This window comes from Marmota marmota, unplaced genomic scaffold, assembly GCF_001458135.2.
Source record: "Marmota marmota marmota unplaced genomic scaffold, marMar, whole genome shotgun sequence".
NCBI lineage: Eukaryota > Metazoa > Chordata > Mammalia > Rodentia > Sciuridae > Marmota > Marmota marmota.
Window position 1 is genome coordinate 5,996,863 of NW_026000222.1, and position 71,427 is coordinate 6,068,289.

Below are 71,427 nucleotides of genomic sequence, written 5' to 3' on the forward strand. Positions count from 1 at the left end.
TACAGAGCCACTATAGAGTCAACTGCAGAAGTACAGAGTGGTTCATCTTTCAATTCTCTCCTCATGCATTGTGCCCCAGGAACCAGGCTCAAAGGAAGGGGTCTGAACTCCACTTGGGCAACAATGGGCTCAGGCCTGGACCAGAGGGGCCCCAGACACTGCAATATTCCGAAGAAAGGGAAATTTCCTATGAGCCCCATGGAGGACTCGGGATTGCTGAGAAAGGAAAGACTAATGGTCAAGGATTGTCTTTATATATGGAGTCAGTTTTGGCTTTCTTTCTTTCTTTCTTTTTTTTTTTTTTTAAGAGAGAGAGAGAGAATTTTTAATATTCAGTTTTTAGTTTTTTCGGCGAACACAACATCTTTGTTTGTATGTGGTGCTGAGGATTGAGCCACATCCCCAGCCCAGTTTTGGCTTTCTTTCTTTTTTTTTTTTTTTTAAGTCTTGCCATTCTTAAGAGGCCCATTTAGGTCTACATTTAGTTTTCCCAACAAGTCAAAGGAAAAAAAAAGGTTGCTTCAGTATGACAGAATTGGATTGGCCCTCTGTTGAGCACAGGAATCAATAGATACATGGCTTCTAAACTATACATCTCAGACCTTCAGACCTCTTGTGAGTTACTTTGAAGTTCACTAAAGACATTAAACAAAACTCAGGTTTATGAAACTTCAGAGATTATCAGATTTTTAAATATTCAATTCATATGTTAATCATATCACAGATTTAAATGCTTAAGCTTCAAAAAGAAACAATAAAGACCAACCAGTTCCAAAGCATACAAATTCATTTTGTTTCAGTGTAATTCTCTGTAGTATCATCCATACGAAATAGATACATTATAAGAGACAAATATCATTGGCATTAAAATTACTAAGCAGTTTGTTTCTAGGTAGCAATAAAGATTATTCAAATTATTTTGAAATAGCCTTGAAATTGATAAAGAACCACAAAACATTTTACCACTTCAACAGCCAAATAAAGTCATCTGTTATTGAAGAAAAATATTGACCGATTCATGTTTATTGGTAAGATGTTAAAAATATCTATCCTACCAGTTGCACAAAAGGGTTGAAAATGATGGGGCAAGGGCTGTAGTCAGTGACAGAGCACTTGCCTAGCACTTGTGAGGCACTGGGTTCAATCCTTCGCACCACATAAAAATAAACAAATAAAATAAAGGCAGGCTGTCCATCTACAACTGCAAAAAAAAAAAAAAAAAAGTTGAAAGAAGAGTTGAAAATGAATGTGAGAGTGCTTGATAGTCACTTAAATTATAACATACTATAAGCTATCAATTACACCATGAACAACAGTTAAATACAAACAATGTTCTAACTTGATGGTTAAGAGTTAAAGAACAGCCATTATGAACTTGGAGTCTACTCCTAGTTCAGCCATTAAGTACTAGAAACCTCATAAATGCTTGATTAAGTGCCTATTCTCCTACTTAAGAAAGTGACAGAATTGGACCACAGAATATCTTTCCTAACTGGCGGATATCACTATCTCAGTAGACCTGTGTGCAGACCTGGCAAGTGTTCAAAACACTATTATTCACTTTTTCAGAGGTGGCTCAAAGATTGAATGAAAGACATATTTTATCCCTCATTTGTCAGATTACTGAACCAAAGACAAGACTAAGCCATCTACCAACTCAGAGCTATGAGTAAAAACAGGAAACAAGGAGTGGGTCTTCAAACTCTTGAGTCTGCTTGGCTAACAAGGAAATGGAGCCAAGCCTCTATGCCCAGTGTGCTATGACAGAAAAGCAGACAGGCTTCAACACATTTACTAAGCCTCTAGGCACTATTCTTTCTGGGTATGAGGGGCCCAGCAATGAACCAAAGAAAAATCTGGCCTCACTGGGCTTACACTGTGGTTGAGAAGGATCCACAAAGTAAATGAGTAAAATATAGGGTATATTACAGCAGTAAGTGCTATGGAGACAAGTGAACGGAGATACTACGTATTCCAGGATTTGCAACTTCTTTTAAGCTGACTACCTGCCATTCAAAAAACTACAACAATAACCAATTAAAGTTTTCCTGAGCATTTCCCCAAACAATGACCACTACTGTGGATACAGGGAAGGCCCTGGTCTGATGATTTTGTTACTGACTGTTCTAACCTCTGAATTGCCAGCTATGGGCTGTCTGTCACATTGATGGCCTAAATTCCTTTTAACAAAGACTCTCCCCCAGCCCCTTAAATCTGCTAAGGAAGAGTGCAAATATAATTATAGGAGAAAGCCAGAAATTTCGAGGGCACTTGAACTACTTCTGAGTTAGCACAAACATCTCCTAATGCAAAGGTGAAAATGCAGTTTGTGTGCTGAGTTCTGCTGGGATAAAGCACTAAGAATACAGCACATATCATCTTGCTTTTTCTGACCTGTCAATTCTAGAGGTATTCTCTACCATTAGTCTATATTTAACCAGCTTACTGGGCACTTTCTTCAGCTTTTAGTATTCCCCCTCCCATCATTTACTGAAAGAGCAATCCAGTTTGCAGGAAAGTTGCTAATAGAAAAGATCGCAGCCTCCTGCACGATCTGATACGCTTGTATAAGCACTGTCTTAACCTTTTAATTAAGCTGGTTGGTTGAGCTGGTAAATAAGGTTAAGCTTTGTTTTACTGAAGTTTTAAAACGCACTCTTATTAATCGCTAGAATATCAAGGTTTTGGGTCTGTAAATGATCCTGAGCATTACAATAGGTCTGGGAAAACTCGCCAACAGCTTCCTCCATCAGAAACACCCAACCCTCCACTCAAACGGACTTCTCCCGAGGAGGAGGGAAAGTCTCGCCGACCGGCCCGAGGGTCGGCGACTGCCCGCCGGAGCTTTCCTTCTGGCCACCCCGGCCGGGAGGCGTTTGGGTGGCTCCTCCGCGGGGAGGGCGCTCACCGTCCGCCCGCGGCGCCGGCCCAGCCCACTGCGCGTCGATCCGGAGGCGAGCGGCCGGCAAACTTCATCTATTTTCTAACTCTATCTGACACTTACAGTTCTTTAAACATTCCATTCTACCCCATTTTTTTCACTGCACCCATAAATACTGAACTACATTTGAAAAAGGAATTGGAAATGTGTNGGAGGCGGCCAATCAGAAGCTGCCTGGCTCCGCCCCGGCCACTGGCGGGCCCGAACTGCACCGGTGCCGGAGAGCTCCGGGCTCTGGACCGTGCCCCGGAGGGCCGGGCTCCTGCGGGCTCTGCGTACTAGCAGTGTGGCCGTGGGTGAGGTGCCCGTCCCCAGCTTCTCCATCTTCAAAATGAAGACGCGGACTCGTGTGAGCGAGGGCGCAGTAGGTGCAGCGCGCATCGCGAACCTGGGAAGAGGAGCTCCCCGCTGAGAGCGCCGAGCTCAGGGAGCGGAGCCTGAAAAGCCCGTTTTGGTTGCGGGCCGGGGAGGAGATGGAACAGATGAAGCTGGAGAAATACACGGGATGCCTTAAATTTGGAAGGGCCTACTTGGCTGTGGTAAGGAAGTTGATCTTGATCCGGTAGGTGTTAGGAACTATGGAAGGCTTTTTGTTTTTGTTTTGGTGTTTTAATAAAGATTGCTAAGCTACCACGTAGAGAATGGGGTGGAGATGGGGGTGCTAAAAGCAGGTAGGTGCTTAGATACTGTAGTGATTGACAAGGGACTGGTGGCCTGGGTGAAAGGGTGTAAGTGGACAATAGTGTATTGCTTTAAAAGAATAAAATTGTGTGGTATAGAAAGTCCAGATACGTTAGTTCTTTTAAAGGAAAAGTGGGAAACACTGAAGAGGTGGGAGATAGGATGGGATCAGATGCTCAACGCAGTGAAGATCAAGACTGTGACAGGAAAACACCTATGGGTCAGCTCACCCTGCAGGGTGAGCCTCGTACCATCTGAAGTTAACCTGAAGGTTATGGAACGCACATGGGACTATGGAATGTACTTCCCATTTTGTGTAAACATTAGGTACTCAGTAAGCCTCCAAATAATTAGCAGTTTTTATGAGGACCAAGGATCAGAAGACTGGTCAGCAGCATACCTGACAAGGGAGAATGCTGTTTTCAGCTCAGACTTCAGCCAAGGAAAAACCTCCAGTAGAGTCTTAGGTCCTTACTGTGAGCCAGCCAAGTCTTGGAGTCACTGGCAGTAGATATCTGATTTCCTGCGGAAGACTGGGTTGTGGAAAGGATGTTAATAGTGGAAGATTCACACATTTCCAATTCCTTTTTCAAAGGTAGTTCAGTATTTATGGGTGCAGTGAAAAAAATGTCTAGGATTTGCTTCAAAACAAAGGGATATGGAAAGCAGGTAGGAGTAGAGATGAATCAAAAGTGGCCATGAGTTACTAATTGTTGAAGCCAGGTAATGGGTTGCACTATTCTTTATGTTTCTGTGGGGTTTTTTTGGGGGGGGGGTTACTGAGCATTGAACCCAGGGGTGCTTAACCACTGAGCCACATCCCCAGCCCTTTTTTAATATTTTATTAGAGACAGGGTCTCACTGAGATGGTAAGTGCCTCACTAAGTTGCTGAGACTGGCTTTGAGCTTGTGATCCTCCTGCCTCAGCTTCTCGAGCTGCTGGGATTACAGGTGTGTGCCACTGCACCCAGCTCTATATTTTTGTGTTTGTTGAAAATGTTATATTAAATAATAAGACCTGGTGCAGTGGTGCATGCCTGTAATCCTACCGACTTGGGAGGCTGAGGCAGGACGATTCCAAGTTCGAGGACAGCCTCAGCTACTTAGCAAGGCCCTCAGAAACTTAGTGAGATCTTATCTCAAAATATAAAAAGCTGGGGATGTGGCTCAGTGGTAAAGTACCCCTGGGTCCAATCCCCAATATCAAAACAAACACACACACTCTCTCTCACACACAACCAAAAAATCAAGAGAGGCAATAAGAGTTTATCTTTTGTGTACCCAACTCTGGGCATAGTCAACACTGTTTTCTCTAAGCAATTGCTGTACTTTGAACTTTGCATTAGCAGTAAATTTGTTTTAATAAGTTTATTTGTTCATGTTACCTGCTAACTTGTATGTTTATTGTATCTCGGCATGATTTCCAAGTGCCAAGCATAGTACTTGACACATAGTAGTACTCATTGAATGTCAGATGGGTAGAAGGATTAAAAAAAAAAAATCTGTGAATACCAGACACTTAATAAAGGTTTTCTGAATTATACTCTCTGGTCTTAGTTAATTTGTTTTCTTCTCAATTGGGCTTAAAATGGTGTATATGACTTGGAGAGTTCTCTGTCCAATGTAGGTATTTGATAAATACTTAATTGATTGCTTGGAATACTGGGCTATTCTCCAAATGACAGGGATTCCAAAATAAAACAAAGAGGCCCAATAACAGAATCACCTCAGGTAACCAGTTATCCCACAGTGGGAAGGTTGCCTTAGTTGAGATAATACGAAGTGAGTGGGGATTAGTCAGGCAGCCTGGTAGAGGTAAATCTTCTCTGTTTTGATGGAAGGAAGGAATAGGAAGACCTGGACAGAGGTTCATACACAGTGTCAATCAGGAGAAAGGTAGTTGCTGGCTGGAGAAGCTCATTTGTGCAACTGGCAGAGCAAATCAGCAGAAGACCCCTGGATGCTTTGAATACCACTCCCACTGCTTCCAATATTTTCCATCCCTCCATCTGCCTGGTGAACTCTTGTTCATCTTTTGAAAGCCAGCTTAAACAGAACCTCCAGGAAACCTTCAGCCAGCTTCCCAGGACAGAGTGGCTCAGCCATCTCTGAGGCCCTACCATGCCATGTTCATGCTTTCTTGCTGCACTTGCCACTCTCACTGTGCTTTCATTTACTGGTTTGTAAGTCTGTCCCCCTGGTGGATTGTGAGCCGCTCCCGGGGTAGGAGCTGTGTTGTGCCCTGGGCACATGCTTGACTTAATTAGCTAGACATAGCAAATTAGGTAAATGAGACAGAATGGGATGCAGGATGTCAGACAAAGGGGCCAGGTGGGGTTTGGGGGAACTGAGAACACATATCCCCCCACTCCAGCTGATGGCTCTGAGGGCCCAGTGATGCCGGATATAGCAGTTTTTCAAAGATCTTGAAAGCTCAATTCTATATGTTGAATGTTCTGGTTATTCACCATTAGCAACTAATTCCACTGGGGTAAGAGGCAGAGTAGCATGGGTCTACAGGCAGGATCTAGCTTTAATTCATTATCAGAAGTAATTAGAAAACTCTTAGTTTACTGAAAAGGTAGTTGATAATCTAAAGGATGCTATGTTGCCAATAAAAAGTGAAGTGATAGTAGCTGAGTTCAGGTGCCTTAAGAAAGCTCATCCTGGTGCCATGGGGGGAGAGAGGGTCCAAGCATGGGAGGAGGACTTGCGAGGCAGGACATAGCCTCCCACTGTGGCAGGAGCCACTCCTGGTTGAGCCGTTGACAGCTTTGCAGCCTTCTCTATGTTGCTTAAACTGAGCCGCCCTTGATATTATTTATGACCATCAGAATGGTGCAAATAATGTTGTTGTTTCCCGACATTCCATAGGTATCAGGTATCAGCTGTTATTGTGAAACAAGCAATCTGAGACATCTGATACTGTCCTGGCAGTTTCAGTCTCTGATGACTGACTGTGGAACTCTTCTGTTTTATAGGCTAAACAACCTCCAGAGAAAGAATTTTTTTTTTTTTTTTTTTGCCTGATAATAACAGTAATCATTCAACAAATGTGTCTTAGCTGCTGCTGTCTGATCTGCTGCATATACAGAGAGACAGTTACCTTAGTGGTCTTACAGAGACCTTATTCTCTGCACTTTCATATTTATATTTTCTGCACTGATCGTATGCCATTCTTACAACCAAGAAAAAAAAGAAATCATAAAAGAAAAACAAGCAATTTCAACTTGCAAAAAAATAAGCTTTCTTTTGCTGTGGAAGGTGGGCCCTCAAGAGAAGAATCACCTTAGGAATTTGGGCCTTTATTTTAAAAAAATTATTAGTCCAATAAAATGAACACTGTAAAACAAAGAAAAAAGCCAGTAGTTTGAAAACTTTAGAAAACATTGAATCAGATGGATTCAGCTTATTGAAGAGAATACTGAAGTACAAGACTAGCAGAGGTCTTGGTCAAGGTCATTCAAGTGACCTTGTTGGGCAAAACAGAAGTGCCTTCCAGCCCTGCAAGCTTTTCCATTACACCAGGTTGACTTCATGAACACCAATTTGGTTGAGACAGTCTCTTCTGATTCATTTTAAGGTAGACTTCAGACATTTTATTGGGTAAATTTGTCATTTGTCCAAATCTATATATAGCTTTTTGCTTTCCGAAAAATCTAAGCTCTTCCAAATTGCTGAGTCAGAGAACATCTTAGTATTTATAACACTTGAGAGTTGATTCTATATATTTCACAGTAGTCAGAGAACAGTCTCAGAAACCAGGGAACTAATTAAGTTATAATGAAGCTCCAAGACCATACAAGGATAGTTTCTGTCCAAATCCATGCTCTGCCACCACCACAGCACAATGCTGGACACACAGTAGGTGCTCAATAAATTCTGGCTGAATGTAGCTGGGCATGGCAGCACATGCCTGTAATCCTAGCACCTCAGAAGGCTGAGGCAGGAGGATTACAAGTTCAAGACTAGCCTGGGCAACCTAGCAAGACCCTGTCTCAAAATAGGAAGGGCTGGTGATGTAGCTTAGTGATAAAAACACCCTGGGTTCAGTCCCCAGTACCTAAAAATAAATAAAAATAATAGATAAGGAGATTGGAGATTTTTCCATCTATAAGGGGTGACTTCAGATGTTTTCTATAATTCTCCTCTGAACTCTAAACTGGCTTACTCAACAGCCTGCTTGCCATCTTCAATTGGACATCTCCTTTGTTGGTTTGTTTTTTAGCGGAGGAAAGTTTATTTTGGCTCATAGTTGTATAGGTCCAGTCAATGGTTGGCTGACTCCATTGCTTTGGCCCAAGGTGAAGTGTAACATCACGGCAGAAAGGCATGATGAAGGGAGCTGCTCAGCTTATGGCAGCCAGGAAGCAGAGACAGAGACTAGAGACCAGCTGGACATCTAACAGACCTGTGGACCCAACGTGTCAGGAAATAACGTTGATTTTACCCCTTGAACCTAATTATTCAAGTAAGCGGCAGCACCATTCATTTACCCAGGTAAAAACTTGGAGTCATTCTTGACCTCTCTCAGGCCCTTCATCCAACCCATCAGCAAATCCTGCATGTCTTAGGCAAACTGTCTTCTGAATCCAGCCCTTCTCACGGCCTCCACCAATATCACCCTGATTCGGCCTCCATTCACCCCTCTGGCCTCTTCTCTTGCCTCCTTAGGAATTCTTTCTTCCGGTAAGGTAATTAGATCAAGCCATATTTTAGTTCAAAGTCCTCTAGTGGCTTTCCATCAAACTCATAAAAATCTTATGCCCCTACCATGGCCTTCAAAGCCCTGTGTGATCTGGCCTTCTGTTTCCCCTGTAACCTCACTTCCTGTCACACCCACCTCTCAGTGTGCACCAGCCAAACTGGCCTGGCATGTTCCCACTTTTGTACTGTCTAATTTCACAGACTCTCTTATTCTCTTAGCTTGCTCTTCAAAGTATTGCTAGACTAAAATAATAGGAATATAGCATGTGCTCAATAAATATTTACTTTCTGAATGAATGTGTGACTGAAAGGCCTCCTGGATCTTTCCATCTCTTGCCATCTTATCCAACACTGCCAATTTGGAGGAAGCTGACTTATCAAAGGACCTGAAACTAAACTTCCATACCTTGGAAGGTCCCAATACAACAGCTCTGGGCATAGATGTTCCCAATCACTTTTTCAAATGAGGTCCAATGCCAGAACTTTATTTTTCTCTCTCAAGGTGCACTGCTTTGCACTTTTTACCCTATCAATTTGGCTTGGGTATTGTATGCTGGTCATATACTTATCACCATCGTGGGTCAAAATTTGTCCTTCCCAACAGTCCTAGCTGGTGCACAGCTGGTCGTTCAATGAGCCAGTTTATTCAGTAGAATTTCCATTGTGTAACTGGCCTGAGCCTTAGGGTCTCTTTTAAATGTCTGTGAAGTCATTTGAATCCCTTTAATTCCTTGGATTCCTTAACTGCTTCCTCCTGGGTCTCTTTCTCCCAGCCTTGGGATTTGGGGAAAGTTCCATGGCTTCTTAGTTCCTTCTTCTGAGAAATTGGGATAATATAGCAGTTCCTCCCACGCTTACCACCAGGATAAAGTGACGTGATGCTGGTGAAGTGCTGACCACTGGGTCTGGCACATAGAAGGTGCTCAATAAATGCTTTACTATCCCCTCACCATCGTCCTTGTTTCTAGTGGCATCCTTCCCTGCTCAGTCATTATTAACTTCCAGTTGACTTTAAGTGACAGCCTAGTCTCTCCACCTGCACAGTCTGGGCCCTGGCAGGTATACCTCCTCCAGGCCTGGGTTGACAAGCTCCCTTCTTGCTTCTCCCTAGGATTTGGGCAAACTTCATCTATTTTCTAACTCTATCTGACACTTACAGTTCTTTAAACATTCCATTCTACCCCATTTTTTTCATGCCCCCTGCCTTTATTTTGTTTTTAGCATTTAATCCATTCATCTATTTTCTGAAATATGTCAGACCTCTTCTTTCACCACCAAGTTTTGGAACTAATTAATACTTTTCATTTATTTTTTAAAAAGTTTCTACCAAAGTATAGCCTAGAGTAAGGTGCACTAACCTCGTGTGTGCAGCTCCGTGCACATTTGGGGATGATGACACCCGTGAAATCACCAGCCAGGTCAAGATGAAGGACATTTCGAGTAAGACCTGAAGGTGCTCTCAGCCGTGCTGTTCCTCAGTACCACTCTCCCAACTTCTCCTTTACTTCAGCTTTTGTGTTTGGTTTTTTTCACTCCATATGAGGTCTTTGAGATCCTTCCTTTTTGCCACTTGTAGCAATGATTTCTTTATTGCTATGAGTGTACCATTGTGTGGATGTGTAACAACTTACCCACTTTGCTATTGATGAATCTTTGGATGGTTCCCAGTTTGGGACTATTGCAGTGAACTGTTATGGATGTTCTTAAAGAGTGTTGGTGGGATGTCCATACTTTTTCCTTTTGAGGCTAGGTCTAAGAGTTCAACTGTTGAGCTGTAGGATGGGCATATGTTCAGCCTGAGCAGGGACTGCCGAAGTTTTCCAAGTTTTTCAAATTATACTCCCACCAGTACTGTCTGAGAGTTCTGGTGGCTCCACATCCTGTAGTAATTGGTGATGCCAGTCATTTAATTGTACCCTCTGATTGATGTGCAATGACATCTCTTGTATTAATTTGTATTTCTCTGGTGAATAATGATGGTGAATGCCTTTTTTATATACCATGTAACCACTTGGTGTTCTGTGGTTGGTGTTAGGAGGTTATTCAAGTTTTGTCACTACTGCTGCTTTTTTGTGGAGCTGGGGTTCCAACTCAGGGCTTCACTCATGCTAAGCAAGTGCTCTATCCCTGAGCCACACCCTTAGCCCCATTATTTTAAATTAATTTGCAAGGGTTTTTTCAGTATATGTATGTAAAGATGAATTTCTGCCTCTAGTTCATAGTTTGCCTTTTTACTTTTAAGTGGTCTCTTTTAGGAACGGAAATTCTTAATTCTAATGAAGTTCAATTTATCAGTCTTTTCTTTGGTGGCTGGTGTGTTCATATGCTGTTTAAGAAATCCTGTGATCAAGATATCCTCCTGGGCTTTCTTCTAGAAGCTTTTCCTGTTTTCCCATTTACACTCAGGTCTGTGATCCAACTCAGATGTATGCATTTTCTTAAATCTAGCTCAAAATTCAGTATTTCAGAGACCATGGTCCTAAATGTGAAATCCTCTCATGCTTTTAACTACTTATTCATTCAATAAAAATTTTAAGCACCTACCAATGCCAGGTACTGTGGGAGACCACAAGCAATGAGGGTCGGAGTTAAACTTAAGGAACTAATTGGCTTCTAGGGGAGGAAGTGGAACTTGTACATGAACGGTTTGTAGAAAGTTGTAATTTAGTTGGAAAACATGATGAAGACACTGGTTCCAACACACTGTCGGAGTCATCTCCTCTTTGCACACAGGTAAGTAGATCACACTCCTGCTCTGAGCCTGCCTTTAACATCCTTCATTAGTCCCCATATCCTCCAGGTAGAAAGTCCAAGTCCTGTGCCTGGCCTTTCAGGTGTCCCACTACCCTGTCTGCTCCTCCTTTCCTCATCCTCTAGACCCCACTGTCCTCATGCCAAACCCTCACTCCAACCCCTGAACTCCTGAACACCAGGGGCCAGGTCCTGCTGACTCTGTGTACCTGCTTTGCCCTCCTGCCCCAACACCTCCTCCCATGCCTTGGGGCCTGCAGAGCTCCTCTTTGCCTCTCCGGCCTCACCTCTGTAAAGCCCTCCTGCATGGCTCCTTTTTGTCTCATTGCACCTCGAAATCTACCTCTGGGGTCAGATGTCCAGACTGAAATCCTGCCTCTGCGCCTTTCCAGCTCTCTGTCCTGGGCATACGGCTAAAACTGCCTGAGCCGCAGGCTTCTCGCTGGGAACAACTGGTCCCTGCTTCAGACAGTTTTGTGCAGGATGAATGGAATCATCCAGGTGCAGTTGTGTGCCACAGTGTCTGGCATGTGGTACACGTTCAGTAAATGTTAGCTTCAAAAACTACAGTCATACCCATCCCACCAGTGACCTTTATCTGTTAACATTGGACCTTTCCCCAGACTGGGAGTTTCTTGAAATCTACAGTAGCCACTTCCACTAGTGCCCTGCTGGGAAGTTCTGACCAGGGCCCATTCCCTGTGCAGGGAGCTGTGTGTCTCTCACCCCATCTTTGTAACCACCTGCAGGGCAAGTATGAGGCTCTCCATGTTATGGTCTAAAAACTCAGGCTCGGAGAGGCAAAGTGGTCCCTTGCTAATGTCCTCAGGGAATTAGTGGAGGAACCAGGGTTTTGAGTCCTTGCTTCTTTGTAGAGTTGGTAGACCATCATGTGTCACTACCTCTCTATAAATCCCAGGCCCTACATGGTGAGCTTGGTAAACATTTGCTAAAGGGAATTGAATTGGAGTGACATAGAACCTACCCAAATGTGTCGCAAAGGAGCATGGGTTTATTTGGGCAGCTGAAGTTCCGAATGTGACCCTAAAAGTCCGATCAATCAGAAACTGAGATGTGGCACAGCAGATAGCATCTGGGCAGGCAACTGTTTTCAACTTTTTCTTCTTGGGAAACAGTGGTTTCAACATCAGTAATTTGCATTTGATGGCTCTGAGGCGTGCTCTTGAAGTGGCACAATGCTGCCTTTCCAGGGGAACAGGTTGTCACTTTCCACAAAATTTGTCCTATTTAATGAAACTTTATGTTTTGTGTCTAATGATCATATATTACTTTATCATTTCTTATATTACTTTATCACAGTCCTAAACTATTAAAGTGCTGGGCAAAGAGTCTTGGGGAGATCTTCCTTGGGCTGATTCTGGAAGCCTGGCCTCTCCAGCCCTGTTGTAAGTGTCCGGAGGGCAGGGACCACATGGAACCCTCTGAATCTCCCGTGGCACTGGGCTTGGGCAGGCAGAAATTCAATAAGTCATTGCCAAGTTCATTATCTGTAAGCCTGTTTTATGCTGGGCATTGGGCTAGGCCTTGGGAGGGAGAAAGGAGGAATTAGATTCAGATCTTGCCTCTGGGAGCTTCTGAACCAACCCAGGAAAGAAGAAGGGTGTGAGTGGGGAGTGTGGTGGAGAGCTACACTGGGTGTACCCCTTCCTGAAGCACCACTCATCTCAAGATCAGGGGGAATGATTTGATATTAAAACAAACACTGGTTTGATAAGGAGCATGTTGTAATGTGCACCCATTTTTTAGCAGACTGTCCCCACTCTGTGGCTATCCTCTTCTCTGCCATCAGAATGTGGGGAGGGTGATACTGGCCAACGTTGCATGAGACAGAATCAGATCCTCAATCAAGCTCTCTCCACCACTTATGACCCATGTGACTTGGATCACATGGCCTGAGCTCTCTGAACCTGTTTATTCATAATTGTTTGTGAGGATCGGTGTTTTGTATAAAGCTTTTTAAAATGTACATGGTAGCTTTAATTCTTACTGTGAGAAAATGAGTGTTCATGGGATGTGGATGGATGGATGCAGGGGGATGGGACAGTCTGGCACTGCATAGCAGAAGAGGCAGTTATTCCTTGTGTCATGAATACTTTGCAATTCTATGTCATTTTGTGCCCACAAAGCACTTTGTGTCACACAAAAACCAAAGAAACTAGAGCTATCCCTATTTCACCTGTGAGAAAAACTGAAACCTCAAGCAATGCCCAGGGTCTTGCAGAAATCAGGATTGGCCAGTCTGAGATTTGAACTAGTATCTGGTTCAGCATCTTTAACAACAGCTCCGTGTGGGACAAGGCCGGGGGGGCACACCTTACAAGCCACTGCCCTTCCTTTCTGAGCTGGAGACTAGCTGCCTCTGTCACAAGTCACAGAAGCACACAGCGCTCAGAGGTGGGCCAGTGTAGAAGTGCTTCTTCTGATGGCAGCTGTGCAGCCGCTTTCCTTGGGAACACTCACACACACGGAAGCACACATGGAACCGTGCAGCCCCCCTGCCCTTCCTCCTCAGGGATTCAAGACCTCGACAGCAAACACCCTGAGCCCGAGCAGCCACAGACACCACAGACTCATAACCTCCAGGCAGACCCCAAGGAGACAGGATAAGCCAACATACCCAGCCCTGGCCACTCCAACCAGGGACACTTTACCACTAGAACTCTGCAGTCTTTTTGATTCCAAGAAGTTTGTCCTTCAATACATATTTAAACTCAAACCATCTCTTTCCCTCTGAGACTTTTGAAGTCTTGGTAGAGAAGAGAATTGAGGTCATCGGTGTTTTAGAGATCAAAGTTGCCAGTACGTTCATGGGAATGGGTGGAGACCGTGAACAGGATAGTCCATAGGTTGCCTACCATTGATTGGTTTCATAACAGGCAAGGACTTCATTGCCATGAAAACCAAGATTGGCCACCACAGGTAAAGAAGCTCAAAGCTGAGAGGGTCAGTGAAGCCATTCAGTTCACACGTGTACACACGTGTATTGAGCACCTACTGTGTGCTCACCATGGCCCTATAGGATACATCTGAGACCACAATGGAGTAAAATCCTCACCCCATGGAGTTCATATTCTAGTGAGGAAAACAGACAAATATTAATAAAGGAAATAAAAAAGTAGATTATATCATATATTAGAAGACAAAAAGCTATGGGGAAAAGGAAAACGGGCTCAGAGGCCCGGGAGTGTGAGTGCAGGAGGCAGCTTACAGTGTTACATTAGGGCCAAGAACCCCTCACTGAAGGGCAAGACCTGAAAGAGGGGGCCACACACGCCCCACAGGGAGAGCCAGGAAGCCGCCAATGACAACACGCGGCATTTAGCCCTCCACTGTGAGCTCACGCTCTCCTCCACAAACTCGAATGCCTGAGGAGCTCGGTGCTTGTGGTCACCTGAATAATAACCCCAAAGACATCCAGATCCTAATCACCGAAACCTGTGAATGTGGCCTTATATGGCAAAAGGGACTTTGCAGATGTGGTCAAGTTAGAGATGTAGAGATTGGTGTGCCTATCCTGGATTAGCCAGTGAGGCCCTGTGGCCTCCAGTCCTTCTAAGACAGAGCCAGAGAGGGGACGGAAGCAGTGACGGAGAGCATTAAGCCACGCGGGGACAGATGCCAAGGACCAAGGAAGCCACAAAGTCGAATGGATTCTCCCCCAGAGATTCTAGAGGACATGGCCCTGTAGACATGCCCTCCAGAACCATATGAGAGTCGGCTTGGGCTGTTGGGGGCATTTGCCGAGGTGTTGCCAAGCTGTGATAATTTGCTACAGCACAGCAGGGCTACTGCTCATGTGAAGAGCTCATGGGGTGTTTGGCACAGTATGACCTGTCAACATCCGTAAGCTGTTATTATTGCTGTTGTTTTCATAAGAAGGAGGCTCAGTCCCTGCCCGCACCTGAGAGGATGCACAACAATGTGGACACCGCTGTCCCACCCACGTGAATTCCAAAGGCTACATAAAGAGCCCTGAACTAGGCCGAGGCCTTTTGTCCAACCAAGTCCAACAAGAGACTGAAGACAAAATCAGGATGCCATGGTGGCCTTCAAGCTGCCCACGGTGAAAGGCACCCACTCCCTCTCCCGGCTTCTGGAATGGGGTGTTTTCTACTGGAACTTCTGGGACACGTGGATGCAGTTACATAAAGAAAACATTGGAGAATCCCACCAGAACGCATTGAGTTGAGCACAGATATGGTGAACATACTTGAATGTCACCAGGACCCAGGGACCAAGACAAGGAGTCACATAAATCTCCACGAGAGAGAGCCTTGCAAACCACCCCTGGATGGGGCTTCAGTCTTGGTTTCCTGGTCTTGAATCAAAACAGAGAGCTGCCCTACCACTGCTTCTTGTGGGTGAAGGAAACATCTTCTGGGAAATGGTGGTGGGAAAGGGGCTATATATATATATTGTTTTCTACTTGGAAGATTTACTAATCCCAAAGGTGACTTTTGTGCTGGGACAAGTGGATAGCCATTTGCTAATGAAGGAATACAAATCCTTCCTCACACTTAATACAAAAATTAGCTCCAAATGGATCATGGACCTAAATGTAAGTGCCAGAACTATAAAACCCTTAGAAGAAAACCTAGGAACAATTCTTTGTGGTCATGGGGTAAACAATGGTTTCTTAGGGAGGACACCAAAAGCACAAGTGATCAAAGAAAAACTAGATGAATTGCACTTCATCTAAATTAAAAGTCCCTTATACTTTGAAAGCACAAGCAAGAAAGGGAAAAGACGACCACAGAAGAGGAGGAAATACTGAAAATCATAATTTGACAAGGGGCTGACGCCACGATTTATAAAGAACTCTTGTAATCCAAATATAAAAAGACAGTTAAAGAGGGCTGGGGATACAGCTCAGCTGGCAGAGTGCTTGCCTCGCATGCACAAGGCCCTGGGTTCAATCCCCAGCACCACACACACACACACACACACACACACACACTCACACAAAGACAGTTAAAGAACTGGAAAGGGTTTGAGTAGATACAAAGAAGATGTATGGAGCACTAAGAAGCACACGGAAAGACCATTCACATCATTAGTCATTAGGGAGGGACAATCCAAACCACCATGAGATGCCACCGTGTGCCCCCAAAAGGTGGATGCAAAAGGTGCTGGGGGACACAGGCACAAGAAGACTCGCAGAGGCTGCCGGTGGGAGTGTACAATGCAGCTAGTCTGAAAAGCTGTTTGGAATTTTCTCAAAATGGGAAGGAGCCACCATACAACCTAGACATTCCACTCCTAGGAATGTGCTCAAGAGAATTGAAAATACTTGTTCATATAAAAACCTGCCCATGAATGTTTACAGCAGCATTATTCATGACAGCCCAAAGGAGGAAACAACCCAAATATCCTCCAGCTGTGAGCGAGCGGATAGGTGAAGTTTGGTGTAGTGGTACAGTGTGACTCAGCCACAAATAGTCATCAAGTAGCCATTCATTAGACCATAGATAAATCTCGAAAATATTATTGCAAGAACCCAGTCACAAAACCCCACGTTACATGATTCCATTTATATGAAAGGTCCAGACTAGACAAACCCAGAGGTAGAAAGTGGATTCGTGTTTGCCTAGGAACGGTGGCAAGAGGCGTGTGGAATGGGGAGGGACACTGACAGGTCGGGGTTTCTATGTGACACAAACCTTCTCAAGTAGGTGGTAGTAATAGCTATGAGGTAGACCAGGTAGCCTCACCCAAAGACCCCCCACCATAATTAAGCTTCTCTTCATGTCAGAAATATTTTTACAAAGAGTGTCAACAGGATTTCACAGGAGTTCTGCAGAGAGATCAACGAGGTTTGAAGCTTCCTTTTTCTTGTAAATGCCAAGTTTGCAGACAAAGCATGTGAAACCCCTATCTAGCCTAAGAATATGAGACAAAGAGTAACTGCCACGCTCCCTCCCACTCTCACTGTCATGCAATTACCCCACTGAGTATAAATCTAAAAGAATTTCCAGACTTGGGGTTCAGAGATTTTTAGACATTAGCCTCCCTAGACCACTGCAGCTGAAATAAACCTGCTTCCTGAAAATTTCTCAGTTGTCCACCTCATCTGTCCTATATCATTTGGCAACCCAGATGGGACAGAGGAGGTGAAGATGGCTTTTCTGCCTCTCTTGTCTCCGGGGTCTGGCTTCCTTGGAATGCTGGAGGACAATGCTTTTCATGATGCACCACAAGCAACTTTGCCTATAGATGGGGCAACTCACCTGGTGCCCCAGAGGGACTGCCCCAAAGCATAACGGAACCCACCAGGAACAGGAACCAGGAATAGGCAACTTGGAGCACCGCCTGACTGAGCAGGTAGGACCCGTCCATCAATGGTATCCCACCTGACTTCCCCATAGAGGCCTAAGCCAGTGGGAGAGAGTCTTGATCAACATTTTCTCTTTCCTGAGAAAGAGCTGGAGGTGAAAAGGACCTGGGGAGTCGCCCAAGTAGTCTCTGTTTGGGTTCAGCGAGCAGAGGGGAAACCATGATTCCTCCTTTGGTCTTGGATTTTTGGAATTGAGGCAGTATAGAAATTTTGCTCTGATCAGGTCTGTGTGAAAGTGGGTGAATGAGAAGCACCAGGGAAGGGTTCCCACCCAACCCGAGGGCCGAGGCGAGCACAGAGTCCCGATCTGCAGTTCCATGGTACCTCATACACTCTGAGGTGGATTCCCACCAACCAGCACCTAGGTGGAAGCTCCAGATTGGGATTGATACCGACCCACAAAGCTAAGAGGACACTATCTAAGTCCCCAAGAGGAGAACAGCTAGATATGGACAAAGCAAGTCTTGTCCTAAGTGTGTGACACAGATGCAGAGTGGAACATGGGAGGTACACAAAGTAAACTGAGTTGTTTGAAATGTAAGAAAACTTTAAGAAAGGTTTTAAAGTTTGACTATGGGGTGAAACTTACTCCACAAAGGTCACATACTGGGGCTGGGGATGTGGCTCAAGCGGTAGCGCGCTCGCCTGGCATGCGTGCGGCCCGGGTTCGATCCTTAGCACCACATACAAACAAAGATGTTGTGTCCGCCGAAAACTAAATAAATAAATAAATATTTGAAAAAAAAAAAAAGGTCACATACTCTCCGCAAATTAGAATGGCCAACATTTGAGGTGGGATGGCTACCAGAGGATCTTTAGACAAAAGTGTCATTAGTGAAGTCCTTTTAATAGTTATTGGAACCCCCTGGACACCCAGACCAATTCCCTTGCTGGCAAGAGATAATATAGAAACAGCCTCCTTGGTTGAGAGCATGTTTAGAAGGACAGTCCAAGTTGATGAGTTGATGTTAGCTCAAACTATGGTGGCCTCTAAGACCCAATCTAAGAGAACTAAGGGTGGGGGGGGAACTTGACAAAGAGAAGAGAAAGGAAACCAGTTTGTTCAGTGAGCCAGAAGAGAGCCCACCACCTTATGTGCCACTCTACCTGACTTTGCCAAGACCACCAAACAACCTTCTGCCCTCTCAGCCCCTTTGTCCCCAGAGGCAACAGATTATGGCCCAGCTACTTCTTCCTTTTTTATGTCCTCAGTGCCAGAGGCTTCCCCAGAGCCAAAGACTCCCAAAGACTTGTCCCAAGACCAGAGCCATAACTCAGATGAGAGCCCTCCAAATGCCCTTAAGAGAGACTAAAGGTCCTGCCTAGTTTGACCTGGAGGGAAACATCCAAGGGGAACTATGCATTTTTGTTGCCAGCCCTTCACCACCATTGATCTCTTAAACTTGAAAAATCATACTCCCTCCTACATGGAGAGGCCCCAGGCCATGATGACTTGATGTAATCCATTATCCAGACTCACTATTGGGTTGACAGAGGAACACAGGTGACTGACCCAAGCAGCTCTAAAATGGCTAGAGAGGGGCTAGGGCTGGGGCTCAGTGGTAGAGCACTTTCCTAGCATGTGTGAGGCACTGGGTTCAATTCTCAGCATGGCAGATAAATAAATAAAATGAAGGTCTGTTGCGGGGGGGCTGGGGTTGTGGCTCAGCGGTAAAGTGCTCACCTAGCACATGTGAGGCCCTGGGTTCAATCCTCAGCACCACATAAAAATAAATAAAATAAAGTTATTGTGTCCATCTACAATTAAAATATCTATATATTTAAAAAAATGAAGGTCTGTTAACAACTAAACACAAGGCAACATTCAAGCCTCTACCCAGACCCAATTCCCTGACACAGACCCGCTGAGATTCTAACAAAGAGGAAGACCTTCTAAAGATAAAAAGATATCAAGAGGCTGTCATTGGTGGTTCAAAAGAAAAGGGAAAAAAGACCCCTAAACATGAACAAAATATCAGAAGTACTCCAAAAGCCTGGCAGAAGCCCCAGCCAGTTCTATGAACAACTATCTGAGGCCTCTGACTCCACTCCCTTTGAGCCTAAGGCACCAGACAAGCAGCGGATGATCAACACAGCTTTGGTGGGACAAGTCCAAGGAGATGTTTGATGAAAACTCCAAAACTAGAGGGCTTTACTGGGAAGAATGCCAGGGGGCTGATTGAAGTGGCCACTTTACTTTTCATCAACCGAGATGGAGAGGCTCGAAGAGAGACAGACCAGAAGACAAAGAAGAAGAGGGATCTCCTTGCGACTACCATCGCCACAAACCCAGAAGTCACCAAACAGGGGGTTCCACCAGGACAAAGTCGAGGCAAATATAAAAATTGCGGCCAGATGCAGGTCCAAAGGAAGTTCTGGATGGAAGGACCACCTTATGTGCAAACAAGGCTGAGACTAAACCGATGTGCCTACTGCCATCTAGAGGGCCACTGGAAGAAAGAATGTCCCCAACTAAAGGCCAGTTGACCTATAGACCAGGCTGCCACAGGGCTTCAAAAACTCACCAACCATTTTCCGGGAGGCACTGGCTTCTGATTCGAGCCTTTCCCAGCAAACTCTGTGGATGCTGCCTCTGGTGTGGATCTCCCGGGTGTAGATGATCTGCTGCTGGCCAGGGCAATCTGATAGGACTGCACAGAGGGGACAGCTGCTTCTCACTCTCCTAGGTGAAACTGACTACAAAGTCCCAAAGAAGAGTCGAGGAAAAAAGTCAAGGGCCTCCACTTCTGTCTCAGAGATAAAGGCAACTGGGCCCTGAGGGGCTCTGAGTGGACAAGCAGTCTGCTCAGTTCCTGTCCCTTCTACCCACTGCTAGATCTGAGAGCTCCTGTGTGCTGCTGAATTCTGCCATATATTGATTCCTCACTTTTCAGTCCTGGCCAAGTCCCTCCATGAAGCAACAAAGGGAAGAGAAACAGGAGCCACTAGTATGCGGACCAACACAACAAAAAGCCTTAGAAGACATTAAATAAGCACTCACCAGGGCACCTGGACGAGGACTCCCTGACCTCACAAATCCTTTCTTTCTGTATGTCCACGAATCATCTGGAATAGCTGTGGGAGTCCTGACTCAAGTGCTGGGGTCATGGCACCGTCCAGTGGCCTATCTGTCTTCACAGCTGGACTTTGTGGCTCAAGGCTGATCACCTTATCTATGAGCCCTTGCTGCCATGGCTCTCCTGTGGTGGAGGCTGACAAGGTGACTATGGGACAGGCACTGACACTCTGTACTGGCACTGTTGCAGTTCAGAGGACAATATTGGCTGATTAATGTGAGGATGGTCAGATACCAGCGCACGTTATATGAAAATCCACATGTACACTTTGAAGTCATCTGGACTGTAAACCAGCAACTCTGCTGCCCATCAGGCCTGGACAGCCTGATCACAACTTCATTGAGGTCATGGATAAAGTGTTCTCCAGTAGACTGGACCTGACAGACAAGCCCCTCGAGAACCCTGATGTGGAGAACTTCACAGATGGAAGCAGTTTCATAGAAGACAAAATATGTCTTGCTGGATATCAAGGGGTCACTCTGGACTCCACCACTGAGGCAAAGCCTCTGCCTCAGGGAACCTCAGCACAAAAGGCAGAACTTACTGCTCTGACCTGAGCATTCCAATCAGCAGCAGGAATCTATGTAGATACAGACTCAAAATGTCCCTTTATCACTCTTCATATTCCCAGAGACTTATATTAAAAAAGGGGCCAATTAACTCAGGAAGAAAAGTCAAAATATATGGACAGAAAATTCTTAATCTTCTAGATGTAGTATGGACACACAGAAAAGTTGCAGTTATGCCTTGCTGGGACCACCAAAAGGGAAACACTATGGTTGCTCAGGGCAACCAAGAACAGACAGAAGCAAGATGAGCAGCTTGATAAAACAAACCACAGCAACAACAAAACACTCAGTCTTAAACACTGCTTTTCTCCCTAGTCCTAACAAAACAGGAACCAAAATATTCCCAACAGGAAAGTAATCTGCTTAAGACTGAAAAAAAAAAAAAACAAAAAAAACCTATCTCCCAGGTAGATGGTGGAAGTTTTCGGATGGCTGAATACATCCCTGAGACTCTAACCCCTGCCTTCATCAGACAGTTCTACAGGGGAACACACATTGTCTGAATGGCATTTGAGACTACTCTGTGTGCGCATTTCTACATCCCCTGGCTCACAGCATTTCCCGGGTGATATCTAAACAGTGTAAAACTTGTGCCCACAACAACCGTTGTCAAGGACCAAGACTTCCATCAGGAATCTAAACTACAGGAGGATCACTTCTTGAGGACCTGGAAGTAAACTTTACTGAACTAACTCACAGGGCATAAATAGCTTTTGTGTTTTGTAACTAGAAGGAAACCTTTCCAAACCACACTAAAAAGTCTCAAGAGGTAGTCAGGATGCTCTTCCAGGAAATTATTCCCAGATTTGACATTCCAATAACCTTTGGCTCAGTCAAGGGACCAGCTTTTGTAACAGAAATGATACAATTATTGGCCAAGAATTTAAATATCATAAGAAAGTTACATATTGCCTATAGGCCACAGAGTTCTGGTAAATCAGAAAGGATAAATAGGACTTTAAAGGCTCACTTGGGTAAACTGTGTCAGGAAACTCACTTGCATTGGGATGAAAGCCTCCCTATTGTGTTAAAGATTAGATCCACTAAGAGGACTAGATTCTCTCCCTGTGAGATCATGTATGGAGGCCTCCTCCACTTATCAGGGGACTACAGGAAATAGGAAAATTAATATTAAGACAACAGCTTCAAGCTTTAGGAAATACCCTACAGACACTCAACCAATGGGTCAAAGAAAATTGGCCAGTAAGTTTGACCACAGATGCATACTCCTTCAGGCCTGGAGATTCAGTCTGGGCCAAACAATGGAATGTTCAACCCTTAAAACCTTTTTGGAGAGGTCCTTTCACTGTTATTTTATCTACCCCAACTGCAGTAGAAGTTATAGAGATAGATCCCTAGTTCATTACACCAGGCTTAGTGGTACAGTATGACTCAGCCACGGTCATGAAGTAGCAATTCATGCGACACCATAGATGAACACTAAAAACATTATGCCAAGAACCCAGTCACAAAACCCCACGTTACACAATTCCATTTATATGAAAGGTCCAGACTAGGCAAACCCGGAGATAGAAAGTGGATTCGTGTTTGCCTAGGAATGGTGGCAAGAGGCATGTGGAATGGGGAGTGATACTGACAGGTTGGGGTTTCTTTGTGACAAAAATGTTCCCAAATAGGTAGTGGTAGCTGGGTGAGGAGGCATGTACCTTTAATCCCAGCAGCTAGGGAAGCTGAGGCAAGAGGATCGCGAGTTCAAAGCCAGACTCAGCCAAAGCGAGGTGCTAAGTAACTCAGTGAGACCCTGTCTCTAAATAAAATACAAATTAGGACTGGGAATGTGGTTCAGTGGTGAGTGCCCCTGAGTTCAATCCCTGGTACCCACCCACTCCCCAAAAAACAAGCCAAAACTCAAATAGGTAGTGGTAATAGTCACATAGCTCTCAATGTACTAAAACCATATAATTGATCTGGAAAACTCTATTATCCACAGTTGCTCTTAGCCCTTGGTTGTCCTTGAAGCTCCCAATGGAGCCTTCTCTTGGGTTCATGCCAATTCCGATTCTCACCCGAGCACAGATACATTGGGGTCTGCCTGAAATTCTGTGGCTCTGGCCCACCTTCTACCCACGGATGGGGTTTCCCAAGTTTATCACCTTCTCGCTGGCTCTGGGCCCGGATCCCCACTGCACCAGGCCACCTGCTGTCATCCTTGCCCGTGAGCTGGCCCCAGGCAGCATGGCTGCTCTCTGAAGGGCCCCTCGTCCCACAGGCTGGGCTGCTGTGCTGTGCTGGGTCGCTGTGCACTCTGCTATGTGCCCTGGGGCAGCTGCGATGCTGGTTTTCCCCAGCCCTGTGCCAGCACACCCTGCCGAGTGAAGGACCCTGGGGATGTAAGCCTGAGAAAGAGCCTGGCGCTGCATGGAGCGCTGCAGGGAGGAAAGCCCGGAAAGCCCCGAAGAAGGGTCTGGACTGCAGTTCTCTTACCTCAGATCCATTTGTTTCCATTACAGGGAAACGTGTTCCTCAGCCTCAGTCACCTTGGCCATTGGAGCTCTAATATCCAAGAAAGCCTCCCCAGGCACAGTCCCTGTCTCCTTTGGTCTGTCAAGAAACACCCCAAATCTTGCTCTTCCACTCTTGGCTCAGAAATCCCAAGGTGGAAATCTAGTCAAGGAAAACAACAATAATCGCCCCTCCATACAGTGGGGCTGTGAACCCTAGAATTGAGGCAGAAGGTGACTCATCCTGGCATTGTTTATATAGTGAAAACTTGGAAACAACCGAGGTGTCTGATAGTGGGGTGGTGGACATTACGCCACCAAGAATGTAACAACCTGGGAAATGCCCGCATCAGAGGTTAAGTGGAAAAGGCCGTTTACAAACTGGTGCCGAGTTCCGACACACAGACTGCCTAGAACCACACCCCAGAAGGACATCAACAGCCTTCTCTGGGTGGTGGGACTTGGGGTGAGTTTTCCGACTCTTTCTTTAACTTAGCAGGTGCTCTGCAGTGAACATTATGAGCTTTACAATCAGAGAGAAAATGCTCCCCTAGGTCTCCCACTTTTCTCCACGGCTCTTTCTTGGGAAATTCACAGGACACCTGCTTTGTTCAGCCAGCCCACACCCACCTCCAGGCCTCAGCTGCACCCTCCGCCTGCAGGGAGCAGCCCCCTGCAGAAGCTGCAAGAAGCCTTTCCTGATCACCAGCACAAACAAACCATGTCCCCAACCTGCCCTAACATAGCCCCCCGCACCTCTCCTTGCTCCTGTGTCCAAGCAAATACCTGCCTCTTTGCTGGGGCTGGGCCCTGTCTGCTTCTGTACCTGGTCTCTGAGTCTGAACTTGCAGGAGGAGGCTGAACTGTTGAGGCCACATCTCATCATCGTTGGACACTGAGGATGATGGAGATGACTTTTTGGTCCGCACATCCTGATTCACCACAGGAAAGACTTCTGACCATTTAAGAACCACCTGAACAATCTTCCATGGCTTAAGAAGCCATCAAAGGTGTTTACACTTATCCTGGACCAGCAGTCTTTTTAAAGGAGTCAGTTCTGTGCCGGGGAAGTGGCACCGCCTTTCTCCACAGAAAAGTCTTAACTGGGCTTCTCCAAAAATCCTCACCATGGGTGATTTTGGGACTGTCAGCAAAAGAGTCTCTGAAAAAGAGTTCAATGCAGATAAACTTCCTATTTTCGTGTTGCCCTGTTTTACTTGGCCACTGGCCCGGAAGATACCAGCACTCCAGGTGTGGACACCCCCTTACTAGTTTCTCACAAACATGTATCCAGTACAGTAGTTTGTAGAAATGAACAAACAAGGCCTCTGGCCTTGAGCTGGGCTTCACAGAGATGTTGACATTTTTAAGACAAGTTACAAAGTGGGCTCCATGGTAACAGGGAGGAAAGAAAGGGGAGAAGAAGCTCTCCCCTTCTCAGGTGTTGTCCTTGAAGAGTTAACTTGCCCAGAACAGGGAAAGAAAAAGCTGCTTTTATGTGAACTTCTGCAGCCTGTGAACCTCTGAGCCCCTCCCCTTACATGCTGGGTATAAAATTCTGAAACTACCTAAAGTCAGGGTTCAGGGGATTGATTGATTACAGCAAAAGCTATGCCCTCTGAGCCTGGCTGCAGCCACATAAAACTGTTTCCTGCTGTCTTCAGTGCCTTGCCTCGTCTGTCCCTACAACACCGGGAACAAGTGTGAACAAACACAGCAAATGTACCTCAAATATAATTCGAATTTTCATGAGTCAATTTGGCATCATATTAGGGAAAACTTTTGTGGAAAAGTTAGCAGGTCAGCAAGCCTGTGAGGGCCTCCTGTGTGTTCAACACGTAGGTCTCAGAGCACTTGGGAAATACCATGGCTTGATCAAAGCAATAAACAAACCCAGAGTGATTTTTTTTTTTCAGAACTTCCTGGTCACCTTTACACCCACATGAAGTATGACATGGTAGACTTGGAGGATAAGACAGCCTGTTTGTGGTTCCCTCAGGAAAGGAGCACACAGCCTGCACCATCATGCTTGCAGAGGCTTGAGCTAACCCCCCTGGCCCCTGTGCGAAATGCAATGCAGCCCAGGAGCCCTGCAAATCAAACACCCTGCCACCAACCTTGGGTGTTTTTGAAACTGAGAAAGGCAGATATGGTGCGTCAGCCTTCCTCATGACTCTGGTATCCACCTGTCCTCTTAAATAAGGTAAACAAACCACAGACATAGTTTTCTTCCCGCAGAACTGCACCCTTTCTCAAGATCAGGTCTGGGTGCTGTTTGGCGATCGGAATCAAGTAGAAGGAGGCGGAGGCATTCCTACATTCCAGCCTCCTTTCAAGTACAGAAAGCAGAAGAGTGAGTAGGCAAGAGATGCTCGGCTGGCCAGCTCTTTTCCATTCCTGCCACCCAACGCAGGCCTTGCTTGGATTTCCTCAGGCCACAGCCCATCTTATCAAGGCTGAGCTTCTGAGAGCCCCACAGGAGCCTCTGAGGAAGGTGAATGAGTGTCTGTCCTGCCCTTAGAGGTGTGCGTGCTCCTGGAGGGGGCGTGTAAACCGAGGGCTAGGTGGACAGCTGAGGTCAGCAGGGAGGAGAGAGGAGTTCAGGGACAGAGAGAGGAGCCTTAGTGCGGAGTTCTGTGTGCTATCTCTGGTTCTCCATGGACCGTCCTCCCAGCTCCCAGGAGCCCTTCAGTGAAGCTTTCTTCTCTGGTTGGTGTGTGCAAAGCTGGATTAGCTGGTTTATCCAACCAGTGCTATTGGTGCCCATGTGACACAGGCAGTGGTTCTGAGGCCAGGATAAATCAGGGAATAGAACGTCCCACTGCATAACAACCAGGGTGACTGCACACCATTGATGACTCTCCAAGATACTCTGCTCTGTGAGGAAAGCCAATCCTGGAGGGTTAAGGCTGCACAAGTCCATTTATATTACACTTCCAAAATGACAGCATTTTACAAATGGTAGTTGCCAGGGGTTACGGATGGGGGTGGGGGTTAGCGGGAGGCAGGTGTGGTGATGAGGAAGCACCTCGAGGGACCCTTGTGCTGATGGACTATTCAGTGGCTTGAATGGTGAATTCAGGAACCTACCAATTTTATGCAGGCAATAAAATTGTCTAGGACTAAACCACACACAAATAAGTTCAAGAGGGAGAACCTAAATAAGATTTGTGGGTGGTGTCAATGCCAATGGCCTGGTTATGACGTACTCTAGAGTTTTGCAAAATGTTACCTCTGGGGAAAAGTGGGTAAAGTTGGCCTTGGAGGAAACTATACTAGTTCTTAGAATTGAACCAACATGTATTTATCTCAATTAAAAATTGCAATTTAAAAAACATAACTGCAGGGCATGGTGACACATGCCTGTAATCCCAGAAACTTGGGAGGCTGAGACAGGAGGATCCCAAGTTCAAGAACCGCCTCAGGGGACTGAGGTTGTGGCTCAGTGGTAGAGTAGAGCGCTTACCTAGCATGCATGAGGCACTTGGTTCGATCCTCGGCACAACATTAAAAAAAAAAATAAAAAGATATGTGTCCATCTAAAAATCTTAAAAATAAATAAATAAATATTTTTTAAAAATCTGCCTCAGTAACTTAGCAAGTCTCTAAGCAACTTGGTGAAACCCTGTCTCAAAATAAAAAATAAAGATGACTAGGGTGGTAACTAAGTGGTATAGTGCCCCTGAGTTAAATCCCCAGTACAAATAATAATAATAACAATAATAACTCTGAGGCTGAATGGAGACTACAGTTTGGAAGCCAAATATTGTTTCATGGTGATTGTTGGGAAAAAGTCACAGTCATCCTGGACAAGTACCCTCCTGGGGTATTTCATGCCCTGCACCAGAGTATTCCCACCCTTGAGGCACATTACTGAATCTCCATGGAAGACTGAATGGGATTTGGATTCAGCACAAGAGTGTGAACCCCCTGCTGTCCTGATCCCATGCTGGAGGCGCCCACTGGCATAAGGGTGGGACTCCAATGCACACGGGGCTTCCAGTAGCTGTTTAGAGTCCCTCTGGGCTTGCTCCCAACTTCCTGCATTCCCATTGCCACCTTGCATGGGGACCCTGGCCTCCTGCCACTCTGCCCCACACACCTGGTCTATCCTGGCAGCACATGCAGCTTGGAGAACCTCAGACACGGGCGACTCCCTGCTCTGGTTTTCAGACACAACAGACGCTCTTCACGCCAGCACTGGCCTTGGTCCTTCCTCCTGGATTCTAGTCCCTCTGCCATGGTTCATCAGGTCATTGTCCAGCAGGCAGACCATTGTCCTGGAGGTGGGGTCCCACTGACCTGTTAGTCCCATCGATTGTACCATGAGGCATCTTGGTGGCTCTGAACCACAAGTTCTACAATTTTGATTTATTACCTTAGAAGAACTTCAGAGGAAGAAGCCATGTAAAAATAAAACAAGGTCTGAGCAGACTTTGAAGTCTTTATTCTTTTTATATCATACCACATCGCACAGGGAATGCCCACATAGCAGTGTGCCTTCCGGGCCACGACACTTATCACGGGGTGTGGCTGGGAAAGCCAGAACTCCTTGCCCACAGTTCAGTCCATTAGGAGAGAAGGAGGTGGGGGGGGGCAATGACACGTACTTATCTCTCTTCTCCACCGTGTTTGTGGTTTCTCGTTGTAAGAATGATGACAATGCAATGTGATTTAAAACAATTTCTGATTCAAGGTCTTCATTTAAAAAAAAAAAAAGGAAAGGGGCTTCCTTAACAGTGCTAGAGCAACCAATGCACATTTGACTCTCAACAAGGCTTCTCCAGACAAAATCCAAGTGCAGACACTGACAGGCTCCTTCTCCATTTTGTCACAGTGTCCACAGAAAGAACAAGTGCAGAGTGAGACGCAGGCCCCGTTCCCCCAGAAAGGCAGCAGGCCGGGCCCACGTCCTGCTGCAGAGCTGTCCCACCAGCGCCGTCAGGCCTGTGATGCTGCCTGGCAGTCTGCAGCCTCCTCCGCCTGGGTCTCTGCTGGGGCCTGGCTCCTGGTGCCCCCGTCCGTGCCAGGGATGAATAACCCGTGGAGGTCCAGGTGCATCTCCACGGCAACTGAGGCGCGAGCCAGTTCCGTAAAATTTTTGGCATCCAGAATAAGCAGAAAAGGCGCCTTTTGAGGATCAGTAGAAACAATGGCAGATAAGATAATTCCTTTGGGAAAAACAAAAAGAAACAGTGCTTGCTTTCTTTGACTTCAGGTGCTGGGGCTAGAGCCCAGGGTCACACACGTGCTAGGGGAGCACTCTACCACTGAGCTGCGCCCAGCCCTAAAAAAGAGATACTTTAAAAAAGTGCAGCCTTGAACATCCTCTGGCTGGAGGACTGATTTCTCAACCATCTCTCCCTGTTCTCTTTAAACTTACTTATCTAATCCAAATAGGAGGAAAGAGATTTTGATATTCTATGTGAGCAGAAGAGAAGCCTGGGAACCAGAAATCAGAAGAACTGATTCTAGCACTGGCTGGATCAGTCCCTTTACCTCTCTGAACCTCAGTCTCTTCATCTGTACAGTAAGGATAACCCTCCCTAGTCTCACAGGGTTGTTGAGAGGATCCCTTGCAGGGTGGGATATGAAAGCGCTTTGTAAATTGTTGCAAGTACTTAGGAATGGCTATTTTCCTACTGCTTAAAAATTCAGATGACACAGAGTCCACTCCAGGGATGCACTTTGGCTACTATGTGTTACTCAGCTAAACTTGGACTTGTCACAAACCATTGGTGTTCGAACAAGTCCAGTTCATCTTTTGTGCATGCAGCCAACTGTAGTCTCAGCTTTCCCTCTGTAGAATGGAAACACCCCAAGGCTTACTCAGCAGCCACTCTCAAGGGATAGACAGAGGCTAATGAGTCCACACACTTTCAGGGGAAGTGAGCCAGGCCCCCCCCCCCCCCGCCACCAGGCTCCCAGGATGTAGAGCAGTTGAACACAGGCGAAGTCAGATTGGCCTGTATTCAGATCCTAGATCTGTACATAGGGTGCGTGTGACCTTGGGCAAGTTATCTCACTCCCTGAGCCTTCCTTGGTAGAATGAAGACAGTGACTCTCTTCCTAGGGACCAAGAGAACACACAGGAACCAAGTGCCCGGCTGAGTGGAAGCCAGCCTCAGCTGGAGTTGATGCCAACAGTCCTCCACCTGGGAGATGACAGTGACATGGAGTTTTGGCTGGCGTGCCACGCCACAATCAGTAGGAAGACAAGGCCAGACAGAAAGTCACTCCCTCCGCACCTGAGGGAAGAAGCTGGCAGGCTCCTGGGGCCGCCTGCCCTCCCCTGCAGGTATGGGCAGCCCCATTACGCCTTGCCAGCTGGTGACCCCACCCTTCTCCTCAGCATCCCCTGGCTGTGGGCAGGGCGTTTCTGAGGCAAGGGCAGAGTGGATGCTTTGGTCATATGGAAACCTAGAAAAGGGAGATGGGCCGCAAACATACACTTTCTATGTGCTCTGTGAAAAAGTCACATGTTTGTAGTTAGAAATTTGGATCCAACCATTGCAATGAATTCCACACCCTGGGAGAATTCAGTGTCACTTGGTAGGAAGGACATGGGCTTTGTTTATTATGGACTTTAACCTTGCCAAAGAGAGAACTAGCCTTTGTCCTTGGGAGGTCCCCTCTAAGTCCTTGGAATATCCTAACAGTTGGTTCACCTGGGGGCCTTGGACCCTCCAGGGAGTCTATCCTCACAGTGTGGTTTATGGTGGACCTTGGACCATGTGCTCTCAGTTTAACCTCTGAGGGCTGACGACTAAAGTTTGGCCACATAAGTGGCCCAGTAAGACTCTGGACACCAAGGCTCAGCTGAGCTCCCACAGGTGGCAGTACCTGTGTGTACTGTCAAGTAAGGTCACTGGGAGAAGTCAGCGCTGAGACTACAAGGGGAGAAGATAAGCGCAACCTCCCCGCCGGGCCGCTCCTGCACCCAGTCCTGCGGGTCTCTTTGCTTTGCTGATTTTAACCTGTGTCTTCTGACTGCAGTGAAACCCCAACCAATAAGAACAGCAGCCTCCCGTGAGTTCTGCCCAGCATGCACAAGACCACCCTGAACAGGTGGTCTGGAGGGCCCTGAACTTACAATTGGTGTCAGAAGCAAGAGGGTCTTGGGCTCAGACAGAGCTCAGAGCAGACCTCCCCTAGCTGTGTGACCTGGAGGACAAGATGCCCCTAGACAACGTCTCTGTTTCAGGGGTGATTGCTGCAGCATGCAGCGGTCAGTCTTACCATCATCCTCGTCCTTGGCACCTGGAGCAGGCACAAACAGGGGTTCTGCAGGCCAGCAACATTCCTCGCCCCATTTTAAGGTCGACTTGGTAAGAATGTCATATTTTAGAATCTGTACATCCAAAGAGGGGAACATGTAAGTTACCTGTTCAAGGACATGCTGATTTCCTGAGAACAGGTAGGTACGGAGGCCCACGGGGGGAGATTAAGCCCTCACATCTAGATTTTTTCATCACCTCCAAATGACATCTGCCTCTGGTCAGCATAGCAACGAAAAGGAAAGAACTGAAATTCCTCCTCTGGCTTCAAACTCAGGTCCCCCAGCTACAACGTGGCCAACAGTGACAAGGAATTCTCAGAAAACTCCTGAATTGATCTGGTATTTGGTACTACATTGCAATTTTATATGTTAAATAAACTAATATGTTCAATGCCAAAGCGAGAATATAACGTGATTCTTTCTTGCTTTAAAGATGAAAGACCCTGGGCAGAGGGATAGCTCAGTGGTACAGCGCTTGCCCAGCATGCACAAGATCCTGGGTTCAATGCAGCATCGTGCAAAAAAAGAAAAAAGTCCCTGGGCCTCTCTTAAGTTCTCATAGGCCTACTCCCTTTAGGGTGTAGGATTAGAGGGGAGTGGCTTAGGGTGTCTGTATGTGTGTTTGGGAACTTTAATTTTTGGCTTTGTATATTTCTACCCTGTTTGCATTATTTTACAACACAAAATTATTAATAATGAAGATGTCAAAGAAAAGTGAAGCCTGTGTATCACTTTGTACAGTGCCCAAACATAATAAGATTGACAAACACTAATTTAAAAAACAAAACAAATCCTCCAAATTCTAGTCACACCCTCTCTGCTCTAGAGGGTGAGCTAGTTCCTGAGGGCTAGGGACACCCCTGCTGACTTCCTTGTCCTCAGTGCCTACCACATGGCAGCACATAGTTGGTGCTCGATAAATACATGTGGACTCAAGTCACTGCCTGTGCTCCAACCAGGGCTTCTTGAGCTGCAGCCCACGAGGTATGGCTCTCTCTCTTGGATGGTTCATCATTACTTTGGATTTATCTTCCCGAACTGACCTCCTTTCCTGATCAACATCCACACAGTCTCCAAAACCTTGAATTCAGCTTTGCAGACAGATGAGATCATTCTAGAAAACCACTCTGCAGCCACACAGGGGTCAGTACCTTGGTTGGGATTGGGCTCCACTGAACCTCAGCAGCAAAGACATAGCGGTATTGCTTTCCGTTGTGAGCATAATTGATCCGAGGGAGCTCTAAGCCTGGAGAGAAAGGAGGCAACAGCAAGCCCCTGTCACCTGGGTGGGGAACATCCACCCTTCCTTCCAGGCTGGGCCTCCTTTCCACAGAAAATGTTCCCAAGCAGGATTCCCAACCTTGATTCAGACTCCAGATTGGATCAAAGGCAGCCAAATGCAGGGGAGGGAACCTCTGATAATGACCCTGGCTCTATTAGAAGTTTCAGGAGTAAGGTATCATAGACCAGGGTTTAAGTGTGTAAGCATCTTTAATTATCCAAGATAGAAATCAAAGAGAATTGCATGATTAAAATCAGAAGCTACTGCAAATTTTTAAAGCTCTTTTTCAAAAAGTACTTGTATATAGGGGCTGGGGTTGTGGCTCAAAGTGCTTGCCTAGCATGTGTGAGACACTGGGTTTGATTCTCAGCACCACATATAAATAAATAAAGGTCCATCAACAACTAATAAAAAATGTTTTTAAAAAGTACTGTGTGTATGTGTGCACACACACATGTGGGGATGTGAAGATAAATTTTGGAAGCACAGTAAGAAGTTTCAATGGGCAATACAAAAATATCTGATGAATTCTATTATAATAATATGTAAAAATGATGTTTACAGAAGATTTTAATAACATGGGCAAGTATTCATATCACAAAATTAAAGGCTGGTTATAGAATCATCTTAAAAATGTTACAAATGAAGAGAAAAAGTTTAAAAGTACTGCTGGGGTTAGAGCTGTCTTGAAATTTATACTTTATATTGTAGATTCATTATGTGAAAATTTCATTATGTCTATTGCTTTAATAATCCAAAAAATTCCATGCAGATGTGCATATCTTTAGGTATTCCCATGGGTCAAGCTGAATTTCTAAGTCTGAATGCTGAAGGGAAAGTATTCTCTTGTGACATACTCCAGGTGTTGAAGCCAACTGCTGGTGAGGAGGTAAGGTCCAGGAATAGGGGCTGCCAAGGTGACACTCTCACCCCCTGAAGGCCTCCTGAAAGGAGCCAAGGCCTTCGTGGCTCCTGCAGGCTCAGCAGGGACTAAGGACAATGGACCACTGGGATGGGAAGGAGATATCCGTCTAACCCCCAGATGAGCAACTGTGACACTTCCAAGGGACAGGCCAAGGTGAGCATGAGAAGGATGGCCGCTCACATAACTTAATAAGCTGCCCACGGCTGGCCCCAAAGCAGGCCTGCGTCTAAGATTTACATCTTCATTTCTTAATGTTCCAAGAAGCAAAAATCCCTCACAGAGCAGGTTCAAGGGTCTGCAGAAGGCCATTTACAGAAGCAGATTCTTAGGCAGCCAGGCAAATTCAAGTTTTGCCAGGAGAGTCGCCAGACACTGAGCCTGATACCCCCTCCCCCGCCCCCAGATACAGGCAAGGAGGGCGCCTGTTACCTTCATAAAGCGCTTCTGGCTGGCAGTAGACTTGGTCATCTTTCTCCTTCAGGGCCGTTGCTGTCGTAGATGCCACCTTGATTAAATTTGAGCCTACTTCGGCATTCTGAAAAGAATCATTTTTCAAAACAAAACAGGATGACGTTTTATTCAGAGCAAATCTTTCCCTCACTGGGTACACTTTAAAAATGCTTTAGCATAAATCGACCGGCTTGGTCTCACATTAACTGTAGGAAGCAGGTATTTTATTGTTGTGATACTATTCTCAATTTAAAAATGAGGATTAGCAGCTTGAAGTGGCTCCTCCAAGGTCACTCAGCCAGTAGGTGGTAGAACCAGGCACTGAAACCTAGGGCTCTTTTCTCCCACTCTGGGCTGCTTTATCCCTCCCAGGGAAAATTAATATGCTTATAAGAGTAAATTCTCACTTTATAAATACTGGATGATTCACCTGTAAAAGAGTGCATCAGTCATTAAAAGGTGTTTATAAAGATCATACAATAATATGAGAAATGCTTATGTTACAGCACCAGGTGAAAGTTCTGGACTAACTTGCATATGGAGCCTGAGTTCAACCATTTACACAAAATTACTGTAAAGAGACTGGGAGAGAAACCAAATATTGACAATACAGTGAGTGGTGGGTTATGGGGACCTTCCTTTCTTTCTCTGTGCTTCTCTGGATTGCCAGTACTTTGACCTGTGAAAATGTATCATTGTTGAAATGAAAACAAATGTGATATAATTATTTGGGAGAAAAACAACTTTCAAGGCCATTCCTTACTCTTGGGTTATGATCAGACTGCTCTGTTCAGTAACTTTCTGTCACCATTAACCCAGGAGAAGGACTTAACATGAATAAATACTTACTGAACACCTAATGTTCCCTGTTTGCCCCACTTCCTAACCATGGGGTCTTAAGCAGGTTAGTTAGCTTCTCCACAATTCTGCTTCCTTGTGCATAGTGAGGATGATAATAGTTTTGAGTTATTGTGAAGATTAAATGAGATCATCCTCACAAATGGTCTTCAAGAATGCCTGATTAACTTAAGAGCTAGATAAATGCTAACTGTTTTGTTGATGATGACATCTTTGTTGTGATAGTTGTCCCCATTGTCCCTAGGGAATACAAGCCCCCCAGTGGGTGCTTACTGCAGATAGTACTGAGTCCTATGTATAGTATAGTTGATCTGATAACTGGGGCAGATATGAAAGGATTAACAGGCAGGTAGTATATACAGTATGGATACACAGGTGACTCATGTCCTGGATAGGACACAGCAGGAGGGCTTAAAGTTTTATAATGCTGAGAACAGCATGCAATTTAAAACTTATGAATTGTATATTTGGGAGTTTTCATTTCATATTTTTAGATCACAATTGATCATAGGTAACTGAAACTATATAAAGCAAAACCATAGGTAGTGGGGCACCACAATATGATTATTATTATTACCATTACAATAACAATTCCTACCACTACTCCTGGGGGTGAGTACAGATTAGGCACTGGAAGACTGAGAAATAAAATCACAGATCCTTATTTTGGCTGACTTCTCATTGAAACTTTTCTCCATGTACCAATTTTCCAAAATCACTTTTTATAATGAGAACCAACCTACTTTTTGCTGGGAAGGAGGAAAAGTTCACTGCATCCTGGTAGTTGGACTGCAGGAGTGCTGAGAGAGCTGTCTAGATTAACCTGTCAATCTACAGAAGAGGAAAAAGGGGAATTGTCCAATGCCACACAGGCAGAAGCAGAATTTGGGCCCAGGCTTTTGCACTGTGATTCTTCTTCTTGGAAGCAAGAGCATTGTAACAGTGGGCAAAGCAAGAGCAAAGGTCCTGAGACTGGCCAGTACTCATCCAGCAAGTCTCAGCTCAAATGTCCCCTAATAACTCAGTCTGAATCTGAATCTTCAGTGTCTCTGAGACATTTGTTCTAAGCAGTGGTTTCTCTATTATGGAGCTGTTTCTTTTTCTTTAATTTTTTTTTGTTGTTTTTAGATATACATGATGGTAGGATGTATTTTGACATATTATACATAGCTGTTTCCTTCTTACACTTGTCTTCTCCATAAAGGTAAGGACCAGACTTTGCCTACTGCATGGCACACAGTCAGTGCACAGGAAGTAATTGCTGGAAGGAGTAAATGCATAACTCAAGCTTTTCCTTCAACTATCAAGCGGTGAAACACTTGCTTCCCAGGCTGGCTGTAAGAATTCAGTGAGATAAACAGCGTGAACAGAGTAGCCCAGTGCCTGGCACACTGGCAATAAACAGAAACTCTAAGCGCCTCCCTCACCTATGCGCACCGGGAGCCAGTAGGAGGCCTGACTGGTGCCTTGCTGGACACGTGACAGCCACAGGCCCCTGGGCATGTCCCAGCCTTGATTCTCAGGGAGTCGGTCTACAGAGACATCTTATAACTCCAGCCTGAAACTGGTCAGACTGGTTGAGGAATAAACTGAATTTTTCCACACACAGCAATAACGAACATGACTCGGCTGCTTTCGGCTGCAATATGCTCAGCTTTGGAAAGAAATCACTTTCCAGCCAGAGTTCAACAAAATCCTGGGGGCCTACTTTAAAGTACCTCAATTTGAGGGAACTCCCAGGAGAATCAGTCATCTCAGGAATCCCCCACATACCAGTTTCAGTGTGAAATCTCACTTTACAACCTTCTATGTGAATTTGAGCCCAACCTCAACCTCGCTGGGCCTGCTTCCTCCTCTGTCAGAAGGGCTGTTGAGAGTAGGCAGAGTTGCTTCCTCCTGCCTCTGAGGATCATGTTTAGCATGGAATCATAGCTGTTGAAACTTCTGGTCCAGTGTCAGACACATTGTAGTTAGTGACCTGGAGCCAGACAGACAAGCATTCAGATCCCAACACAAATCCCATGGCTGATTCATCGATTTTGGGCAAGCTATTTTCACTCTCATCTGTAGACACAGGGAGAAGCCACAACTACTAGGGTGTGATGTGTATTAGCACAGCACTTCACAATTCCTAAAGTGTGCAAGACCCAGAGCGAGAGAATGAGCAGAGGATCACAGACCCTAACCATCAAGCAAATTGAGCAAAATATCCTCTCTCTCCTACCTGGACACATGGACCTTAACATTGTGGAACTAACTGCTGTGTCCAGGGCAGCAACCACCAGCCAAATGTGGCTATTTAAATCAAATTTTAAAAACAGTGAAGTAGGAGCTGAGTAGGATTCTCAGTGGTAGAGCACTTGCCTAGCACGTGTGAGGCTCTGGGTTCGATCCTCAGCACCACATACAAATAATAAAGGTATTGTGTCCATCTGCAACTAAAAAAAAATTTAAAAAAATAGTGAAGTAAAATTAAACATTCTGATGTGCTCTGTCAAGTGCTCCACAGAACTCATGGTCAGTAGCCCCGTTACAGGGCAGGGAGAATGTTCCGGCTGTGATGCAGGTACCAGTGCACGGTGCTGCTTTGGAAGGAGCTTGACTTTAGGAATCTAGGGCCCCTTGCAGCTCTGAGCTGGATGAGATGGAACAGAGACAGCCAGGCCTGGCTCTGCCCTAACTGTCTGGATGCCCTGGCCAGCCCTGCCACCTTGTGGGCCCAGGTGGGTACCCCAATGGCACAGTCCACTCTTAGGGGGACAGGGGCAGGTACTGAAGCAGGTTTAGGATTCCAGGCATCCAGAGCCTGGTTGGGGTAAGGGTGGGGAGATGTCCTTCTTGGTGGGTACAACCCCTTGTGCTCTGTGAATACCTCACTCACCCTGTGGAGAAGGGGTCCTGCTAGAGACAGAAGGCCCGAACATGGCCCCCTTTGCCAGGGTCTAAGAGCACAAAGGGCATTTAATAGGCCTCAAGTGCAGCACGCTCCCAATGCATAGCTTCTCTTACATCTGTCTTCATTTTTGCATTTGGAGATAAAACCCAAGTCTCCTGGTCTAGGAGTAGAAGCTGCTACTTCTGGGTCCAAAGTGCCTCCTCCAATGACAGCCTCTTGTGTGTGGATGATAAATGCTCTGAACCCACCTCCTGGAGCACACGATGCCCTTTAGGACAAGGGCAGGGCTGCGGCCCCTGTTGTCTGTACATGCCCATGGCCCTCCCTGCCACTCCTCCTCTCTGCCGAGCCCTGCCCTAGACACCTGATGCCCTACATAGACAGGCTGGGGGTGGGGATGGGTGATGCCCAGAGGCCCTAATGGCCCCACCTTCTTTTGACCTTAGCTGGCTCAAGTGCAAGAGAATCCAGGGCAGTAGGGTGGTCCTGGGCCTCTAAGTACAGTGCCCTGTCGCCCATTCCATGTGGAAATCATTTTTCATTTGGAGACCTTGGTTCACATTTTCATTCACTCACTCCTCATTCATTCCTTCCCGATACTGAAGAGTGAGTACCCTCTCAGCTTGGGGACACAGTCAACAAGCCAGAGTCCCTGCCCTCTTGGAGCCTGTGCTTCAGTGGGAAGAGGGGACTGAGCAAGTTCCTCATGCTGGAGGTAAATGTGGAGCTCTGGGGCCGGGGGTATGCCTGCACCTGAGGGCGGAGATGACCTGAGGCCTGAAGGATGGGGAATCCACCAGGCCTAGAGTTTCTCTCTCCTGGCTGCACATTGGAATCCCTGGGTGCTGAGCCCAGCCAGGCCTGGGTCCCCTGGAGGTTCTGCTGTAGTGGTGTGGGCGTGGGCTGGTCAAGCTTTGCAGCAGATTCCAACATGCAGCCAGGGAGATGGGACAGATCAGTGTGGCAGGCAGAGGGAACAATAATGGAGCAAAGTCCCAGAGCAGAAGGACATCTGAGAGAGGACTGCACGCCTAGGGTCACCTCTCTGATAAGACTCTGGACAGGGTGGGGCCAGAGCTGCTGGATGTGCGCACGTGTGGCTATGTCCACCTGCTTCACTCTCCCATTTCCATATGCAGCAGCGGAGAGACTTGAAAGTAGAGAATACATTTTTAAAGGACAATAAATAGCAATTAAACAGCGTGACCAGAGCTACCCATCCCAGGGCTTGCTCTTCTTTGCTAATTTCAAAGCACCAGGTGGCTACACAGTGTCTTTTATAAACATCCTGTTTCCCTTCTAAGCATGGTCCTGGGGAAGGGAACCATTTCCAGGACATGATAAAAGGTTATAAAACCCTCGGTGTGGGCAGCAGGAGGAAGCGCACTCCTCTTCCTGCATCATCATCCTGGGCTGAGAGTGGCCTTGTGAGTCACCCCTGTGTGGTTTGTGACACCCCCATTCTTCCTGGAAGTGGGAGACAGGCTGTGGAGCTGCACTGCGGCATCTCCCAGCTATGGGCTGTGACCGATGGGTCAATAGCCCTGAGCGCGCAGGGAGGGAGGGAGGCAATACTTTTCTGACGGGTCCCTCAGAGTCTCAGGTGCCACAATGCTTGCAACCTCTTCTTTCTCGTTTAAATGTGGCACTGGTGATAGAACCCAGGGCCTCTGAGCTGCGCCCCCAGCCCCTCCAGCTTCTTTTCAGGAGGTCAGACCTTGGTGAGCAGCAGTCCCCCTGCGGTTCAGACCTCTGCTTCACATCTTTGTCTTAGTGCCAGCCTTTGGCTCTGTGTCGTTAGGGATGCTTCCTTCCACACCAGTTAAGAGTTGGGTAAAACAAACAATTTCATAAATTGTTAAATAGGGGCGCTATCAGACATGGTGAAACCATGGCAGAGGTACACAAATGACCACAGGTGGGGCAAAGCCAGAGTGGCGGGCAAGACCCCCTGCTCTGAAGACTGAGTAACCCTGGCGCGGCTCCTGGCTCCCTGCTCGCTGTGTGGGAGTAGGCTGAACCCCTGCCCCGTGGAGCCTGCAGTGAGGCCGGGAAGGCGCCCCGGGTACTGGAGGAATGAATGTTCCTAGGCCTGCAGAGCCCTAAGAGGGGTCGGGGTGACTGTCCAGGGCTCCTTCCAGGAGTGAGCTCTGCTATGGAGAACAGCAGTCACTACCACCTCGCAGCCGCAAATGTGGTTTGGAGATAGGCAGGAGCAGGCTCTGATCTTAGGTGGGCTGTTGGGACCTTGGGCACTTTCCTTCACCTAAGAGCCTCTGCTTTTTCATCTGTAAGATGAGGCTGCTGGGGACTTCTCCCATGGGTCGCCGTCATCATTAACTGATGTAAGGGAAATAGAGTGCTTAGCAAAGTACCTGGCACCTGGTGTGCATTTAGTAAATGTGAGCCATCAAAATGTAATTGGATTTGGCTTCATTTACATTCACTAAGTCATGAAGACAGTGAGTGCTGGAGCCAGAAGCCGTGCTGTCGCCTCCTTGCGCCCAGAGCCACCGCAGTGCCACCCTAATGGAGGATGACTACTGGAGTCAGATCAGGACTGTTGGACAGCCAGTGGTAATGAACCCTGGGCAGAGGCTATTAGGTAAAAATTAAAAATGATGCTGTCAAGGGATATTTAATGTCAGGGAGAGATGTTTAGATATATTAATAAGTGAAGAAAGGAGCATGCGAATTAGTATTCACAGATTCAGCCATAAGAGGGAACAAGTGTCCAGATGCCACAGCGTGGAAGGACTTTGAAAGCATGCTACCTGGGAGAAGCCAGTCAGAGAGGCTGCTCGCCTTGTGGTTCCATTGACATGAAAAGTCAGGAAGGTAAGTCCTTTGAGATGGACAGTAGGCTAGTGGCTGCCTGGGACTGGGGGGAGGGGAGGGGCACCAGGAGGTGATGGCTAAGGTGTGTGGGATTTCTTTTCTGGGGTGATGAAGATGTTCTAGAATGGATAATGATGATGAATGCACAACTCCATGACTATATCAAAGAAGAATGAACAGAACACTTTAAATGGGCCAATTTTGTGATATGTGAATTAAATCTCAATGAAGCTGTTAGGGTTATGTATAATCTGATTAAAATTGAGAGAGATATGTACATGTGCATCTTATGTTTGCACGTGTGTGTGTGTAGGGGGGGCAGACAGTACAAATACGTCCATAATGATCAAAACAAGGAAAGCATCATTTTTCTTAACAGTTCATTTTGAATTTCAATGTCAATCAAATAAGTGCCAAAGTAACTTCCTACTGGGCTTGGGTCTCTCTAGGAAGAAACAGCTGCTCCCCAGCACCATACCTTGTCCACATGGAGGGGCACAGCAAACCTCCGGAGGGTGGGGACCGAGGTGAGCCTGCAGTTCTCTTCGAAGTCCTTGTTGAGGTTGGCCAGGTAGAAGAGCTGGTAGAGGCTGTTGTCCTCATAGGCGATGACATCAAACAGGATGCAGTCACCTTCCTCGTAGGCGTTGACATGGTGAAACACTACCATGGCATCTGTGTAAAACTTGGTGGGCACAGGCTTTCTGGTCCTCTGGTCAATGATGTGAATGTAAGTCTGGAAGAAGATGCCCACCTGGTGGTCAGCTCTCCCTCTGAAGCCTGGCATGGTGGAGTCCGGGGACTGACAACACCTGGCTCTACCCGGCACTAGCTCATGATCTGGAGCATTCCCTCTCCTGAGCTCTGCATCTTCTCAGAATTACCCGATAGGTAGAAGCACTCAATGGGCAGAGCTGTCCCTTGTTGGTTTCTGTGGCCCCATCTTCAAGATGGAAGGAGGGATGCCCTGCTGCCAGGGCCTCTGGGCAATGTCTGGGGAGGCTCCTGAGGGTGCACTGCCCCGCATTCCACAGACGAACTCCAGGGGACAGTGACCGCATTGGGGAAGACCTGCCAGGTGTCAGGCTCCATCAGAAGCTGTAGTCCCTAAGATCCCAAGTCCCCCGTCCTATGGGTCCCCTCTCCTGGCTGGTACCGCAGGGCCCACTTCCCACCTTTGCCTGTTCCCCAGGAGGTGCTTGTCACAGCAACCCCACCTGTCCCGGGGGCTACAGTGAAGCGGACCCAGTGCCAGCTCCAGCCTAGGAGCTGTACCCGCTCACAGGTGCTCAGGGACACCTCCCTGGGCGCTACTGGCTGGCCGCACTCTGGGTGGTAATCAGCCGTATCTGTGGCCATTTGCCTAATCCAACGGGGTGTGAGTTTTCTTCTTTTGGCAGGTCTGGGCTAACCACCTCCTCCTGAGAAGAAGGGAGGCTCACTCTGGTCCTTCTCTCTTTCCCCAGAACCAAGCTTCAGGTGTTAGGAGGGCTGCAAGGGAGGTAGGCTCTGATTGAGGTGGTAGTGGGCTGAGTAGGGGAGGTGAGGATAGTGGTGATGATTTTAGGCTCTCTCTCTCATGACTGCAATTCCTGAGCCAACCACTGGGATCTTGCAGGAAATTCTCTTTTAAAGTTGGGCGTGGTGGCACATATCTATAATCCAGGCTACTAGGGAGGTTGAGGCAAGAGGAACACAAGTTTGAGGCCAGCCTCAACCCTGTCTCAAAATTAAATAAAAAGGTCTGGGGATGTAGCTCAGCTCAGTGGCACAGCACCCCTAGTTTCAATTCCCAGTGTTGTAAAAAAGGAAAAAAGAAAATTCTCTTCTGAACTCATTCCAGAGCTTTCCCCAGGGCTGTCTGCTCTGACGTGTGATTTCTGACATGTGGAATCTCCCTGAGACTTTCTGAGGGCCAGGGACTCCTGAGAGGTTCAGGTTAGAGACATAGAGGACTCCCAAGCTCCTGTTGGCAGGAGCTCCCAGGGGCTCCCCAGGAGACTGCTATAGGACACGCACAGCTTCAGTGGACTTCCGGTCCTTCTTGTTTAAGCTGCAAATATTTGTGGAGGGGCTACTAGGCATCAGGGGCTTCTTCAGGAACTAGAGAGACACAAGAATCCCAAACTCCTCTCCCAGAGCTCCCATGCTAGTGGGGTGAAGCCCGCAATAAATACCAAATCTACAACATGTCAAGGTGATGGGCACTCCTGAAATAAAGATAGCAGGGTGGAGGTGGAGAAAGCCCCAGGCAGGGTCTACTCAAATGGGCTCAGAGAGGAAGGCCCAGAGATCAGGGGTGTTGAGCCACCACCTGGGTCAAGGGCAGGAGGCAGCCAGGTGCAGGTGGGGGAGCAGCCCATTTCATGAGAAGAAGACGATGCAAAGGCCCTGAAACAGGAACGTGTCTGGCTGGTTCAAGAGCCTGGAGAGTCAGGAGGACACCAGGACAAAGCAGGGAGTGAGGGCTTGGGATGGGGGTGTGTGGGGATTCCAGGATCTTATTCCAAGGAAGATGGAAAATCACTAGAAGGTTCTGAGCAGAGGAGGGACCTTAGCTACAACTTTACTCCCACAAGAACCTCAGAGCTGAGAAGGGAGAGGACAGGCCCTAAGGAGGGGCCAGCCACAGTATTTGTATGTACATGTAAAACTGTTTGCTACTGGGACAGGAGGCTGGGAGGGAGGGGACTGAACATGTGGCTCTAAAGTCATGTACTAGTTGACTAAATAACACCAAGAATTACTTGATATTTTTCAAAAGCAAAGTAATAACCGAAAATAAACACAAACACATACGTGCACACATTACCACACAGACACACCTGCTGGAGCACTCAGGCACACCTGGACTACAGATGTTTCTCCTGAAGCACACTGGGGAGCCCTCCATCACTGCGAGCACCTGCCGTCCTCCCAGCAACACAAGGTGAAGGCAGGGATGCCAGAGGAGCCGTGTTCTTGGATGATGGAGGCTGTGAGGGGCCCAACTATCCCTCAGGATGAGCTCTTGGTCCCTTTGCAGCTGGGCATGTGGGGACTGGGTTGGTGGCCTTGGTTGCGTGAGGTCAGTCTGTCTCCAGTGACTTACTGAAGTGGGGGGTAGAAGGCCCAGGCCTCTTGCCCTCATTCAGGGCTACTCTAAAGGACCTTCGGCTTTAGAACCCTGGAAGGTTGAGGCTCCTCCTGGAGTCTGCAAGGTAGCTGCTCTCCTCCCTCCCTCCACGCAGTCGCCTTCCCCGACCCTCCTGCCAGTCAGGCTCCCTCCCAGTCTGCCCCTCCGGCAGGCAGCGATATCCCAGCCAGGCCTCACCTTGTCCTCCCTGTGGAAGGCCATGCAGGAAGCCCAGCTGACTCCCCGCATGTATGCCGTTGCCATCTTGAGAATGTCCAGCCTGAACGGCTGCTCCAGAAACACGATGTAGTTCTCGCTGATTCCAAAGCTGTGGTAATAGCTGGGGGAGAGGAGCGAACGGGAGGGGATGGAGCAGAACACCTCCGTGTGCCTCAGAGGGCTCTTCCCCTTCCTCTTGGCCTCTGCAGGAAAGCAAACCTGGAATCACACAGGAACCAGCCCAGGACAGGACCACCACACAACTGTCACCCACAGACTGATGGTTGCTAAGGAGACCAGGCGTAGGGCCTGAGAGCATCCCACTCAGGCCCCCCATGACGATGGGCTCAGGTTCTCGGGCCTGAAAACCTCTGGTCCACCAAGGGAGGCCTCGAGGCCAGGACTTGGCATCACAGCCAGGGGCTCACCCGAACCTCGCCTGCTTTGGCACAGTCTCATCTGGACTGTGGTCCCACTCCCTCGGCCCCACTCCCCCACGCCTTTGTGCATTGTCTGTGACTGCCTTTGCTTTCAGCTACAGTGGCCCGCGCCATATGGTCCTCAAAGCCTTAAATATTTACTACTTGGCCCCTTTACAGAAAAAGTCAGCTGCTGCAGAGCAGTGCTTTTCAAACTTTAGCGCTCATGTGAATCATCTGGGGATGGTGATAAAATATGGAGTTTAACTCAGCGTGCGGGCTGGGGCCCAAGTCTGCGTTTTCATAGGCTCCCAAGAGACGGGGGCTTTCTGGGATGAAGCTCTGGTATTTTGCTGGGTGCCATCATTTGGCATGTATTTCCTAAGGCTTCCACAACTTTCTCCTGCACTGCCCATTACAAGACCCTGGGAAGGGACCAACTTGTGATGAGGGACTTTTACGTATACTGTGACAATCAAGCCAGGCTGTCGGATGCCCACTGCAAAGCTGAGAGACTGAGACTTGGTGACATTGCTTACCACTGTGGTCAGAGCCACAGGGTTCAGCAGGAAAACGTGGCCCCTTAGCCTTGGCTTCCTTCTCCACCATCAGGTCGCATAGCCTCAGTGAAGGTAGAGACCAGGATGAGACAACACAGTGGTGAGGGACAAGCTGACCTCTTGTCCTGACTGGGGTTCTGGTGCCTCACCTGGCGCACCTGACACCAGAGGTGATCAGTGTTTGGTTTTCTTATTCCTCTGAAAGGATGAGTCACCTCTGGTCAAAAGGCCTCCCCACCCAGGCCCCAGGCCGGTTTATAATGAGTTACCTGCAAAGGTCCCCACCTCTCTGAGGCCACCTGTGCACACTGTGAACAGCTGGCCGGGGAGGATGTTGTGGGGCTGTGGGATGGTTCTTTTCTTCACAAAACAAATGAAGCACAATGCAAACTGAGATGACAAGCTCCTGGCCCAGGCGGCACAGATGGGGACGACTCCCCAGGCCAGTCCCAGCTTGGAGCAGAGGGTGGCTGCTCTTGTGGTATCTGTGCTCCTGTAAGCTGCAGGCCCCAGGGTGTCACCAGATCCCCGAGCCTCACTGTCCTCCTGGGTAATATGAGGTGGCAACAGATGCCTAGATACCCCCGACTCTGGCAGTCTAGGATTCTGACTGGACCTTATAGTCCTTGAACGACATAATTAATGAGATTTTTGCTTAAAGAATACTCATTGTACCTTCTGACCCGAGGGAATCACATCTCCCAGCACAGCCTGGCAATTCTCTCAGAAGTTTCTACAGGACTGTGGGGGCAGGGACCATCAGGATCACAGATGTAAACCAGTTTCCTAAACCAGAAGGTCAGGTCAAGCACCCTCAGAGTCCCGCACTGCCTCGAGTCCTGCGTGGCAGCCCTCATAAGGCCCAGTCTCCTGGGTGTGGTTCCTAGGAGGGTCCTGGACAAACACAGGGTAGAAACCTCACCCTCTTCCCCCTCAGGAACATGCAATTCCCGTTGGCCTGGGCTTTGCTCCAGAATCCCAGCCCTAAGTGGAGAAGGTCCAGAAGGCCCAGAGAATAGGGTGGGGATTTGGAGTAAATCCCAGCAGAGCTGAGCTCCCTGAATAATCCTGGGAGCCTGGCTGCTGAGCTGGGGGTGAACCCTGGCCATGCGAAGATTGTCAAAAGACTTAAAACATGGATGGATGGATGGATGGATGGACGGACTGAGGGATGGATGAATAAACTAATAAAATAGTGGAGCTTAGAGAAAAGGTTGAAATAGGACAAATGAATGGATGGGTGGTGGGTGGATGGATAAAATGATGAATTGATGAAGGAGGTTAGAATAGTGAGGGGATTCCCTTCTTCCAAAAAGAATTCCAGAAACTACTCTTTTCTTTTAAAGGAGGAATCTGAGTTTATGGTCATCTGAATGCCTTCTCGATGGGGAAAGTATCACTAAGTGCTGGGTTGTAAACAAAACCCCAGCATTCCTCAGCAGGAGCTGCCCTTGGCCAGGTGGGCTTCATTACGTGCCCCAGAAGGACCTACCTGGCACTGTGGCAGGGATCTTAAATATCACATATTTTGTCTTCCCCTTGTCCACAATGGATGTGCCCATGTTGAGAACATCTCCAGCCCCATCATAATGAGGATGTGACGTTGCCAGGTTTATAGCCACATATTTACGGTAATCAACCTGCAAAATAAGACAGCCTCAAGGTTTTTAAAGGGGAGAGGTTGAAATTTCTTGAACACCTGACTGATTCTATGTCCAGAGAGATGAGGGGGATTTTTGCACATCTCCAGATTGGAAAATAAGAGAATTACCTGAGTGGGTGTGGACCCTTGGATCTGATGTAACCCTGTGTTGGGAGGGGCTCATACTGCAAAGGGGTAGAGGAGAGTTGGTGAGCCTGTGTGACTTCTGTGGCTGTGATTCCCCCCTGCAGCCTGTCCCCGCCAGGGCCCTCAGCATGCAGACAGGCTGTCTCACTGCGGGAGGCTTGAGCAAAGACTTTGGCAGAGAGACTGCAGCCTTCCAGCTAATCCTGGCCACTGCTCTGTTAACTCATTTAGATTCACCCCTTTTGCCTTCCACAGAACACAGGGCTCTCGGCCTGTCTCGCGCCATTGTTCTGGGGATAGAAGGGCACAAAGCCCTTTAGTCAAAGTGAAGCTCCACTCACAGGCTGAACAACAACCCCTGCTCTGCACAGGCCACAGCTGCAGAACCATGAGGTGGCCAGGACCAACTGTCCAACCTTCCTCCCCAAGAGCAGCACACCCTCCAGCCCAGAGTCAGGAGGGCTCCGTCCTTTCCCGTTATTTCCTCTCTTGTGGAAAGCAGGCATCAGTTGGACCCCCGCCACCTAGCTTAAAAGGAGCGGGACATAATTTCCCAGCTAAGAAAAGCACTCCCTTTAACAGATTGTTAAAACACCTTGTGAAGACACCGGGGCTTTGAACGGCCAGCTGAGGAAAATCAAAACGGGGTCTATTGATTTTCACAAAACTGTTGGATTGATTCTGCCCAGGAAAGGCATCTGCTAGGACATTTATTTTTATGCCCTTGCTCTTTGCCCAAGGCCTCCCTCTGCAGGTCAATATGGGTAGGGCTGCCAGGAATCCTGGCACTCCAACAGCCATTCCAACGTCATCAAGCTCCCTAGGTGCCAAGAAGTGTGGGTTGAATTGTGTCTTCCAATAAGATATTGCAGTCCTGAACCCTGGTACTTACCAACGTGACCTCATTGGGCAATAGGGTCTTTATAGAAGTAATTAAAATGAGCTCATACTGCATTAGAGTGGGCCCTAAATCTGATGGCTTGGGAGTTTATGCAAGGTGAGAAATTTGGACTCAAAAACCTCAAGGAGATGGCTGTGTGGTGATGAAGGAGGAGACTGGAGCAACCTGCCTATAAGCTAAGGAGCTCCAAGAATTGCTGGCAGCCACCAGGAGCTGGAAGAGACAGGGAAGGATCCCACCCTAGACCCCTCATAGAAAGCCTGTCCAGGAAATTCATTTTTATAAAAGGAAAACAAACTAAGGTTGAGTTAGGACCTCATCACTCATGTTATTAGAAAGCAAACTCCAAGTGGGAACACCTTGATTTCAGACCTCTGACCTCCATGACTGAGAGTAAAGCCCCTTAGTTTGTGCAATAGTCACGTATTACTTAGTGATGGGGACACGTGGTATTATTTTGGGGACAGAGATAAGAAACATCAATATATTTTGTTGTTGTGTGAATGTCACAGCATGTTCGAAGACAGACCAAGGTGGTTATAACATCACTAGGCAATACAATCATGGGGCCACCAACGTTTAAGTGTTCTGTGTTGACAGACGCATTGTCATGGGGCATAGGACGTGCTTTGTTGCAACCACTATGGAAAATCAACATAGCCCCAAAGATGAAAGCACCATCCCTGCCCATAGGAGCTTAGAATTTAGTACCAAGCATGGCTAGGGGCAGCCCAGGATGGAATGGCACGTGGGGGGACCTCCGATGAGCTCCTTGCAGCCCAATGGGTCTCGCCAAGCATGCCCCGCCCTTGCATGTGAAACTGAGGTCACTGAAGGTCTGCTGATACCTTCTGCAGGGTCTCCAGTGTCCATGGGTCGATTTTCCTGATGTAGTTCGTCTCTGTGGTTGCGTAGAAGTCGTCTCCACACTTCATGATGTTGATCAGGCAGTTGTCTGTGAAGTCAGGGATGGTGTGGGACAAGTAGGAGAATGCTCTGGGGAAAGAAGTGTATCAGCAGGGTCACTGGCTCTGCCCACCCAGCCAGAAAGTTCTGCCCTGAGGATCCTAGTTTTCTTATCACTTTAATGCTTAATTTCAACTTCAGGAGAAAAAGTACTGGGTCTCAATGGGTTCTTAAGGAATCTCGAGGACTCAGATATCTAGTTCCCCAAAGACAATACCACAATGAACTGGGCAAAAAGGGAGTTCCTAGGTCACCCACTGATCCCTACTGAGCTCTCAAAAATCCACAGGTCTCTTGGGCCAGAGCCAGCAAGAGCTGGCAGGTTGTTTCCACGCGCTTGGAGCAGCTCTACAGAAATCGCACACATGCCATAATGGCTGTCAAAGCAGTGAATTCCTGCTTTGTCCACACTGGTTTTCTCAAATTTGGCTAGGAAATTAGTTTTTTAAAAAGGAATACAAATGAGTGTTGAGTTAGGAACTCATTATTCATTTTTATCAGAAGGCAAACTCCAAGAGGGAAGGAAGGAGACCCAGAGGGGTACATTGGTGCAACTGGCAATCCTAGATCCAGGTCGTGCACCCCTGCTGACAAGGGGTGGCAGGAGAGGCTGCTCCGCAGCTGTGGTCTTAACCCTTGCCACTCCTTTCTGGCTGGCTCCTTCCAGGCTCCGCCCCATTTAAAGGTGTGAGCACAGCACTTCCCTCTGCAGACAGCCGATGCCATTTCCGGAGAAGCAAAAGCAATCTTGCATCTCTGGACCAGTGTAGCCCCAGCCTTTTCATGACCCCTCTTTGTCTGAAGAGTATCAGAAAGGAGATACCGACAGCTGGCCTGCTTCCCTGGCCAAGAGTTTAACGTTTAACAGTCGAACCTGTGATATCTACATATGCATCAGAACCTGACGATCTGAAAAATCTCCCCCACTTTGTGTCCAACCGCCAGTCTCCTCTCTCCTTTAAGCATCCTTTCAGACTTGACGCCTGTGCAAGCAAAAACTAATCTAGATTTCCTCTGCCTTTGTACACAAAATGAAGCACTTATCAATATGTCTTGGAAATGTTCCCATATAGAGTGTCCTCCTTCCTCTTTACTTCAACATGGTGCTTTCTTGTACAGTTTTACTGTTATTGATTTAACCGCTCCTCTGTTGATGAGCACTGGGGTTGTTTTCAGTTTCTTGTTATAACAAATGACGTAGCTGTGAATAACCTTGTTTGTACATTTGTCACTTCAGACACGAGCAAGTGTATCCCTTGACCAGAGGGAATGTGCATTTGTAACCTTGACAGATGGTTCCTAACTGCTCTTTCCCCAGTCACGCGGGAGAGTACCTAACAATTTGTCAAATGCTCTCTGCCTTTCTTGCTACCAGTGATCAAGAATTACCAGCAACTCTGGTCAAAAGGCCAGCCCCGTGGAGTTTTTATCCACCCTAAAGAAAACCATCAGAGGGGAAGTACTGGTTGTTTGGACCATGCAGGGCGTCAAAGAGCATGAAATTCAGTCAGATTCTAAATGGGCAGTTACTTGGAAAAGATGTTTTTGCAGGGGTCTGGGTAGGCCATTGTTCCAAACTCCGACACCACGATCCTGTTGGCCTCGATATTGGCGTTGTAGGTGTCACTTCTCAGGTATTTGCTCCTGTAATGGACCTCACCTGAAAGAGAAGAACCAGATTAGTCCCTGGTTGGCATGTATAGGGCTTTACGATCTCTGTCCTCTATTCTGGGGGCTTTATGAAGGAAGAGGGAGGTCAGCTCACCAAGATGGTTTCCTTTCATGCAGGTGCCGGCATCATCAGCACCCAGGGTCCAGTTTCACACACAATCTGCCCACTTGAGACTCACAACAGTGAGTCATGCTCAGTCTGTCTGTCTTAGCTCCATTTCCATATGAGGGAGCTGAGCTCAGAGACATGCCATTGCCTGGCCCAGTACTGTCTGGCTGTGTACCATTCCTTCTGCCATGTTGGTGTACCCCCAGAGGTGGCACAGGCTTGGAGGACTGGCCTAAAGGCTGCATTTCTGTGGGAGGCCAACCTTACCGGTGACTGAGTTACACTCCCCAGCTGGGTGCTGAGGCGCTCAGTCACAGAAATGGGTGTGTCTTGCTACAGCCCCATGGGTGAAGCTATGCTCACCTGTTCCTTTGTAATATAACCTCTTGCCCTGTTTAGGATAGAATCTTCCATGGAAGTGCCTTGTGTGTGTCCCCTCCTCTTACTGTGCCCTTGGGTGTGGCCTACCCAGGTGTCAGTCAACCTGCTGACAGTGGACATCATGAAGATAGACTCAGCCCCCTGACACCTGACCCCTTGCCTCATTTGAATAGCTTCTCCTCAATAAAAGGGGTCAGCGCGTGCTCTCACTCTCTCTCTTCCTGCAGACCCTAAAGGTCAGAGGAGCCGTCACAGCAACCCCAAAGAAAAAGGTATCTGTGTCTCTTGTGTGGTTATTTCGTGCAGCCCAGTTAGCGCAGTTCAACTGGAGTGACCCCTGAGCCTTTTAGTCGTGAGACACATTTCCCTGGTGCCCCTCTCATTGTTGGGAGTCCTGCCTTTAGAAGGCTGGGTGGACAACTGCAGCCTCCTGGAGTAACACTGACATCTACCAGGGGCCACCTAACCTTCTGCTCTGTATATGGAGGGTTGGAGCTGTGCTGACTGGGTGACCCATCCAGATCCTAGAGCAGCTCTATCTCACTGCACAAAAGCAGGGAGCAGGTCCCTTCATCAGGACCAACATGAAAACAGCTACTGTAACAACTTGTCACAAAATTTATGACCTAAAACAAGAAACACCAGCTTACAACTCTGAGAGATATGGTCTGAAATGGGTCTTTCAGAGCTAACTCACGGTGTCCATGGGGCTAATTCCTTTCTGGGCTCTGAAGGAAAAATCTGCCCCTTGCTTGTTCTAGCTTCCAGAGCTGCCTGCATTCCTTGGCTTATGGCCACTTTATTCCAACACCTTTCTATCATCTTTGACTCTGATCCTCCTGTTTTACTTTTTTTTGGTACATGGTATTGAACTCAGGGGTGCTTCACCACTGAGCCACATCTCCAACCCTTTTCTGGATTTTATTTAGAGACAGGGTCTCACTGAGTTGCTTAGGGCCTTGCTAAATTGCTAAGGCTGGCTTTGAACTCATGATCCTCCTGCCTCAGCCTCTCAAGCTGCTGGGATTACAGGAATGTTCCATCATGCCCAGCCCTGCCTTCCTTTATAAGGACCCTGTGATTATGTTAGGCCACGTAGATAACCCGGGGAAACCTCCCATCCAAGATCCTTAACCTAAGTACATCTGCAAAGTCTTTTGCCATGTAGAGAAACAGGAAATATTCTCAGGTTCCTTTTGGGGAGAAAGGAGGGGAGAGAGAGCTCAAATCCAGCTGGGAATGCTCAGGAGAGGCATCATTACACTAGAGAGTCTATCTCATGCTAGTCAGAATGGCAATTATCAAGAATATAAGCAATATTAATGTTGGTGAGGATGTGGGGGAAAAGGAACACTCATCCATTATTGGTGGGGCTGCAAATCGGTTGCAACCACTCTGGAAAGCAGTATGGAGATTCCTTAGAAAACTTGGAATGGAACCACCATTTGACCCAGCTATACCACTCCTCGTCTATACCAAAGGACTTAAAATCAGCATATTATAGTAACACAGCCACATCAATGTTCAGAGCAGCTCAATTCATAATAGCTAAATTGTGGAAGCAACCTAGATACTCTTCAATAGATAAATGGATAAAGAAAGTGTGGTATATATACACAATGGAATATTACTCAGCATTAAAAGAGAATAAAACTATGGCATTTGCAGGTCAATGGATGGAGTTGGAGAATATCATGCTAAGTGAAGTAAGCCAATCCTCCAAAACCAAAGGCTGAATGTTCTCTCTGATAAGTGGATGCTGATCCATAATGGGGGAGAACATGGGAAAAATGGAGGAATTGTGATTGGTCAATGGGGAGGGAGGGTGGGGAGGGGATATGGGGGCAGGAAAGATGGTGGAATGAGATGGACATCATTATCCTAGGTACATGTATGACTGCACATATGGTGTGATGCTACATTGTGTACAATCAGAGAAATAAAAAGTTGTGCTGCAACTGTGTACATGAATCAAAATGCCTTCTGCTGTCATATATACCTAATTAAAATAAATAAAAAAATTCCTTACCAAAGGAAATACAAAAGGCTTGGGTATTCATAACCCTGCAGACCTATTTCTCAGCTCTTAAAATTGAGGCACAGAAAAGTTAAGTACACTGCCTTAAGCCACATATCTAGTGAGCACTCATGGATTTGAAGCCCCATAACAGGCATTGAAAACTGACTCTCCTAACCAAGATCCTACCACAGCAGCACAACAGGTTTGACTGTATTGCCTGATCCTTGATGCTAAAAATACCTGCAGAAATGTGTCTCCATGACTGAACAGCTTGATGACATTGCACAAGCTGAGCATACCCACATAGCTATACCCTGGCCAGGAAGAGGACAGAAGCAGTGCCCTAGAAGCCTCCCGGGAGCCATTCAGTCACTAACCCCACCCCAGGGTAACAACTCCCTGGACTTGTAACAGCATCCTTGGTTTCCCCTTCAGCATGTGTTCTTGACCATCCCCCAGGACTGAGTGTTCAGTGGTAACGCCTCCCACTGTGCACTGGAGGGAGGTAATGACAATAATAGTGACGGACTCTGCACTAGTGACACGACCCATAATAAAACTGGAGGAGACTATGGAAGACTGTCCAATTCCTTCTCTGGTCTAACTGGAGTTTCTTGACCAGGAGGCTAACTGTGTGTCCTCTATCCTTTTGTCAAACATCCTTTTGGAGGTGGCCACTGTGTAAGCAAGTGTCACTGGGCTGTTTTAGTTGTGGGGTGGACTTCAGAGACCGTGGGAAAACCTGGGGAGGAACAGTTGGGAGCCTGGGCTCTGGGGCTGAGAGGGCTGTCCCAACACCTCAGGGGACCAGGAGTGGGGATTCAGTAAGTGGGAACAGCCAAAGTCCCCACCCTGAAAGAGACTCAGCTGCCCATATGCTAGGAATCCACACCCCACCATAAACCAGCCACACACCTGGCCTTGGTCAGAAGCAAGCCTCAGTCTTCTCCATGCTGACATGAGGATCATGATATTTCTTATACATGCAGAATCTAAGGCCTGTACAGCACATAGTAGGTGCTCAAAAAAGGTGACAGTACCAAGATGCTATAGACAGAGTAGTCAAGGCTTTCATTCTGGGGCTTGTCCCCATCCAAGCTGGCTGACTGTGGGCAGGTACTGTCACTGAGCGTATTTCCTTCAGTGAAAGCTGGGGATTCCAGAGTTCTCTGTGCCTCGTTGGTTGTTTACATGAAGTAAGATGAGCAAAGGTCTCTGGCTCCAAGACACACTGTGTGAGTCGAGGGCTACTGAAACTCTGGCAAGGTCCGGGAGATCCTGGAGGTGGGAGGCCACACCCTCGTCCCCAGCTGTGTAATGCCTAGAAGCAGACCTGCGTTAGGCCAGCCTGGCCTGTGCTGGCCACTCTCTGCAGAGTGCGCCACCCCTAGTGCATTGGCTGAGGCTCTTTGGGACTCATGGATGCTTGGCCCACAAAACTGGATTCTTTTCACTTGAAATGTAAACTCCCAGTCCAGGCCACCCATGTCCTATAAACATCCAGCAGCAGAGCGGGGAGCATGGGGGGCCAGGGGGCACAATGTGTCTCTGGAACTGCTCAAGGCTGACCCTGTACTTCGGGGCTGAGAATAAAGAAGGGGCCTCTGTGTGTCCCCACCCCCTGCTCTGGGGAGCATCCAATTAGCCACATTCCTTCCGTAGGACGCAGTAAGCACACATGTCCTGCCTGGGATCTTTAGCAGCTGGGTCACGCCTGATATTTTGGGGGGCAGAGGAGGCATATGCGTGTGTATGTGCACACACACACATACTCTTTCCATTATTCCAACCCTGGTGGGACAACTTTCCTTCTTGGATAATCAGTAACTGTCATTGCTAGAGGAGACCTGGAGTCACTCACCTCCTTAAATGTTTAGACACAAAGCCCTTTTTATTTTGAAGTGATTTTTAGACGTAGAGGAAGGAATGTTTTTTCACACCCTTCACGCCCCACCTCTGTCCCTTTTGTCCAGTTTTTGCTGTTTTTTATTTTATTTTATTTTTTGTGGTGCTGGGGATTGAACCCAGGGCCTTGTGCCTGAGAGGCAAGCACTCTACCAACTGTGCTGTATCCCCAGTCCTCTTTGTTGTTTTTTAAAGCATTCGCTTCTTCTGGTCTCTGCTGAAGGCCACAAGCCACTTTACGGCCTTTTCCCTCTCCAGTCTCAGAATCCTCTCCCAGTGTGTGGCTCCATATGGCACTTCTCTGCTGCAGGGAATCCCCCGGTGCTTCTAAACACTGGCAGAGGCTGTGCCCAGCTCATAGCACTTCTCATTAACCTGGTCCCGGGGGCCTGGAAAGTCTACTGTCTACCAAGAGGGGCTTGGGGTCTCTTGGACAATGTGTTAGGAACACCAATGCTCTGCCCTTACCCTTTGAGATCATGATTCACTCAAGCCCTGGGTGACACTGGCTCTCAGGATTTACATCCCAGGGTAGTCTGAGGAAGGAGGTATACAAAGGCCTTTTGAGAAATCCTGGCTCTGTGTTATCTGCACATCAGAGACCCCCTGATCTCCCTGTGTGTGCTCTCTTCTGAACTAGGCATAGTAGTGAACTTAACCTACATTCCCACTGTTAGATCATGGGGAGCCACTGAGAGTTCTAGAGGAGAGGAGGGAGGAGGCTAGGCTGTGCCATGCCAATGCTGGCCATCTGGCAGCAGTGAGAGGGGTGGGGAATGGGGGTGACTGGTGGAGTGGGATAGAGCAGAACTGTACAGTGGCTAGGACTTGAGATTTTGATTTTGGAAAGCATAGGGCTTGAACTTGACCTCTACCACCTTTTGCCATGTGCATTTGGGCCAGTGTTAGGTGCTTCCTCAACATCTCATGATGATTCTAATTGCTACAAATTCTAACCATCACAACAGCTGTCTAGGGGAGGATGATTTTCCCAATGAGGAAGCCGAGGCTCAGGGACCACAGTTCACCCATGCTGGAATGCAGGGGCTGAAGTCTCACCATGCCTGGGCAGTTGGGCACAGACTTGCCTTCTCTGTGACATGCTAGAGTCTTATGCAACCAGCCAGGACTTCTTTAAGAACTTGTCTCATAAGAGCCACCAAAGAGACAAACCAGCTTGGTGGCCAATAGCCAAGGATTCACAGTGCATGTCTTAAGCCAGACACCTGTCATTGTCCTGGTAGGGTTCTGCTCAGAGGTATATTTGATTCAGTGCTCAAGCGGCCTGGCAGGTCCCTGCCTGTTGAGAAGGAAGCTCAGCTTTGCTCTTCAGCAAAGCTTCATATTTTGATTTGATGCATATTTGAATCCAAAGATGCTTCATATTTTGATTTTATGTATATCTGAATCCAAAGCCTGCAATCTTCCATGTGCCCTGGCCCACCTTATTGAAAATGCATCTTATTTTGCAAGATGAACTGAGGGAGAACCCTGGACACCCTTCCAGAGAGTCTTGTGCTTGCTGTGGACAGAATAATGCCCCACCCCAACATGTTCACACCCTGGTCCCTGGAACCTGTAAATCTGTTACCTGACATGGTGAAAGGGACTTTGTGGGTATAATTAAGTGAAAGATTTGGGGATGGGAGATGATCCTGGATTATCCAGGTGACCAGCATCATCACAAGGGAGCTTGTGACAGTGGAGAGAGGGCAAGGGATATGAGGTGGTGGCGGGCTACAAGATTCTGGGCTGCTGGCTTTGAAGAAAGCGATGGAGCCACGAGCCCAAAATGCAGGCAGCTTACAGAAGCTAGAGAAGGAAAGAAAATGGATTCTGCTCTAGGGTCTCCAGAAGAAACGCAACCCTGTCAACACCTTGATTTTAGCCAGGTGAGACCCATTTCCAACTTCTGACCTCTGTAACTGAAAGAGAATAAACCCGTGTCTCAGGCCAAGAACGCAGCGGTGGCAGCTGCGGCACTCTCACCGTCTCTGATGGTGAAGCTGTGGAGTAAGGCCAAGCCGTCAAACCAGTGGTTGTATCTGCTCTCCCCCACCGTGTGCATGCCAGGCCCGTTGCGAAGCAGGGTCCCCTGAAGCCATGCTGGAATCCTGCCTGTTGAAGAAAGAATGTGGAGTTGCCACGGAGAGGAAGGGGGATTGGGCAGCCCCACCCCGATCATTGCACCTACTTGTTTATTCCACAGATACTTCTAGAAAGTGCCTGGTATTTTGCTAGCACTGAAGTTACCAAGATAAATAGACATGGTCCCTGCCTTCAAGTTGCTCATTGTCCGTGGAGGAGACAGAAGAGGAGACACACAACATATTCTATGACACAGGCAAGACTTTAGGCCCAGCAAAGTGTGCTGCATGGAGCAGAACCTCCCCTGGGGGGTCGAGAGCAGGAATGAGCAAGGGCTTCCTGGAGGAGGCAACCTGGCAGTCTTGAGGGAGAGTGTTTGCCTCACGAAGGCACAAGAAAGAACATCCTAGAGCTGTGCCATCCAACATGGCAGACGGCAACCCCATGTGGTGATTAAGCATGTAAGTGTGGCCAGTGAGAACTGAGATGTGCTGTAAGGGTAAAACACACACTGGATGTCAAAAACAGTGTGAAAAAATAAAATATCTCACTTGCTATTTTTGCATATGATTTCATATGGAACTGATAATATTTTGGATATGTGTTAAATACACTATCGAAATTAATTTCACTAGTTTCCTTTTACTTTTTTGAATGTGTCTACTAGAAAATTTAAAAGTACCAGCGTGGCATGCACCATATTCTGTTGGACAGTGAGCACTGCTCTAACATAGGGTGCTGCGGCAGACACGACCAGTCCCCCACACAGGTCCCTTTGCATTCCTATCTTCCTGAGGGCTGCTTTCTGTTTTAATGAACATGGCCTCCTGGGCAGGGGCCCAGCCTCAGCATGGCCTCCCGGGCAGGGATCCCCCACAGGCACAAACTTGGGTTGTCCATCACCAGCAGTGTCCAGCTGATTGGGCTCCACCCAGGGCTCCAGGTCTGCACAAAGAATCAGAAGCCCTGTTTTCTGCTGGCTGCCTGGCCTCGGACAACTCACTGTCCTCTCCCATCTCAGTTTCCCCATCTGTGAAGAAGGGGGGCTTGAGCTAGAGCACGGTCCTTCCACTAGAAGCACCAGGGGGCTTGTGAAGATGCAGACGCTGGCTCCACCCCACACCATCTGGTCCAGTTGGGCTGGGGGAGCCCAAGATTCTGTGCTGCTGCCAAATGTCCAGGAGGTGGTGACCACACAGGTCTCACAACCCTGCTTTGGAAACTGCTGCTCTAGAGGATCTTTGGAGTCTGTTTAGCAGCTCAGGTTCTAAGATTCTTATTTTCTAAAATTTTCAAGGATTCCATGCAGTCATGGGTCATGAGTTGTAAGGGGAGGTACAGTGACATGGCAAGAAGTTCTGGATCCTAGCATACAAAGGTTAGGGTCACAGGCTCTCTTCTTATATACAAAAAATTAATAGTAAATATTTATTTGTGTATTAAAATTTTATATTTTTTCAAATATAATATTATGTTTATTTATATTTCTCAAATATAAAATATATATGTCTTATAAAAACTTCAGGGAAATAGACCCAAATGTTTCCTTCTATGTTCTAATTTGCACTTACAAATTATACATATAATTTAATACTTACACACACAGAATAGCATCACATATTGAATATTATCTTTGTAATCATGAAAAATAGGCATAAAAGCAGATTTTTTTCTTTTGAAAGACTTCTAAGGCAATTCTGCAGTCGGAAAAAATCCCAGTGGACTTTCCATCCACGATCCATCTGTGGGGAGACAGAAGCACCAGGTGCCCAGGCTGCCCCAGCAACTGTTTTCTGAACTGAGGGACTGCTATTACAGGGACCTGAGAGCTCAGAACCAGCAACAGCCCTTCAGAATCTAGATAGGATGGTCCCAGGAAAGAGGCAACCCACAAGAGGAGAGAGCAAGAGAAATGGCAGAGGGAAAAAATGAGACTCAAATCCGGCTAAGAGTGGTTCTCGACAGGGCCTCTCTACGTCTCTTATTGGATCTGCAGGTGTCCACAGGCTGAAGCCACACCTGTGGGCACCTGAGAGCAGCTCATGTCAGGCTGCAATGCCCTCCACGTGGGCGTGTGCATGGGCAGGAGCTCGCACATGCTTATTTGCTTTATAAAATCAGTTTAGGAAGCACACATTGCAAAACAGTATGCATTCAGAATAGCTGTATTTGCAGCCTGATGCCCTTGCGCATGTGGAACCGGAGCATTCCCAACACCTCTCTCCTGGAAATAGTGAGAAGGACTTTCTCTATCCCTGGAAATGGACTTACAATGTGTAAAAACACACCCAGATCATCAGAGAGAATATGTCTGGATTATGGGTCATTTTGCCCCTACAGAATATCTCCCAGACTTTCCAAAACTAATTCATATTAAAGAAAACAGATGTCCGTCTAAGCAGAGTCAGCAGATGGTACAAAATGCTCACCTGTCACTTTGGCCTTCAAGGGCTCCAGCTGTTCCTTCTTATTCTTTCCAAATATCAAATCCATCCTGCTGGCTGCAGAGAGAGGATGGATTCACAGGGAACGGGTTTCTGTGCGCTCAGGAGCTGCTGCTCCTCCTCCCGCTTTGCCTTCAGGCCGTCCCTCCCCGCCGGTCTTTACATCAGGGTGGGTCCTGAAGCCACCCTCTCTCCCGCTTGTCTCCCTCTGAAGGCCTGGTGTCTGCTCTCACAGGGGAAGCTGCCGTGCTGGAGTTATTTATAAGATGTTCGGTCAAAGGTCAATTCCCAAGCCATGTGCCATGGCTAATCTTTAATCCTGTTAGTGTGTCCCCCACTCTCCCTCTCCCCTTTCACTTCTGGCTTATCCGAGGAAAGCTCCTTTCTGAATGGTGGAGAGAAAGCAGGGCATTCTGCTTAGTTAGTTGGCTGAAGTAATCTATCCCGAGTGCTGGAGGTGTTTATGATCAGAACAGAAAGGGACTGTGAGGACCAGCAAAGGCGCCTGAGGACACTGGTCACGCGCACGCCTGCTGCCCCGTGGGAAGAGGCTTCTGCAGAGTTGGGCAAGGGAGTTTTGGGCTTTGTTTTTAATAAGGAGCCCTGATCTCCCCCAGTACAAATCATACCTAAAGAGCAACTTAATTCATTATTTTCTTTTTGGAAGAAGGAAAGATAAAAACGTGTCACATACCTGTTTAAAACATAAGGCCAGGGAACCAGAGACTTCTCAGGAACTGAAGAATAGTTAAAAAACCAGCTTCCTGGCCCATCAGGAGGGCAAAGAGCGACCGCATCCGACTCTAGAGTTTCCCAATACTCACGTATCTTGACGTGACGCCATTGCCATGTATCCACATTGAAGTTTCTGTGAGCATCAGGTGAAGAGAATGAACTCGCATTGCTCGGGAACAGCCATTCCCTATGGGTAGAGAGAAAAAGGCTGTGGTGTACCTGATTTAATCATCGCACAGCGTGTACACGTGTTGAGACATCCCATGGAACCCCGTTCACGTGCAATTTTTATGTTTGATATATCAGTTAAAAATGCATTTAATTAAAATAAAATTGTTTGAAGAGAAAGAAAAAGGCTCAGTGCTGGCCTTGATGCAGCTGAGAATGGGCTGAGACTTGAATGTCCCCGCACACTGTACCTCCTGCCCGGCTGCACATTCCAATCACCGGTGAGAGGTTGAAAGTGCCCAGGCTGGGCCTGGCTCAGACCCCCAGGACAGACCCCCTGACTCAGAATCTCTGAAGGTGGAGTCAACTACCAGCGTTGTCAAAACTGTCTCCCGATGATCCTAACATGCGCAGCAGGCATGGCGGAGCCCTGATCCAGGGAAAGAGGCCGCGTGTTCGAGCTAGTGGTAGATTTGAATTCCAGTCCATCCCTATTCTGTGTGTCCGCGTCATGTCTTCCTCTTTGAGTCTCCATTTCCTTAACTGTGAAGCGGGGTGTGATGACCAGTCTCGAGGCCACTGTAAATCAAGGGTCTAGCTAAAGACCCTGCCCCAGAGAGCTGTCAATCCATGTCATTGCCCTTTTCTCCCATTCTCTTAGAAGACCCTTCCCTTTACCCATGTGTCCAGTAAGCTGAATCATATCCTGCCAGTTTATTCCACAGTTGGGTCTAAACACGGGTGTCCTCATCAGGGCTTTTGCTCCTAGCTTGTTAGAGCTGCATCTTGTGTGAATGTCTGGCATACCCTGAGGGCCGGGCTGGGCTGGGGTGATACTGCCACGAGTGGGAGAAAGCCCCGGGCTTGGAGATCAGAAAGCCTGGGTTTGCATCTCAGCCTGAGATCTAATAACTGCAATAACTGTCACATTACCCTTGGGAGCCTTGCTTTACCCTGCAAAACTGGGGTGGAAATGCCCTTGTCACAGGGCTGGTAAGGAGGACACCAGCGAAGTTAAATAGGTGAAAACATGACCATGTTTTTCTTCCTTGGCCCTCTTTGTAAATTCAGAAAAGCCATAGCCTCTGTCCACAGAGTACTGTGAGTCAAGTTCCTTGCAGAACCCTTACCTGCACAGCCCACTCTGGCCTTCTGCTGACCCATGAGATGAATCCTCTTGGCACTGTTCTAGAAATGAGAGAACACAGAGAAACCAAACGTTTGCCCCAAGTCACAGCAACAAAGATACTGAATTAGAAAGCAAAGCTGGTAGCCTGGCTTTAAAGTACACACCGATGATTCCACACAGCTCTGAGGCATGAGGGATATTGGCTGGATTTTTACTGAATGAAGTAATGGACAGATTCATTGATGGGGGATAGACCCCAAGAAGACAGTCTTGGGTTGATATTATTGCATCATTTATGATATCAATGATAAGCTCTCTTATTTAGGCCCCAACCATAACCTAGGGATAATACATGGTTAGATAAAGCTATTTTTTTAAATAGTGGTGATAATAAGTTGATCATAATGACTGATATCCGTATAAGTTTGCTCCATCTGTCATAATAAAGTACCACAGACCAAGTGACTTAAATTATAAGAATTTATCTTCTTACATTTCTGGAGGCTCAAAGACCAAGATTGAGGTGTGGACGGGATGGTTTCCCCTCGGCACCTCCCCTCAGCCCTGTGTCCTCACATGATCTTTCCTTTTGTGCATTGCCTGGTTTCTCTCTGTGTGTCCAAGTTTTCTCTTCTCATGAGGACAGCAGTCACACTGGGTTAGGGCCCACCCTAATGACCTCATTTCAACACAATCTCCCTTTGAAAAATCCATTTCTAAATGGTCACATGTTGAGGTCCTGTAGGTCAGGGGCTTCCCTGAATAAACTTGGTCTGGGAACAAAGGTTGGTGTATAATAATGTCATTAAGAATCAACAATTAAGGGAAGATACTTTGACTGCAGGTAACAGGACATCTGCTGAAACCCCAGAGATGTGCATTTACCTCAGTCACGTAGCTATCTGGAGCTTGACATCCTGGGTCCCTTGGAAGCTCATCTGGGTCATTCTCTGGTCAGTGCCTGTTCCCAACTTCCTCATGGCCATCCTCCAAGGGTTGGCTTCTCATTTTTAGGTTGTTCAGGTTTGGTTACAAATGATTGTCTCTGCTCCAGGAACTGGGTCCTCACAAGTGGTGTGCAAAAAGCTGGGAGGCAAGGTGGGGACAAAGGAGGCCTTTTTTCCCCCTGACATTTCTCATTTTATGCTGGAGGACAATCTTTCCCAGAGCGCCTTGAGCAGGTTTTCTCTTACATCCCATTGGCTGAACTTTATCAGGTGACCATCCCTGGGCCAATCCCTGGCAAAGAGAAACAGAACAGTCTTAATTTCCTTAAGCTCATTGATAGTCTCTTCTAGGGTGGCAGGTTGTCACTCAAATCTGGTTTTTATGAGCAAAGAAACAGAAGGGATGGCTTGGGATAGGCGACTACAATGTCAGCTGGAGGCAGAATATCACTCATCCTCACATCCATTCATTCAAAAATTTATCGAATACCTACTATCGGTTGGAAAAAGAGTGGGGAATAAACCAGGAAAAAAAAATTCTGTGCCTTCCTGGAACTGACACCTGCGGTGTGCCAAGTTCTGGGAATGTAGAGGTGACTGACAGACCGACCTCTTAGACCCACCCCCACGATGATCTTTTTGTTTGGGGTCCAGGTTGGGTGCACTTTCCCAAAGGGGCTGGGTGCCCTGTGGAGGTTCTCCTGATGCCTTTGTGCCAGACATCTGTCCTCCCTCTTTCTAATCAGAGCAACCAGAAGCAGCCACTACTCTCTTCCCAAGGAGCCCTGGCCCCACAGCTCTGCCCCTGTGTTCTGCATCTTTGCTGATTTGGGGAGAGTTGGATGAGGGATATGTTCCCGGGGAGAGCAGTCTCCTGACCTGTTCCTCCCCCGCCTCTGATAACCCTCTTTGCTGCATGCCTGACATGCGCCATGGGATGTGCCTTGTGTTCTATTCGCGGAGTCTCATTTCAGCCCTCCATGGCCCTACAGGGCAACATTAGAAATCTTACTTTTATAGCCTCACAGTCGTGACGCAACTTGATCGCACTGAGTGCATCTCCCTCCCCACTACACAAAAGTGCTTCCCACCTTTCAGAGTGGCTGGTTGGGGCAGATGAGCAGATAAGGGAGCAAGAGCAAGGGGCCACTGTTTCTGTAATGCAATTGCTTCCTTAAAAGGGGCCTGAAAACTGGCCAGTGTGCAAGAGGCTGGGGCAACGGGAACGGAGAAGGAAATGGCACATCTTACGCAAGAGTCCTGGTTACTCAGTGCTGAGTAACAAATCTCCCCCAAACGTGCTGGCTTAAAACAACCACCGTGTTTATTCTCTCACACTTCTGTGGGTTGGCTGGCATGTCTGGGCAGCTCTTCTGCTTTTAGGGCTTGCGGTCCTCACACAGCTGCTGGTGATTGACTGGGAGGTAGGTGGGGGCCTAGGCCTCTCTCTCTCTCCCTGTAGCCTTGGGATCTGTCCTTGCCCCCTCATGGGTCTCTCCAGCAGGAGTAAAGGCTCCAAAAGTGGGCTTCTAAAGAGAGAGGAGCATAAGCATCCAGTCTCCATCAAGGCCAAACCTAGAACTGGCACAGATTCCCCTCCACGGCTTCCTATCATTTGGCACCAGTCACTGGGCCAGCCAGGAGCCAGTGGGGAGGGTCTGCTCATGGGCAGGAATATGAGTTCTGACCAGGCAGGTCCTCTGGGCTACCTCTGGGGACTAGCTGCCCCACAGACCCTTAGCATTTGAGCCTCAGCCTTCCACTTACTTACTTGCTAAATTTCTGAGCCACTCAAATCTCAGACCCTCAGTTTTCTGATCTCTAAAATGGGAATTATAACACCTGTTTCACTGGCAGACTGCAAAGCTTAAACAGTGTGAAATCTGTAATTGTGTCTGTCATAGATGCTTTAAATATAGTAGGAGTTCATGTCATATTCTTTTCCCCTCTTTTCTTGGAAAAGGGAAAAACTATATATATAAAATGATTGAATATACTAATTTTTTAAGTAGTTACAATGCACTTAATAGGGCCTGACACTGGAAGGAAACTAGATACCGATGACCTAGTCGTGTATTTTAAGTTTCTTTAGCTGGCTGTTACCCAGGGAGCAGTGACCAGCAGCCAAACTTGCTGCTCTGGGGGATGGCACAGGTAGGAAGTGTCCAGGTGTCTCAGGAAGGAGAACTTACCCAGGCTGGGAACTGCAAAGGAAGGTGTCCTGGAGGACAGGGTGCCCTGCTGAGCCCTGGAGAGCGGGAAGAATTTGGATGGGTCAAGAGCAGGGAGTGGAGCTTCTATGCAGAAGGACCAGTGTGAACCATAAGCTACTTTAGCAGCGGGACAACAGGGAGGTGGCTGGCTCTGCAGGGACCTGGGGAGAGAGGATAATCACAGGCGCTGTTCAGGGCGAGTTACCCATGCATCATGCTTTTCTAAGCCTGTTACTTGTACAAACCCACATCCTCCTATGATAATCCTGAGCTCAGGTGTTTTGCCCCGTTTTACAGAGGGAAAGCGAGGCACAGAGGAGCTAAGCAAGTTGCCCGGCACCTGGGAGTGGACTTTGCACCCCAACAGCCTGACTCCAGAGTCTGGACTTGCAACCATGTTTGTCTCCACTACTGCTGAGATAGGGTCGAAAGTTTGTAGCAACTTGGCTTTTATACCCCAGGCAATGGAGTACTGAGTCAAGTAATGACACTCTGCAAAGGCACTCAGGAGACACTCAACTGTGCTGTCCAACACAGCAGCCACTAACCATGGTGGCCCTTTCAGCTTAAATATAAATTAATGGCAATAAAATCAAATTTAAAAGCCAGTTCCTGGCTCACACTAGCCACATTTCAAGGGCTCCAGGGCTTCCATGTTGAACAGTGCAGACATAACATTTCCAGAAAGTTCTATTGGCAGTGCTGAGTAAGGAGAGCTGCTAAGATGGCATTATATGTGACTAAGGGGGTCGGGCAGTTTTGACTGAATGACAAGCCAACCAGAGGGTACAATGTCAGAGAAGCCTGTGGCTGACAATGGTGAACATGGAATGAGTCCCTGTGCTCATCCATTCATCGGTTTCACAGTATGGAGTGCCCGCTGTGGTCAGGGGCGGTTCCTCTTCACAGGTATCACAACCCCCAGAGGAAGGAGTGGGGAATCTTCCAAGGTCGGAGGTGCATGGTGATGAGAGGAAGGTTTCCTGCAAGGACCAAAGCTTGACCCAAGACCTGAAGGGTCACTAGGCATTGGCCAAGTGGAGAAGGTGGGAAGAAAGGTCCCACTAAGGGCAGCAGCTGGTGCAGAGTCAGCGGTATCACCCAGCATGGCGGCCACCTATGGCTCTGGGTGAGGGGAGGGTTGGGGGTGCTTTGTGTAAGGCTGTGGAAAGAAGCAGAGAGGTGAGAAGACGCCAGGAGAAGATGGCAGGTGGGAAAGGGAGAGAGGGGAAAACAGGAGGAACAGAGAGAGAGGAGGTTGACATTCCACAGAGGCCCTGGGCGCCCATCTCCTGGGCTCCCTCCCAGGTCACATGCCGGCTCAGGTTGGCTACGTGCCTCAGCCGTCGCCCAGAGATGGCAGCGTGGAAGGCCTGGTATGGAGTCACACACAGTATGGAGTGCCCCCTGTGGTCAGGGAGGGGTGAGATAGTCAAGGGAAGTGGGCAGCCTCGCCTCCTCCAAAGGAGGAAGAACATGAACCTCGAGGCTAATAAAGGCACAGAGTTCACACAGGGCGCCCCAGCCCTGGGCAGGGCACAGGTCGCGTCTTCCCACCCTTGCACAGTTACCCCATCTCATAGGAGAAGCAGCTGAAGCTGGGTGAGGTTGTGCCCTTGGCCAGAGATGGCACACCATGTGGCAGGAGGTGGAATATTTCTCTCCAGATCCTCCAACTTCAGTAATTTTGGGAAAGAGTCGGGGAGATGACTCCCCTTCCTTCAGATCACTTATCACACAGGATGGGTGAGCCTATAAAATAGTCCTGAGGTTAAGAAGTAACAGCTGGAATCAAAAAGAGAAGTTTTAGGGGCTATAAAAAAAAACCCCAACAACCTTATTTTGCAATTCTGTATCTCTTGTTACAAAGTTTTATTGCCTAAAATAAGTTAATATTTCCCTTTTGGAGATAATGTTATCATATCTAAATTACTTTGCAGTTTTCCAATTAAGTTAATGTCTAAATTGTGCCTCTAATTAGCCAGGGTGATAAACAGACAACATTGATCTCAGACAGTTGGGTTCAAGGTGACAGGCAAAGTAGTTCCCACAGAGGTGGCAGTTGCCCCTGTGAAATGACCAGTCTCCCTAGAGCTCCTGGAGAGAAAACTGCCCAAACCAAAGGCTCTAAGTTATGCTCTCAGCATTTAAGAGGATCCACTAGTTTTACAAAATCCTCCTGAGCAGCAGAGATAGTATCATGATGATTATTAGAGACAGAACAACTAGGAATCCTGGCTCCTGACACAGCTCAGTGAATTCAAAGTCTAATAAGGGAGACGGAAAGGCAAATAATAATGATAAGACAACATTATGCCACACTTAGGAAGTAGAATCAACCAGATTGAAATGCAGACGGTATAACTGGAAGAAAAAAAGAATGTCTTCTTATACCCGAGGTGGAAAGTTCCATTTCCCATCCTGTACTTTAAAGTCCAGTCTATGACACTTGACAAAGATTCAGTTTAAAAAATGACTCCCAGGTTAGAGCCTGGACTACAACCCCATCATATCTACTTCTTAAATAATTGTTAAGATTATTCCTCTCTTCCAGCCCACCAGCCCCTGTCCTCACTATTTTTAACCTCTTTGGAACAGCCTCCTCATGGGCCTCCCTACCTCCAGTCCCACCCCTTCCAATCCATCTTCCCCACTGCCTCCAGGTAACCTGGTTGAGTTTCAAACCTGATCGTGTCATGTGTCACTCTCCTTTGTAAAATCTAAACAGTTGCAGGCACATAGTAGGTGTTCAACAAGTATTTAGTGAATGAATGAAGAAATGCTTGCATGAATGGCCTGCTATATAGTCATTTGGTTTTGGTGTCCTAGGGCTGCCATAGCAAACTACCACAAACAGAGGCTTTAAACAACAGAAATTTATTCTTGGTTCTGGAGGCCAGAAGACCAAAATCAAGGTGCCAGCAGGATTGTGCTCCTGTGGACTCTGGGGGAAGATCCTCACTGCTTCTCTCGCTCTGCTGATCGCCTGCAGTCCTTGGTGTACCTCGGCTCATAGACACATCACTCTGATCTCTGCCTTTACTTGCCGTGACGTCCTTCCCTCAGTATCTCTGTGTCTCTGTGTCCAAATTTCCCTCTTCCTCTAAGGATGCCAATCATGGGATTGGGGCCCATTCTATTCCAGTGTGACCTTAACCTGATGACATCTGTAAATACCCTGTTTCCAAATAAGGTCATATCCACAGATCTCAGGGAGCAGGACTTCACCAGATCTGTTTGAAGGACATTCAGTGGAAAGGGGCTCAGCCGTCACCTTGACAATGTGAAAACCCTTTCATGACCCAGGAAAGAATGAGTGTCCAGTGCTGAGCAGAAGTGCAGGATGTATAGGGAACCAATCCCACACACATGAGGGGAACCAGGCAATACCTGTCTTCAAGGCAACAGGACCCACAGGATGGGAGAACTCATAATTCTTTTGAATGTGCTGTCTTTTTGATCTAAAGGAGGGCAGAGATTCTATGTGATCAACAAAGACACCAATTCCTATAGAGGTAGTTTCTGGAGACCTTCCCAAATACATTGCTTGCGCTAAAATTCTTGTCTTTGTTGTCTTCTGGGGAACCCAAGTTAAAATGGATTTTTACATCCCCAGACTGGAATGTAAAGATCCTTCTAGTTCTTTTTGTCCCCATCCCCTATTGAAACAAATCTCTGTCTTTCTGCTTTCCTGTCGTTGATGCCACTCGGAAGTCCTGAGGACTGATCAGATCATTAGAAGCATCACATATGGGACCAGCTATGTCCTGCTTACTTTCAGTGTGAGCTTCAAGGACACAAAGGTTAAGGGACACTGAGAACCGACATCACCAAGACGAATTCCCTGCCCAGGAGCCTGCAATTCATCAGAATGTAAAGAATGTGCAGATGGAATTTAGCCCACAGATCTGCATTTGTTATCGAATGTCTGCAAGCTTGTGTTCCTTTAGGGACATAAATTAAGCCTGTGAGATACATTATCACTGCGTGTGGCCTTCCACATAGTTTTCTAATGGAAGTCATTAGAAGTTTGGCCTCCAGAGATAAGAGGCCAGTTCTGTCCAGCCTTGCTCCAGCCTGTGAGTCAGTGATGATACTTCATCCTGCCTGGGCGCCTGCCCATCCCCCTTTTGGCTGGCAAGACCATTCCAGAGGGCTTGGAGGGGTGTCCAGGAAAGGAGAGAGGCCTAGGGTCAGTCCAGCCAGCTGGGAGATGGGGCCAAGCAAATGTTCATTGAATCTTACTATGAGCCAGCCATGGGACAGAGATAAAGAGAAGTTGTCTCTCCCCCAGGAAGCTCTCTGAGTAAAATAACCTGAGTGTCCACCAATGGAAGATGGCCAAATGAAATGTGGTCCATTCCATGGAGCCATAAAAAGGAATAAAGTGCCCGCTAGTGCAGGGATAAAACTTGAAGGCCAGAAGGGAAACAACAGACACAAAACATGACATGGTACGATTCCATTTATATGGCACATCCATAGAAACAGGAAGTCGTTTGGTGGTTGCCAGGGACCAGGGCAGGGAAAGCAAGGACAAATAGAGCCCTGTCAGAGCAAAGTGACTTCTTAAAATCAGACACTAGACTCTGTGTTCTCCAAAGTCTCTGGCCACACGAGAAACTGTCTACCTGACACGTTTTTTTGGAAATTCCAGGGTCCCACCACCCTGCATGGCCCTCTTCTCTTCCTCAAATGACTTACTTCTGACATGGACCAATTCATCCAGCTCTGGGTTTTGGTTAATAAAGTGGTTTACCAATCACTCCCTTGGTGTGTCTCTAATCCCAACCCAAATGGGCCCATGCTGGTATTTTCTAAAGAGAAAGTTTTCAAAAGGAACTCTGGCGCTAGCAGTTGGGAGTTTTTTTTCCCACCATTAAAGTAACATTAGTAATTTGGTCAAATTTACTTAATTTTGAACAACAGATGTTATTTGGGCAGGCAAACAAAGACCCAAGGTGGGGATGTGTAAATTCTACAAAACCATCCATTCAGTGCTTATTTGGGGAAATTACCGAGTATTCCTAAAAAAAAATAGGAGGCACTGACTCAGGAAGAACCTCAGAACAGGATGGCCAGGGGCAGAAGCCAGACAGTCACCATAGGTACCATACGGAGTGATCCCATTTATGTGCGGTGTTCAGAAGGGGCAAATCCACAGGGGCAGGAAGTAAGGAATACTTTTCAGGAGATGGGAGGGAGAATGGGAAACGGGTACCTTTTGGAGTAATGAACGTCCTCAAGTTGATGATGGTAAAGGTTGCTCACCTGGTGAATAGACTAAAGATCACTGGACCAAATACTTTAAATGAGCCAATTGTATGGTAGGTGAATCATATCTCAATAAAGCTATTGTTTTAAAAAGAACAAGGAAACTCACAGAGAAGGCAGATCGTATGCAGCAAGTTCTACAAAACTCACAGAGGAGCTTTTGAGCTGAGCCTTAAAAGATAAGGAGATGGTCAGAGAAAGGCTGGGGGCAAAGATATCCCTGGCAAAGGGGATAGAAAGATAGGTGCACCGATATAATGAAGGAAGGTCACAGCCATGGACTGTGGTAGCTGGGAGGAACTATGATATCGAGCTTGTGGAAAATGACGGGGCCATGAGATTCCTTTTTTAAAACAAGAATATTATTTTTGAACAGGTAATACATTTGCATGTTCAAAAGAGAAAAGTTGGAAAAGGATGGTCAACAAAACAAAAGTTTCCCTCCCTCCTATGTCTCCCAGGTACCTAATTCTTTCCTAGATGATCACTATTGCCAGTATCTGGTATGTTCTTTATGAGATATATCACTCACACTCAGATATTTATGTTTTATACATAATGGGATTAGGCCACATACAGTGTTCCATATTTTACTTTTTGTTTTAAACATTTTTTTAGCTGTTGATAGACCTTTATTTTATGTATATAGATATGCAGTGCTGAGAATCAAACCCAGTGCCTCACACATGCTAGGCAAGTGCACTACCACTGAGCCCCAGCCCCAGCCCCCCATATTTTGCTTTTAACATGAACAAGAATCTTAGAGAACCTTCCAAAATTCTATCACTTTTTTTTTTTTATTGGTGCATTAGAGTTGTACACAATGGTGGGATTTGTTGACACATATTCATTCAAGTACACAGTACAATTTGGCCGATATAGTTCCTCAGTATTTACCCCCACTCTCCTCCCTCCCACAGTTCCTTTCCTTTTTTTCTATTGGAGATCCTTCCATATTCGTCTAGGAAGGAGGTTTTGTTTTTAAAAGGGTTTATAGGATATGCCACACTTTGTTAACCAGTTTTCTATCAGAAAAACTTTGGTTTTTGTCCTGTACAAAATTTTGTAGTGAGTCACCTTACACATGACATTTCATAAATGTATGAAATGATCTGTGGGTAAAATTCCATAAGTGGACTTGCTGCCTTATGGGGTTTGTGCTTTTAAAATCTTGATAGATATTGTCACACTGCCCGCTATCATATCAATTTATACTTTTCCTCTGCAGGGAGAGAGAAAGCCTATTTCCCCACATTTCGAGGGGTGTGTTTGGAAATCTTGTCAGGGGCCAGGCTCTACAGAGACTTTATACAAAGCTAAGAAGTTTGAATTTGACCATGAACCCTGGAAACCCAGTGAAGGCCTTAGGCAGTGGGTAAGGGTGGGCAGGTCTGTTTGGAATAGTTTATTTTCGTGATGAAATCAAATAAATTTTGTAGGCCATTTTTATTCTCCAGCAAGTGAAAAAGAACGAGTGAAGATGTGATGAATCAGAAGGGCCCAGTTGTCAACTAGGACGTCAGCCATGAGGGGAGAGGGCCGTTATCACTCGAGCATAGCTGTTGCTCTGGACAACAGGATGGCATCTGAGCCCTGGGTAGTTTTTTGCTGTCCCATAACTCTTAATTTTCCTGCCAGTTTTCTTGTATCACATATTACCCACATGCTGATGGCTTATCCCGAGACGTCTGGCCCTCAGGTAACAGCATAGCATGAATAACAAGGAGCTTTTATCAAGCGCCAACAGGTGACCAGATGACAAGCAGACAGGTGATAGAACTGCTTGATCTCTCTCCAGAAGATCTCTGTGAATCAGCCAGCTTCCGAACAGGCCATGAACAAAGAGCGGGGTGAAGCAAAAATGCAGACACATTCACCTTGAGTCTTTGTTTTTTTAAACAAAAAGAGCTGTTGTTGTTCGATGCAAGGAAAGAAGGGATGATGGATGGCAGATGGTTGTAAAGGCCCCAGAGTATGAAAGGCCCCAGAGCAAGCTCAGCCCATCAGTTCCAGCAGTGGTTCTATCATGAGTGTGGCACACTTGCTGCTCCTGGGGCTGGCTCTGAGGTTTAGGGCCATCATTGCTAATCCAGAAGAGGGCAGCTTTTGCTCTAAGAGCCAAGTGGCCTTCAGAGATGCTTGTTATGAATTTATGTCACTTGGACACACCTTCCGTGGTGCCCAGAGTTGGTGCGAAGGGCAGGGAGGCCATTTGGTCTTCATTCGTGATGAAGGTACCCAGCGGTTTCTTCAGATGCACATCTCCCAGGACAGAGAATGGTGGATCGGACTCACAGGGACCT

At 47.2% G+C, this 71,427-nt stretch overlaps 2 protein-coding genes across 3 annotated transcripts in view; one reads left to right on the plus strand and one right to left on the minus strand.

The window, feature by feature from the left end:
- Positions 1 to 27,967: 27,967 nt before the first annotated feature.
- On the minus strand, positions 27,968 to 58,910 carry Bco1 (beta-carotene oxygenase 1). Of its 2 annotated transcripts, XM_015496027.2 has the most exons (11): positions 58,644 to 58,910; positions 56,116 to 56,244; positions 49,571 to 49,700; positions 47,923 to 48,070; positions 45,877 to 46,024; positions 43,385 to 43,608; positions 40,550 to 40,807; positions 33,459 to 33,564; positions 31,974 to 32,068; positions 30,783 to 30,894; positions 27,968 to 28,714 (listed from the first exon to the last, which is right to left on the minus strand). In XM_015496027.2, the coding sequence occupies exons 1-11, from the start codon at positions 58,705 to 58,707 to the stop codon at positions 28,485 to 28,487; spliced, it is 1,644 nt and encodes a 547-aa protein (XP_015351513.1). In that variant the 5' UTR covers positions 58,708 to 58,910; the 3' UTR covers positions 27,968 to 28,484. The 2 variants fall into 2 exon arrangements, with proteins under 2 accessions (XP_015351513.1, XP_048648600.1); XM_048792643.1 differs by lacking the exon at positions 40,550 to 40,807 and having other exon boundaries at positions 58,644 to 58,907.
- Positions 58,911 to 70,668: 11,758 nt separating this feature from the next.
- Positions 70,669 to 71,427, plus strand: part of Pkd1l2 (polycystin 1 like 2) — an 81,775-nt gene continuing 81,016 nt past the window's right edge. The window contains exon 1 of the mRNA XM_048792395.1: positions 70,669 to 71,427. This exon is cut by the window's right edge and continues 24 nt beyond it. Coding sequence (XP_048648352.1) covers positions 71,151 to 71,427 — 277 coding nt within the window. The 5' untranslated portion in view covers positions 70,669 to 71,150.

Excerpts from the sequence above, each read along its gene's own strand:
- Bco1 (XM_015496027.2), bottom strand. The coding sequence starts at position 58,707 with ATGGATTTGATATTTGGAAAGAATAAGAAGGAACAGCTGGAGCCCTTG. Across the intron at positions 46,025-47,922 it reads CACTGGAGACCCTGCAGAAG|GTTGATTACCGTAAATATGT; the intron begins GTATCAGCAGAC and ends CTTATTTTGCAG. Across the intron at positions 32,069-33,458 it reads GCCAGAAGCGCTTTATGAAG|GCTTAGAGCTCCCTCGGATC; the intron begins GTAACAGGCGCC and ends CTTTCTCTCCAG.